Source organism: Triticum aestivum, chromosome 3A (assembly GCF_018294505.1).
Source record: "Triticum aestivum cultivar Chinese Spring chromosome 3A, IWGSC CS RefSeq v2.1, whole genome shotgun sequence".
Lineage (NCBI taxonomy): Eukaryota > Viridiplantae > Streptophyta > Magnoliopsida > Poales > Poaceae > Triticum > Triticum aestivum.
In genome coordinates, this window is record NC_057800.1 from 695,274,201 (window position 1) to 695,346,289 (window position 72,089).

At 45.6% G+C, this 72,089-nt stretch overlaps 1 protein-coding gene across 1 annotated transcript; it reads left to right on the forward strand.

Moving 5' to 3' along the window:
* Positions 1–21,355: 21,355 nt before the first annotated feature.
* Positions 21,356–38,349, forward strand: LOC123057175 (histone-lysine N-methyltransferase family member SUVH2-like). The gene is made up of 4 exons (XM_044480283.1): positions 21,356–22,281; positions 23,269–23,866; positions 24,951–25,187; positions 38,023–38,349. Exons 1-4 carry the CDS (start codon positions 21,356–21,358, stop codon positions 38,347–38,349), a joined length of 2,088 nt encoding a protein of 695 aa, XP_044336218.1.
* Positions 38,350–72,089: the final 33,740 nt, after the last annotated feature.

Here is a 72,089-nt window from a genome sequence, read left to right on the forward strand (position 1 = left end):
AACTGCTCAGGATGCATCATGGGCTGATCACCCACAACAACAAGAAGAAGATGACCGTGAGGCCCAGCCAACTCCATCTCCAAAGGCGTCGCCAGCGTTACGCAGGCTTCGCAAAGGACCAAGGCCTCCAGTCTCCGAGTTTGAAGCTAAAGCTGCTGAAGACATTCCGGCTGCATCAGCCGATGACACCCAAGAAGAAGAATGTGTCCCCACTCCCCCTACTACTAACGAAGCTGTTCTCGCGGAGAACGTGTCTGTGCTCGACCCTCCAGCTCATCAAGTGGAGGTAGAAAATCTTGAGGCTGCCACCACCAACACCAATGAAGCCACTGACGCTGTCATGGCTAAAGCAAATGTGAAGCCTACACCAACCCAAGAACCAGAAGTCAGCGAAGCCAATGATGCTACTACTTCTATTCCTGCGCCTACTGCTGGTCCTCAGTTTGACTATCATATAGAGCATAAGCCTTAGGTACAGAAGCCAATGCCAAGGTTGCCCAGGTTTCCAGGTCCTGCATCAGCACCTGGATCCTTCAATGTCAACAGCTTCAAAGCAGATAACACCTTCTTCAATAGCTCCAAGAACCCCTACTCAAGGGAACGAATATCTTCTGATCGGTTCTGGAGCTATCCGCAGCGAAGCTATTACTCCTGCATTCTGTATAATCAAGGTCGCATCTTCCCACATATGCGTCTTGACACCGAAGCAATAGTTGGTATGCCCTGCTTGGAAGAAGCTCTGGACTGCTTCAAAGAGGTTGGATTGTTGCCTTTCGTCACCGACCAAGAGCACTGGAACAAAGAGTTGCTGCTCCAATTTTATGCCACACTTCACATATGTGGTTACAACAGAGATCCAAAGACTTGGGCCCTTGAGTGGATGATAGGAAATGTTCATCACGAAGCCAAAGCCTTTGATATCATTGAGCTCACTGGTCTGCCCACTCCTAGAGATCTCTATGAACCTGGATGTTAACTTCACAGTGAAGCTATGGAGAGCATCTTTCAGAAGCCTGAACCGAACATGAGTCAGATGCTCAGTATGATGAAGCCTTTGCCACAAGACGCTGCATATCCTAAGGAGTTCCTTGTTGAAGACCTGGAGTATCTGCCAAGGACCATCTATCACATTTTAAGGCGAACTCTCTGGCCCATCAAAGGACATTCCCCATATGCAAAGCTGGAAGGTGCAACGAAGACTTTGGTCTTCTATATTCTTCACGGCAAATGCTTCAACGCACAAGACTTCTTCATCCGCCAACTTGCTTCTTCAGGATCTGACCTTTTTGGCTTGAAGTTCTACGCTCCATGGATAATGCGGCTGATCAAACTCCACTCAGCTATCTCATATCAGCCTTATGCTCGCAATCATTGGATCTTTATGCCTGACGTGGATATGTCCGTTGAGGCCCTCTATCCAGAGCCTGCCAAGGAGCCTCTTAGTCTTCAGAATGCGGAGCATCAAAGTTTCTCTCAGAACATTGAAGGAGTTGAAGCAGTCACTCGTGTTTATCCTCTGGCTGGCACTACACGCGCACCTCATCGTGCCCTCACTGAAGCCACTGAAAGCACTATTGCCCAACGGCCCAAGAAGCGATCTCGTGTTCTCAATGACCGAGAGCTTCTGGTTGCTCTTCATCAGAAACAGGATAGGCATCATGACTGGCTAAAGCGCCAAATGCACAGCCTCTTGGTGGATGTCAACCGCATTCGCAACCTTGCCACCAAGAATGCCTTTGTTGCCCATGAAACTTGTCGGCGTACATGGAAAGGGCTGACGCTTATGTGCTCTGAGGCTGATCTTCAAGAGGATGGCTTCTCTGCACGTTTCAAGTTCGACTCCACACCTCCCCGAAGGGCTGTGCTGCGACGAACTCCCTCACTTGAAGACTCTGAGTTCTCTTCCTCTGCGGCAACTATGAATGCCAGAGTGATCGAGGACGAAGACGATGGTACTTCACCGCCCCCTCCTTCAGCACGCGTCGACACTGCCCCGAGCTCGTCTGCACCGCCTAACAACACCGACGACCTTGCTACTTCACCTACTCCTCAGGGGAACGAGTAGATGCTCTATGTCTTCAAACCTTTTTGGTCCTTACTGACAAAAGGGGGAGAAGCATATGAGTTTGATAGTCTTCAAGCGGGTCCATATGGGCGGTTACTTTATGTTTTGCCTAGTGTTTACAACTCTCGTTTTGATACATTTGGTTCTTTGAGTTGTAACACTTAAACTCGATGGTCGTCTGCTACTCATTTTCTACTTTGTGATGCGATGATAAATTCCGCATGTGCGACGATAAATTCCGCACTCAGATCATTTTGCAAACGTCCATTTTCCATTATGCATGTCATTATCTTCACATACTTTTCATGCATGATGAGTTGTCATCATAAGTTGAAGAGGATCTCCACAAGTAAAACCTGCCATGTGCATTTGCATTCCAAAAGCAAATTACTTATATGCACATCTTCAGGGGGAGCCCTTACAACTTATGAAGACAATTCCTTATCCTTTACAATTTCACATATTATATTCCCCGTTGAAAACTTCAACTAGTCTGGCATCAATCACCAAAAAGGGGGAGATTGTAAGTGCATCTAGTGCCACCCCTAGTTGGTTTTGGAGTATTGACGACAAACCTAGTTGAGGGACTAATGTGTTTTGTGAGAATTGCAGGATAACACAGGTAGAAGTCCCTCATTGATTCAGTTTTCCTACCAGAGATGACCCCTAAAAATGTATGAAGACATTGAAGTCAAAGGTGGTATGTGAAGATATTCACATTGAAGACTATGACAAGAGAAGACATCGCATGAAGCCTATGGAGCTCGAAGACTTAGATCTTTCGTAGCTCTTTTTCTTCTTTGTTGAGTCATGGGAACCACCATACTGTTAAGTGGGGTCCAAGAGAACCAGTCAGAATGACTGAAGTGATGCTTAACCAAAATCCTATATCTTTGAGTGAAGACTATGAGAGTGAATCTTGTCAAGAGTTGGACAAGTCAGCTTTTCTTGTAGCCCAAGTAAAGTTGCCGTGTGTGTTTGAAATCTGACCGTTGGAATACGTGTCAGTTCCTTAGTGACCCAGGGTCATTTCGGACAAATCAGGTCGGGTTGCCTAGTGGCTATAAATAGCCCACCCCCTACAACCATAAATGGTTCGCTGCTCAGAGTTAAAGTACGGCTGTTGTCGTTTGAGACCAACCCACCTCAAAGCCTTTGAGAGAGAATTCCTTGCGAGGATAAAGTCCTAACCACCCAGAGCCAAAGAGTGTTAGGCATCACTTAAGTTGTCCTGTCTGTGTGATCTGAAGACTTATTACACTTGAGGACTGTGAATCCTCCAGCCGGTTAGGCGTCGCGTTCTGAGCATCCAAGAGTCATTGTGGATCGCCGGTGAACGAAGTCTGTGAAGGTTTGAGAGTCTACCTTGAAGACTTACCAGAGTGATTGGGCGAGGTCTGCATGACCTTAGCTCAAGGGGAATACGGTAAGGACTAAGGGTTCTGAGCTGCGTGTTCAGGACTGGGTGTCCGGGACTGTGTGTCCTCAGATTTAAATACCTAGCCGCCCTAACCAGAAGTACAGTTGTCACAGCAACTGGAACTGGTCCAACAAATCATTGTCTTCAACGAGTCACTGGTTTCATCCTTCCCTTCCTTTACTTACTGTTGGTCCTTGTGAAGTCATTGCATGATTGCATTATCTTTTGTCTTCACTGAGTGACTGCTTGTTCTGATTGGCTTCACAATATCTTCCTACCTGATCCTTACTGCCTAGCTACTATAAGTCATTGTGCTTTCACTTTGTTGATTACCTGACTAAGGTTTGCCTAGTGTAGTCTACCTTCCACTGTGTGGTAATAGGTTTACTTCTATCGTTTGTCTTCAAAACTTCCCTGTATAGAAGACTTTCATAAAAATCGCCTATTCACCCCCCTCTAGTGGATCACTAGCACTTTCACTGGCAATATAAGGTAAACCGGTTGCTCTGAGTCGGGGTGCCACACTCTAACAGCATGATCAGTTATCTTATTATTCATCTCATTAAACAAATCACGTTGTGCTTTAAGAACTTGTTGTACTTGAGTTTTTACCATAGAAGCATGTTTACTAACAATCTTGAGATCATTAACAGTTCTAAACATATAGTCACCCAAGTATTCAAGCATATAAGCATTTTGTTTCAACCGTCTACTAACATATGTATTGAAGTTCTCTTTTTTAACAATAAAGTTATCTAATTCATCCAAGCATTGACTAGCAGATTTATTATAAGGAATATCACCTTCATCAAATCTATAGAGATAATTTACCTCTACTACCTGTGTTAGGGTATTAAGACCATGTATTTCTTCAATAGATGGTAAGTTCTTAATATCTTCAGCTTTATTTTTCTTTCATAGATTTCTTTGCTTCTTGCATATCTTCAGAACTGAGAAATATAATACCTCTCTTTTTCGGAGTTGGTTTAGGTGGTGGTTCAGGAAGAGTCCAATCATTATCATTACACAATATATTATTCAATAGTACTTCAGCTTGTTCAACAGTTCGTTCTCTAAAAACACAACCAGCACAACTATCTAGGTGGTCCCTAGAAGCATCGGTTAGTCCATTATAAAAGATACCAAGTATTTCATTTTTCTTGAGAGGATGATCAGGAAAAGCATTAAGTAATTGGAGAAGCCTCCCCCAACCTTGTCGGAGACTCTCTTCTTCAATTTGCACAAAGTTAAATATTTCCTATAAAGCAGCTTGTTTCTTATGAGCAGGAAAATATTTTTCAGAGAAGTAATATATCATATCCTGGGGACTACGCACACAACCAGTTGCAAGAGAATTAAACCATATCTTAGCAACACCCTTTAATGAGAAAGGAAACAACTTAAGAATATAGTAATAGCGAATTTTTTCCTCATGAGAAAATAGGGTGGCTATATCATTTAATTTAGTAAGATGTGCCACAACACCCTTTAATGAGAAAGGAGTAGATTGAACCAAAGTAATTAACTTAGGATTGATAGAGAATTCATAGTCCTTATCAGTAACAAAGATACGTGAAGTAGCAAAGTTAGCATCATATTGCATTCTAGCATTCAAAGATTTTCTTTCAACTTGACTAGTAATTTCTTAATATCCTCTCCATCTTTACAAGCAAGAAAGTCCCTAGCTACCTCTCCATCTATAACATGACCTTCAAGTATAGCATGCAATTCATATCTAGGAGTGCTAGGTCTAATAGGTGTTTCAAAGTCTTCAGTTTCAATAATTTCATCAGTTTCAGAAATATCATCAGTTTCAGCATTAACTCTAGCAAGTTATTCTTCAAGAAATTCACCCAGTGGCACAGCCTTATCAAGCAAAGTACTAGTATCATCTTAAGCATTGTTCATAGCAGAAGTAGCATCATCAATAACTTGCAAAATATCAGAATTAATAGCAGGTGTAGGTTTCACAAGCTTACTCAAAATAGAAGGTGAATCAAGTGCAGAGTGTGATGGCAGTTCCTTACCTCCCCTCGTAATAGAGGGAAAAGTCTTGATTTTGGTATCTTTCAGATTCTTCATGGTGATCAACAGATATAAATCCCACGTGACTCAGCAAATAGAACTATGCTCCTCGGTAACAGCGCCCGAAAAAGGTCTTGATAAGCCACAAGTATAGGGGATCGCAACAGTTTTCAAGGGTAGAGTATTTAACCAAAGTTTATTGATTCGATACAAGGGGAGCCAAAGAATATTCACGAGTATTATATCCAAATTTATCAATACAACCACACCTAAAGACTTAATATCTGCAGCAAAGTACTTAGTAGCAACGTAGTATGGAAGGAATGGTAAAAGTGGCAAAAGCAACAGTAGCAGTTTCGTAGCGATTATAATAGTAGCAACAGCAAAGTAACTTAGAAAAGTCAATATGTGAAAAGATCAGAGATATCGTATCATCAATGATAATTATGTTGGATAATATTCATCATGTAGCAGTTATAACCTAGGGTGACACAGAACTAGCTCCAATTCATCCATGTAATGTAGCCATGTATTCCGTATATAGTCATACGTTCTTATGGAAAAGAACTTGCATGACATCTTTTGTCCTACCCTCCCGTGGAAGCGGGGTCCTAATGGAAACTAAGTGATATTAACGCCTCCTTTTAATAGAGAACCAGAACAAAGCATTAGCACTTAGTGAATACAAGAACTCCTCAACCTACGGTAATCACCAGAAAGAATCCCAATTATTGTCACCTAGGAGTATGTGATACATCTCCGTCGCATCTATAATTTTTGATTGTTCCATGCCAATATTCTACAACTTTCATATACTTTTGGCAACTTTTTATACTATTTTTGGGACTAACATATTGATCCAGTGCCCAGTGCCAGTTCCTGTTTGTTGCATGTTTTTTGTTTCGCAGAATATCCATATCAAACGGAGTCCAAATGGGATAAAAACTGACCGAGGTTTTTTGGGAATATATATGATTTTTGGGAAGAAAAATCCATGTGAGACGGTGCCCGAGGGAGGCACGAGGCAGGGGGCGCGCCCCACACCCCTGGGCGCGCCCCTGACCCTCGTGGCCACCCCGTAAGGCGGTTGATGCCCTTCTTTCTCCTCAAGAAAGCTAATATCCGGATAGAGATTGTGTTAAAATTTCAGCCCAATCGGAGTTACGGATCTCCGAGAATATAAGAAACGGTGAAAGGGCAGAATCTGGGAACGCAGAAACAAAGAGAGACAGAGAGACAGATCCAATCTCGGAGGGGCTCTCGCCCCTCCCCTAACATGGAGACCAAGGACCAGAGGGGAAACCATTCTCCCCTTTAGGGAGGAGGTCAAGGAAGAAGAAGAAGAAGGGGGCCCTCTCCCCCTGTCTTCCGGTGGCGCCGGAGCACCGCCGGGGCCATCATCATCACCGCAACCTTCACCAACAACTTCACCGCCATCATCACCAACTCTTCCTCTCTCTATGGAGTGGTGTAACCTCTCTCTTACCCGCTGTAATCTCTACTTAAACAAGGTGCTCAATGCTATATATTATTTCCCAATGATGTATGGCTATCCTATGATGTTTGAGTAGATCCGTTTTGTCCTATGGGTTAATTGATGATCGTGATTGGTTTGAGCTGCATGTTTTATTATTGGTGCTGTCCTATGGTGCTCTTCATGTCACACAAGCGTGAGGGATTCCCGCTGTAGGGTTTGCAATATGTTCATGATTTGCTTATGGTGGGTGGCGTGAGTGATAGAAGCACAGACCCGAGTAAGTAGGTTGTTTGCGTATGGAATAAAGAGGACTTGATACTTTAATGCTATGGTTGGGTTTTACCTTAATGATCTTTAGTAGTTGCAGATGCTTGCTAGAGTTCCAATCATAAGTGCATATGATCCAAGTACAGAAAGTGTGTTAGCTTATGCCTCTCCCTCATATAAAATTGCAACAATGATTTCCGGTCTAGTTATCGATTGCCTATGGACAAATAACTTTCTCGTAACAAAACGCTCTTTACTAAAACTAACTTAGTTGTATCTTTACCTAAACAGCCCCTACTTTTTATTTACATGCTCTTTATTATCTTGCAAACCTATCCAAAAACACGTACATAATACTTCTAGTTTCATACTTGTTCTACGTAAAGCGAACGTTAAGCGTGCGTAGAGTTGTATCGGTGGTTGATAGAACTTGAGGGAATATTTGTTCCACCTTCAGCTCCTCGTTGGGTTCGACACTCTTACTTATCGAAAACTGTTGCGATCCCCTATACTTGTGGGTTATAAAGACCTTTTTCTGGCGCCGTTGCCGGGGAGCAATAGCGTGGGATGAATATTCTCGTGTGTTCTTGTTTGCTTTATCACTAAGTAATTTTTATTTGTTGTTCTTAGTTGTTCTTTATCTTTAGTTATGTATGTGGAACATGAAATACCAAAAAATTAGGTGTACTTGCTGCTCATGGAGATGAGGAACCTCCTAAAACCCTCGATGCTCGTTATGTGACAGATATTATGTACTACTTTGATAAACCAGAGAAAACCCCATTCAATTTGGTAATGGGAGACACGTTGGATCAACGTGAATACTTTAGGGATTATCGCTTGACTATTATGGGATCAAATTTATATGTTGAAATGGTATGCTAGGCAACTATGCTTGAGATATGATTATAATTGTTGCTCTAGGATGAAGTCTCCACACCTTCCCTTTTTATGCAAATTTAATGATAATGAAACTTTGACTTCTTATGCTAGAGGTATATATATGACTATTATGATGTGGAACAAATAGAAGAATTTGTTGCTTTTATGGGTGCTTATGAAATTGAATCTATGTTCAAAGAATATGAAAATCTTTATGATGTTGTCTACAGACCTGAAAATTTAGCTATCCTTAAATATTGTTATGAGAATTATGAATACAATTCCGATATTGATGCGTTTATTGAGAAAGTCTCCGCTGTCCTAGAAGAGACTAATATTTTGCAAGAATCTATGGAAGAAGAAATTGATGAAACTGTGAGCTCATTGGATGAAAAAGATGAGGAGGAGAGCGAAGAACGAAAGGAGGAAGAGCAGATTGATCACCCGTGCCCACCTTCTAATGAGAGTAACTCTTCAACTCATACATTGTTTAATTTCCCTTCATGCTTACCGAAGGATGGATGCTATGATAATTGCTATGATCTTGTTGATTCTTTCGAAATATCCCTTTTTGATGATGCTTGCTATTCTTGTGGCCAAGATGCCAAAATAAATTATACTTATGGAGATTAACTTGCTATAGTTCCTTATGTTAAACATGAAATTGTTGCTATTGCACCCACACATGATAGTCCTATTATCTTTTTGAATTCTCTCGACTACACTATATCGGAGAAGTTTGCTCTTATTAAGGATTATATTGATGGGTTGCATTTTACTATTACACATGATGATTTTGATGAATATAATATGCATGTGCTTTCTGCTCCTACATGCAATTATTATGAGAGAGGAACTATACCTCCACCTCTCTATGTTTCCAACACGATAAAATTGCAAGAAACTGATTGTACTATGCATTGGCCTTTACTCTGTGTGCATGAATTGTTCTTTTATGACATGCCAATGCATAGGAAGAGATTTAGACTTCTTCATTACATGATATATGTTGCTTTGTGCTCACTACTAAATTACAAATCATTCCTAATTAAAATTGGCTTTGATATACCTTGGGATCCGGGCGGATCCATTACTTGAGCACTATATGCCTAGCTTAATGGCTTTAAAGAAAGCGCTGCCAGGAAGACAACCCGGAAGTTTTAGAGAGTCATTTATTTCTGTTGAGTGCTTTCATATAGTTTAAAAACAACAAAAATAAAGAGGGGAACCCAAAACTTTTTCAAAAAGAAAAGCGAAAGTGAGAGAGACAAGCATTGTTGAAGTGGGAGCTAGCCTTGAACTTTGTTCATGCTCACGGAAACTGTGTGAATCTAGATTACAGAAACTTTTCAACAAAAATAATTATCCCCTTGTACAATTCCATTGTATTATAAAAGTAATGTGCCAAGATTTGCCTTTAGGATGTTTACTTTGCTTGTTGGTTTGTACGGTGCAGGGCAGAATCTTTGGCTATAGTGCACGATTTTACATGTTTTACTGGAACATCAAATGGTTCTGATTCTTTTTGCACTGTCTTTCTATGCAAATTTCTTATTTTTCCTAATTTTGGAAGAATTATTCAATTATCATAAGTATGGTGAATGTTCATATTGTTACGGACTGTTCTATTTTAGACAGATTCTGTTTTTTGATGCATAGTTTGCTTGTTTGGATGAAACTAACGATTTATATCAGTGGATTAAGCCATGGAAAAGTTATACTACAGTAGCTAAAATGCCAAAACAAAACATGAATTGGTTTGCAACATTACTTAGAGTAGTAATTTGCTTTATTATACTAACGGATCTGACCGAGTTTTTTGTTGAAGTTTTGTGTGGATGAAGTGTTCGATGATCGAGAAGGTCTCGATGTGAGAAGAAGGAAGAGAGGCAAGAGCTCAAGCTTGGGGATGCCCTAGGAACCCCAAGTAAATATTCAAGGAGACTCAAGCGTATAAGCTTGGGGATGCCCCGGAAGGCATCCCCTCTTTCTTCAACAAGTATCGCTATGTTTTCGGATTCGTTTCATTCATGTGATATGTGCAATCTTGGAGCGTCTTTTGCATTTAGTTTTCATTTTTCTTTTACGCACCATTCTGGTATGAGATAGTCCTTGGTTGATTTATATAATGCTCTATGCACTTCACTTAAATCTTTTGAGTATGGCTTTATAGAATGCTTCTTGTGCTTCACTTATATCATTTGAAGTTTGGATTGCCTCTTTCTCTTTACATAGAAAATCGCCATTTGTAGAATGCTCTTTTGCTTCACTTATATTTGTTAGAGTGTGGGCATATCTTTTGTAGAAAGAATTAAACTCTCTTGCTTCACTTATATCTATTTAGAGAGATTCACATGGTTAGTCATAAAACCCTACATAAAACTTTTAGATCACTGAATATGATATGTTTGATTCCTTGCAATAGTTTTGCGTTATAAAGATGGTGATATTAGAGTCATGCTAGTGGGTAGTTGTGGATTGTAGAAATACTTTTGTTGAAGTTTGTGATTCCCGTAGCATGCACGTATGGTGAACCGTTATGTGATGAAGTCGGAGCATGATTTATTTATTGATTGTCTTCCTTATGAGTGGCGGTCGGGGACGAGCGATGGTCTTTTCCTACCAATCTATACCCCTAGGAGCATGCGCGTAGTACTTTGTCTCGATAGCTAATAGACTTTTGCAATAAGTATGTGAGTTCTTTATGACTAATGTTGAGTCCATGGATTATACGCACTCTCACCCTTCCATCATTGCTAGCCTCTCTAGTATCGTGCAACTTTCGCCGGTACCATAAACCCACCATATACCTTCCTCAAAACAGCCACCATACCTACCTATCATGGCATTTCCATAGCCATTCCGAGATATATTGTCATGCAACTTCCATCATCATCATATACATGACTTGAGCATTCATTGTCATATTGCTTTGCATGATCGTAAGATAGCTAGCATGATGTTTTCATGGCTTCTCCGTTTTTTGATGTCATGGCTACGGTAGATCATTGCACATCCCAATACACCGCCGCAGGCATTCATATAGAGTCATATCTTTGTTCTAGTATCGAGTTGTAATATTGAGTTGTAAGTAAATAAAAGTGTGATGATCATCATTATTAGAGTATTGCCCCAGTGAGGAAAGGATGATGGAGACTATGATTCCCCCACAAGTTGGGATGAAACTCCGGACTTTAAAAATAAATAAAAGAGGCCAAAGAAGCCCAAAAAAAGAGGCCAAGAAGCCCACCAAAAAAACAAAAAAAAATGAGAGAAAAAGAGAGAAGGGGCAATGTTACTATCCTTTTACCACACTTGTGCTTCAGAGTAGCACCATGTTCTTCATATAGAGAGTCTCTTGAGTTATCACTTTCATATACTAGTGGGAATTTTCATTATAGAACTTGGCTTGTATATTTCGATGATGGGCTTCCTCAAACGCCCGAGGTCTTCATGAGCAAGCAAGTTGGTGCACAACCACTTAGTTTCAGTTTGAGCTTGCATACACTTATAGCTCTTAGTGCATCCGTTGCATGGCAATCCCTACTCACTCACATTGATATCTATTGATGGGCATCTCCATAGCCCATTGATACGCCTAGTTGATGTGAGACTATCTTCTCCTTTTTGTCTTCTCCATAACCACCATTCTATTCCACCTATAGTGATATATCCATGGCTCACGCTCATGTATTGCGTGAAAGTTGAAAAGGTTTGAGAACTTCAAAAGTATGAAACAATTACTTGGCTTGTCATCGGGGTTGTGCATGATTTGAATATTTTTTTGTGGTGAAGATGGAGCATAGCCAGACTATATGAATTTGTAGGGATAACTTCCTTTGGCCATGTTATTTTGAAAAGACAAGATTGCTTTATTAGTAGGCTTGACGTATTATTGTTTTTATGTCAAATGATAGACTATTGCTTTGAATCACTCGTCTCTTAATATTCATGCCATGATTTGATTATGTGATCAAGATTATGCTAGGTAGCATTCCACATCATTTTTTTTCTTTTTTATCATTTACCTACTCGAGGACGAGCAGGAATTAAGCATGGGGATGCTGATATGTCTCCATCGTATCTATAATTTTTGATTGTTCCATGACAATATTCTACAACTTTCATATACTTTTGGCAACTTTTTATACTATTTTTGGGACTAACATATTGATCCAGTGCCCAGTGCCAGTTCCTGTTTGTTGCATGTTTTTTGTTTCGCAGAATATCCATATCAACCGGAGTCCAAATGGGATAAAAACTAACGGAGATTTTTTTGGAATATATATGATTTTTGGGAAGAAAAATCCACGCGAGACGGTGCCCGAGGGAGGCACGAGGCAGGGGGGCGTGCCCCTGACCCTCGTGGCCACCCCGTAAGGCGGTTGATGCCCTTCTTTCGCCGCAAGAAAGCTAATATTGGGATAGAGATCGTGTTAAAATTTCAGCCCAATCGGAGTTACGGATCTCCGGGAATATAAGAAACGGTGAAAGGGCGGAATCTGGGAACGGAGAAACAGAGAGAGACAGAGAGACATATCCAATCTCGGAGGGGCTCTTCCCTCCCATGCCATGGAGACCAAGGACCAGAGGGGAAACCCTTCTCCCATCTAGGGAGGAGGTCAAGGAAGAAGAAGAATAAGAAGGGGGGCCCCTCTCCCCCTCTCTTCCGGTGGCGCCGGAACACCACCGGGGCCATCATCATAACCGCAATCTTCACCAACAACTTCACCGCCATCATCACCAACTCTTCCTCCCTCTATGCAGCGATGTAACCTCTCTCTTACCCGCTGTAATCTCTACTTAAACATGGTGCTCAACGCTATATATTATTTCCCAATGATGTATGGCTATCCTATGATGTTTTATTAGATTTGTTTTGTCCTATGGGTTAATTGATGATCGTGATTGGTTTGAGTTGCATGTTTTATTATTGGTGCTGTCCTATGGTGCTCTCCGTGTCGGCAAGCGTGAGGGATTCCCACTATAGGGTTTGCAATATGTTCATGATTTTCTTATGGTGGGTGGCGTGAGTGACAGAAGCACAGACCCGAGTAAGTAGGTTGTTTGCGTATGGGATAAAGAGGACTTGATACTTTAATGCTATGGTTGGGTTTTACCTTAATGATCTTTAGTAGTTGCGGATGCTTGCTAGAGTTCCAATCATAAGTGCATATGATCCAAGTAGAGAAAGTATGTTAGCTTATGCCTCTCCCTCATATAAAATTGCAATAATGATTACCGGTCTAGTTATTGATTGCCTAGGGACAAATAACTTTCCCATAACAAAAAGCTCTTTACTAAAACTAACTTAGTTGTGTCTTTACCTAAATAGCCCCTACTTTTTATTTACATGCTCTTTATTATCTCGCAAACCTATCCAAAAACACCTACATAAATACTTCTAGTTTCATACTTGTTCTAGGTAAAGCGAACGTTAAGCGTGCGTAGAGTTGTATCGGTGGTCGATAGAACTTGAGGGAATATTTGTTCTACCTTTAGCTCCTCGTTGGGTTCGACACTCTTACTTATCGAAAATTGTTGCGATCCCCTATACTTGTGGGTTATCAGTATGCGAATTATAACTCGTAATAGGTGTCTACAACTTGCAAGATAGGATCAAGAACACACATATATTCATTAAAGCATAATAGGTTCAGATCTGAAATCATGGCACTAGGGCCCTAGTGACAAACATTAAGCATAGCAAAGTCATGGCAACATCAATCTCAGAACATAGTAGATACTAGGAATCAAACCCTAACAAAACTAACTCGGTTACATGAGAAATCTCATCCAACTCATCACCGTCTAGCAAGCCTATGATGGAATTACTCACTCTCGGCGGTGAGCATCATGAAATTGGTGATGGAGGAAGGTTGGTGATGACGATGGCGACGAATCCTCCTCTATGGAGCCCCGAACGGACTCCAGATCAGCCCTCCCGATGAATAACAGGAGGCGGCAGTGGCTCCGTATCATAAAACGTGACGGATCCTTCTCTTTGATTTTTTCTCCACGAATAGGTACTTATAGAGTTGAAGTTAGGGTCGGAGGAAGTCTAGAGGGCCCACAAGCCAGTACGGCACCCACTAGGGGGGTGGGCACGCTCCCAGGGATTGTGGCCTCTGGGTGTCCCCCCTCAGGTATCTTTTTGCGCTAGTATTTTTTATATATTCCACAAAAATTCTCCGTAAATTATGAGGTCCATCCAAGAACTTTGATTTCTGCACAAAAATAACACCATGGCAATTCTACTAAAAACAACGTCAGTCCGGGTTAGTTCCATTCAAATCATGCAAATTAGAGTCCAAAACAAGGGAAAAAGAGTTTGGAAAACTAGATATGATGGAGACGTATCACTCCCCGCCTCAGCCTACATCTTCCTAGCCGTCCTCGGTGACAAATGAGCATGGAATTGGCGCCACAAGGATCTGGTGATCTTATGTCACCCTCTTAGCTAGCATACCACTAGATCTAGCGATGTTGGTGGCGTGGAGTACTCGCCCACCACCACACCTGGTGCAGAGTAGCTCGAATCCGTCATGGCTCTATCACAGAATAAGAGATAAAGTTATTCCAGTTCCTAGGTGTCACGCCATCTTCTCTGTCTCGCCATCGGAGTCGTGAGCATTGGCATAAGTAGGGTCGGCAGAGCTGGAACCCTAGTGCTTGGTTCAGTAGGGGAGATCAAGGAGAATGCAAGATGGGTGGGGCAGGGGGTGGGGCTGGTGGCGTCGACTAATGGGCCTTCGGACTGAAAAAAAATCAGTGGGGTGGGGCTTTATGATCGAATAAAAATCAGTGAAAGGATGGGATCGTGTAAATATCGGTGGGAGGGTTGGATCAAGGGGATTGTTGGTAGTACTAACAAAATGATGTATGGACTCTCCTTTTAGGAGTAGAGCGCAAAACAATAGGTTGGTCATAGAAAAAATGAAAAAAAATTAAAACCAAAAGAAAAAGTTGGAAAAAAACTCGCGCACATATAAATTGGGCCGACCAACTTTGGCAAGATTTGATTTGATTTGAATGAGTTAATGCACGACATTGTTTTGGGAAAGTGTCGATTTGAATGAATCAATTCAAATGGGCGGCTAACTTGGGTAAGATTTGATTTGATTTGAATGAGTTAATGCGTGACATTGTTTTGGGAAGTGCCAATTTGATCAAGTTAATGCACATGTCAAATTGGTTGCCAACTTTGGTAAGATTTGATTTGATTTTAATGAGTTAATGCACGATATTGTTTTGGCAAAGTGCCGATTTGATTGAATTAATGCACGCGTCAAATGGGCCGAGCAATTTTGGTAAGATTTAATTTAATTGGAATGAGTTAATGCATGACGTTGTTTTGGGAAAGTGTCGATTTGATTGAGTTAATGCACGCGTCATATGGGCCAGCCCAAATGGGCTACGCTTGGGCGAAAGGTTGTCTGTAAGATGCTTGCGGGCGTAATATAGGATTTGCGGAGGGGTTGGTGGGAGGTGAGATGAAACTACCAATTCCCCCTTTAGGAGTTTTAGGAGTAGAGATCATCAAATGATCAGTCATGACATCGAGGCACGTAGTGCTACGCTACATAGGTAGGCATCTCTCTAAGAATGTGGCCACAAACAGACCGATTATTACCTGTGTGCCAGTCCTCCACAAGCATTCGAGAATCAGTTTCAATCACTATCTTCGTCCAACCCTTCTCAGTTTCCTTCAATATAGCCTCCCAACAAGCCAATCCCTCGCAAACAAATGTGTTAGAGATACCCTAATACTAGATGCACCTCCCTAATAGGAAGTCTCAAGTATGATTCTGAGCCACCATACCTCCACACGCACAACATCTCATGGTGTCTACTACCCCGTCGGTTTCCAATATGATTTTGATCTACCATACTTGCACCCGCACAACATCTCGAGGCGTATATAACATTGTCAGTTTGTTTTTCACCATGCCAACCCCTGCTGGTTTTCATCTCGCTGTTGCCAATGTTGTCACCTCTGTCTTGGCTGGAATATCCATAGCTCTTGTTACCTCTTGTACTAACGCCATAGAGCGAACATGTTGATGTTGGATGTCCTCATCGGTATACTTGTTAAAGTGTGCAACCGAGGAAGCTTGAGCCCAGAAAAGCCAAGGTTGCAATGGCAGCCTCATATTTGCTGATAAGCATTGGGTCTAGCAGATCCATAGCCCACGTTAGAGTGTGCAACCGAGGAAGATTGAGCCCAAAAAATCTTCTCGCTTCATCACAAAAGAGTGAGGCATGTTCACAACTGATCAAGAGGTGGTATAGCGACCTCCCTATTACCATAGGGCATGTAGCATCTTCCTGGATATGCCTCCAAACTAATTCTCCTTTAGTGGGTATAAAACCCTTCAGTAACCTCCACCAAATGACCTTGATTTTGGTTGGACATGAACCTTCTAGGTCTCTTTGCCATCAGAAGACCTAGTCGGCACTTGCAAATTGCACTGTCTCTCCTTTAGAATCGATACACAAATTTTACTGACAATGTACCCGATTTGTCCCATTCCCATGTCCAAAATCCTCTACAGGCACTCTTGGACTAGGCATGTTAAGCACAGCTATCGCATCAACAACTATAAATAATCTCCTACCAGCTCATCATTCCAATTTACAAAATCTTTGTCCAATAGATCCGCCACCAAGTGCACTGGATCTTAAGACATCCTGCTGATAGGCTTCATGGTGGTCGTGCTAGCGATCCACAAGTCATGCCAAATTTCCTTGCCATCTCTAACTTGACGTATCTATACTTGCTTTAGGACCCCCTTCCTTGAATAAAAGCCCGCCACATAGCTGACGCTCTTTTCGGACACCCTGCCGTGAGAAAGTTATCATCTGAGTTGTACCAACCTCAAAGAACACAAGCATATAGAGACTATCATGATTAGTTAATAGCATCCATGCCTATTTAGCCAACATTTTGTCACTGAATAATTCCCAATCTTGGAAACCTAGAACCCCTTTCGGCTTTGGAATTGCCTGACTATCATAAATTTATGGTGCAAACATTTTGCGAGCTTGAAGCAGCTCATAAAATAGGCCGGTAACGCTTGAATTGCTGACTTAGGATGCACCTCCTTTCCTACACATGCGATCTTTTTCTCACACCGACCTTGTACCCTCGATCTCGCCTTCTCGATGATATGTTCAAAATGTTGCTTTGTAATCCTTCTTGTCACCGTGGCAAACCAAGGTACTTCTCTATGAGGGCCTCCCTTAGGATTTGTAAGGAATTCTAGACCCCTACTCGTATTGAAGACCCACAATTAGGGCTAAAAATACTGAACTCTTAAGATTCTTCGCACTTTGACCAAAGCCAAGCCTATAAGCTTGCAGAATTCATTGAGATGATGTGCACTTCGACTATTTGCCTTCGTGAAGATCAGACAATCATCAGCAAAAAAAGGGTGAGACAGCCACGGCAACCGCAGTCCCACCAGTATACATCTATCAATCCATCCATCGCCATAATTCTTCAACATTTTCGTGGCCCTCTCCACATAAAAGGAAGAGGTATGGAGAGGTCAAATCCCGTAGCCTAATGCCTCCAGATGGACAAAAGGAAGGTAGCATCTCCCCATGAACTTTCAGTAGGAAGCTTACTAAATTAACACATCTCTCGAACATAGAAACCCACACTTTCGAGAAAAACGATTGAAGCATAGCACTTCACAAATGATCTAACTCGACGCGGTCATATCCTTTCATCATGTCAATTTTAACGGCTGCCCAACCTTGTTTTCCTTTCTTCATCTTCATCGCATGAAGGCACTCACATGCAGTAATTACATGGTTAGTAATAAGCCTCCCAGCCGCAAAGCGTTTTTTTGTCGGCTATAATCTCTTAAAGAATTTCATGAAGACAATTAGCCAACACCTTAGAGGAAAGCTTATAAATGACATTACATGGGAAAAGATGACTATCTTGAGTAATATTTCGAGGATGTTTAACCTTAGGAATTAGAAAAATCACCATTTTATTTACTGCTTCCGGCATATGACCCCCACTAAGGAAGTCCGCGACCGCTCTCGAAACATCATCCACATAAGCCGTTCATTCATCGCACCAGTTACTTTAGATGGAACATGATGCAACACCTTATCCACCACAAGGTCATCACGCACTGCTTAGAAGCTTGTGTACAAGCCTTGGATATTAGCATGTATATCCTCTTTTCTCTCGCATAATACGCCACTAACACTTTAACACTTTCCAGTGAAGAAGTCCAATTCCACGCTCTCCTCGCACTCGATTGGGCACGAAAAAAATCCATGATCTGGTCTCCGGCTTGCAGTCAGTCTGCACAAGACTGCTATCGTTCTATGATCTCCTCCCTTGGCAAGAGCTCATTCAGCTGTCGGGCCAACTCCTTCTCGCTCGGCGAAGATCCATGCTATAACGAGTTGCACTTCTCTTAGTCAGACTCCTTCCTGACTTTCTTAATCTTACACTTAACATCCCATGTTTTTTGCTTTTCTAGTTGTTCGGTTGGGTCTTCATGTGATGGAGATTTCTTTGGAGGTCCGAAAGGAAAGATTTCATAGCCCTCTGGTCCCACCCATTCACGGCCACAACATCATAAGTCTCATTACGCTACCATGCCTCATCATAAATAAAATGACGTGGGCTAGCACCCGTCACTTTATGCACCTTTTTAATACCTACCGAGAGCATGTAGTGGTCGAACCTCGGTGATGAAATATGGCGCACCCATGTTGCGGCATATATGCATGAATTTTGGGTTAACTAGGAAATGGTCCATCCCAACCTTTACATTAGTACCATTTTCTTGCATGTTGTCCCAAGTGAATGGGATACCTCTCAAACCAAGATCATGAAAATCAGAAAATCCATGACTTCCCTTACCCTGCCATTTGCCACTCGACTATGTCAATAGCATCAAAAAATTCCGAGTTGTTGAGAATCTCATTAAAATCCCTTTGGATAGCCATGGTATATCACTTTTCCTCTTCAGCCATTTCAACAAGTTCCAGCTCTTGGATCGCTCACTTCAACAAGCCGCAACATAGTAAATCTCCAAGTTTCCATATTACTCACTACATTTTGAACAACACCATGAATATGTTAACCAGACACATTATGCACCGTGACATCCACCTCATGTGACAAGAACAAGGCTAAAAACCGCAACTTAAGACATCACTGTTTACGGGCAAACATCCAGCAAAACCCAAGTGGGCTCGCAAATCCACTACTCTCTTTCCCTCGGTCATCATTTCACACAAGAATACAAAGGCGGGCGCTTCCAACCTCCTCGGACTCGAATGGGCGCAGAACTCATGCATTCATCGCACCAGTTACATTAGATGGAACATGATGTAACACCTTGTGCACCACAAGCTCATCCTGCATTTCTTAGAAGCTTGTGTAGAAGCCTTGGATTTTAGCATGTATATCCTATTATCTTTTGCATAATACGCCACTAGCATTTTACGGAGAAGAAATCCTATTTTGGACTCTCCTGGCACTCGTCTCGGCATGGAAAACTTTCATGTTCCCGTCTCCTACTCGCAGCCAGTCCACACGAGACCACTATCGTGCCATGATCTCCTCCATGTGCAAAAGCTCGTTCAGTTGTCGGGCCAACTCCTTCTCACGCGGCGAAGATCCACGGTATAGCAAGTTGCCCTTTTGTTGTTCAAACTCCTTCCTAACTTTCTTAATCTTGCGCTTAACATCCCTAATTTCTATACTTCTCCAGTTGTTTAGTTGGGTGTGCATGTGATTGAGATTTCTTTCGAGGTCCAAAAGGCAAGAAGCCCCAGACCTCTCCTCCCACCCATTCGCGACAGTTACCTCATAATTCTGATCACGCTGCCATGCCCCCGCCCAGTCACGTGCGCTGTCTCCCCCTCCGCCCAGTCATTTTGATGGAGGTAGTGTGGTGAGGTGGTGTGGTGACGCTAGTTGGGGCGTCAATCAGAAGCTTGTTGCCAACCTCTAGATCCTTTATAAAAGAACGGTACATGCGCAACGCCTCATCTTGGTTGGCGATGATCCTCTGGCTTGTGTTCCAGGCTTCACGAGTCTGGGTAGCAAGCGCCACATCCATCTCCCTAATTTGCCTAGTCATAATTTTAGTTTCAACCTTAGAACGAACATGATGTAACACCTTGTCCACGACAAGCTCACCCCGCGCTGCTTACAAGCTTGTGTAGAAGCCTTGGATTTTAGCATGTAAATTCTATTTGCTTTTGCATAATACGCCACTAGCATTTTCCAGAGAAGAAATCCTATTCCGCGCTCTCCTCGCAGTCGACCGGACATGGAAAAATTCCGTGTTGCACTCTCCCGCTCCAAGCCAATCCACACGAGACCACTGTCGTGACGTGATCTCTTCCATGTGCAAAGGCTCGTTTAGTTAATTGTCAGGCCAACTCCTCGTGCGGCGAAGATCCATGGTATAGCGAGCTGCCCTTCTATTGTTCAAATTCCTTCCTGGCTTTCTTAATCTCGTGCTTATCATACCCATTTTTTTTTTACTTTTCCTGTTGTTCAGTTGGGTTTGCATATGTTTGAGATTTTTTGGAGGTCCTAAAGGCAAGAAGCCCCAGACTTCTACTCCCACCCATTCACGACCGCGATTCATAAGTCTCATCCCAGTGCCATGCCTTCTCATAAATAAAACAACATGGGCGAGCACCTGTAATTTCCTGTCATTCGCCGTGATATCCACCTCGTATGACCAGAACACCAAGGCTAAACCACCACTTAAGGCATCACTAACATAGAAACGGATTGAATGAATGAAGGACCTGCTCCTACAAAACGTGTTGGTGCTTTCAAACGGTGAATTGGTGATCGAGAACCGTTGTAGAAGTGCACCGTCAATCAAAGGAACAGTCGTGTCATGGCGGCGCGTAGTGCTACGCTACACAGGCGGGACTAGGCGGACCGGACACAAGTCACACAACAACTCGTGCACCAAGGAATCGAGTCCAACCACCCATGGCCATCCATCCAGGCCCCCACCTGGCAACGGAAGCTGGAGGTGGGACCAGAGGAAAGCTGTCGTGCGGGCCAGGCCAGAGCAGTGCGGCGTGTTCCACACACGCCACCACCGGCTCTCGGAGTAGAAAGCAGCAGCTAGCGCCTTCCCCTTCCCTCCGCTCCCCACCCAACCCAAACCTGCGCCCAAAACCCCTCTCCCCGACCTGAGATCTATCGACGATGGCGCCCGCTCCTGTGCCCCTCCCCACGCCTGATCCGAGCGCTACGCCAGATCCCGACGCAGCGCCCCAGGCCCCGGCGGCGGCGGCGGCGGCCCCGCTCACCCCCGAGCACTGCGCCGCGCTCAGCCGGCTGGCCGCCAGGTCTGACGCCGACGCCGGCGCGCCGACGATCCCTCTTACACCCGAGCTCATCGCCTTGCTGCGCGGCGAGCCCAAGCCCTCCCCCGAAGACCACTCCGACTTCGCCCTCCGCCTGAGATTTACCCAGCAGCGCCTTGACGCCATCTCCCCCAGCCTTCCCTCCGCCACGCCCCCGCCGGCGCCACCGCAACGCCCACAGTCTCCCCTGCCCCCGCCGATGTCTCACGTGCCACCGCCCCCTCCTCCGCCCAGCGCGCATGCCAACCCATTGCAGGCCTCGTCCTCGGCCGCCAGCCTCCCCTCCGCCATGCCACCTCCGCTACGCCCACCGTCTCCCCCGCCGACACGCCCAAACTCTCCCCTGCCCCCGTCGCCGCCAGGGGCGCCGTCTCCCCCTCCGCCCAGCGCGCATGCCAACCCGGCGATAGAGATGGTGCCACTGCGAGTCATATCGGCGCAGGAGGACATGCTCCAATATCGCCCACTGGTGCTCCGCTCGCGACTCACCTTCGAGGCGCTCTGGGGCCGCTACCACCGCTACGCCGAGCACAACCCTGTCCCCGGCAGCCGCAACCGGGCCAACTTGCGGGCCCTCGGCGCCATGATCAAAGGGAGGCTCTGCCTCAACCGCGATAAGCGCATCGTAGGGCCCATGCCGGGCGTCTTTGTCGGCGACGCCTTTAACTACCGCGTTGAGCTCCTCGTCATCGGCCTGCACAACCAAACGCAGGCCGACATCGGCTACGTGCCCGCCAGCAAGGTCGACGGGGGCCACCCCGTCGCCACCAGCATCGAGGACGCAGATTTTTTGAGCTTAGGCATCCCGGTCGCGTTATCGTGGGCGTTGATTCAGAGGCTTGTTCTTGAGATGTGCGATGACTCTGTGCAATTTTGCAGCGTTATTATAGGACTCGGGTACTGTATACTTTGTTTCTTTCCTCCGCCGATGGAATCCAATCTGCTCTCTCTCCCTGCCTTTTCTTTTCTCTCTCTCCCTCTCAACTCTCACATGCGCTCTCTCTCTTGTCGAACACAGCAGCTCTTTTGTTCGTCTTCTATCTCAAAATCTCTCTCACTGTCTCACCAGGAGGAAGATAGGCTCTCTCTCCTCCCCAAACTCTCAACACCGCCTCATGGAATATGCAGTTCTTTTCTCTCTCTTCTCGCACACAACATGCCGAACAGACTCTCTGTCTCTCCCCATGCCATTTCTCATCTCTCTCACACACACAACTCTATATCTCAAGAAAAAAATAACTCTCTCTCTCTCTCTCTCTACCCTGCCATGTCTCTTCTCTCTCACTACCCTGCCATGTCTCTTCTCTCTCACACACAACTCCCTATTTTTTTAAAGATCTCTCCCCTGCCATTTCTCCTCTCTCTCACATAGAACTATCTATCTCAAGAAAAAAAAGCTCTCTCTCTCTCACCTTTCTCGTCTCTCTCCCTCGCAACATCTCTCTCACATATGGGATGCAGTGAGTTTTATGCCCAGAGCACCTCAGTTCGTATTGCCATATAATATAGCATGTGCCCTTGTCTCTTTGTGTTTGGGCATGCAGCTCACGGGAAGAACAGTGAGCTACGAGTTCCTGTAGCCCCCTGGTGTCTCCCGTAGTCACATCATAGGCATAGCCTGTTAAACGGGTTGGGATATGGCCCATCAGCTCTGTGAAATGCTTTTGACCACATGACGACAATCGTGATTCAGATGAAAGGAGCGGCTAGGATAGAGGCGCCCCGATGCGTAAGCTCTCACATACGTTTTCGCACCAGCATCGTATCCTCGGGCAGGTACCTCGACGACCACGACAACGGGGGCGTCTTGATCTACACGGGAAGTGGCGGCAACCTCGCTCTCACATACAGCTGCAACTATGGCATCGAGGTGCGCGTCATCCGCTGCCACGACTGCCACGCCAGCCCCAGCGGCAAGCTCTACGTCTACGACGGCCTCTACAAGGTCTATTGCACCACCGAGATCTGCAAGTTCAAGCTCGTGCGTGTGCCCGGCCAGGAAGCGCTCGGCAACAACATCTGGCGCTGCGCCAGAGACCTCATCAACCAGCTCGACGCCAAGATCCTGCCTCCCGACTACATCACGCTGGACATGTCCAAGGGCAAGGAAGCGGTTCCTGTCCCCGTCCGCAACTCGGTGGACCATGACGCCTTTCCCCTCGAGTTCGAGTACCTCGCACGCCCCGAGTTCCCGGCGCCGCCGGCGATGCCCGGCCACAAGTGCTGCATCAACGCCAAGACTGCGTGCAGCGAGACGTCCGGCTGCGCCTGCGTGAAGAGGAGCGGCGGAGGCGGCCGAGCGTACAATGCTGACGGAATGCTCTTGAGGGGACGGTCGGTGGTGTACAGGGCCGGTCCTGGGAGTTCAGGGGCCCGGGGCGAAACTATAATCCGGGGCCCCTATAAATTACCTTGAAAATTTTCTTCTAGCTTGCCATATGCAATGTCTAGCGATGGTATCAATATTAATCTTATTCAACAATTTCTTTTCAATGTGTAAAGTTGCCAAACCTAACCTCTTTTGGGACATGTACAAACCTCACACCGAATATATAGCTATTTAAAAGATGCATGTGCTTTTTATGATAGGACAAAAACAATACCTCAGCCATTATCACCATATCCAGTGCTTACTTATACATGTCCTTGCTGATAAGAACTTTTGCTCTTTGATAAAGCATTAGAAAACCATCTTCCAAGACCTGTAGATTAACACAGATAACGAGTTAAATGGTATAGCTACATCAGAAATCCATTGAAAAAAGATTAAATATTTCACTTGATATCATTTGCAGATCTAAAATACATTGTTTTCCACCCACCTTGATCCTGCAGATTTATTTCATCTGTTCCAAATATCTACCAAAAACGTCTTATAATTTGGGACGGATGTACAGTAAGTTGAAATCTTCTTCTCAACCATCTGAATGTCTTCGAGATAATACTACTTTTCCAATGCCAGGGGGAAGTCTGCTTGTGGCGACCAAGTTTTTCCCACCAGAGGAAAGACAGAAATCTCAAAATCCATACGAACGCGCAAGATTCGACAAAAGAATGGAGCGAAGGGATACTTACCAGAGGCTGCCGACGAGCGTACTTGTGTACTCCACCGTCGCCGCCGCCACAGCAATGGCGGCGATGACCTTGTCGTGATTGGGGGTGTTGACGGCGCAAAAAACAAAACGTGGAGTCGTGGGCATTCTACGCTAATATCTGGAGCGCTTGGCAACGATGGGGTCATACCGCCGGTCATGAGCTGGGCCAGGCCCCATGTACATGATATTGCCTACAGGCCCTGCAATCCCTAGAAAAAACAAGAGGAAGCATGACCCTTGGTTACGTGCCTGAGACTGAGAGGGGGCCCATGGGATCTGGGGGCCCGGGGCGGTCGCCCCCCCTGCCCCTCCCCAGGGCCGGCCCTGGTGGTGTACGAGTGCGGCGCGTCGTGCGGGTGCCCGGCGAGCTGCCCCAACCGGGTGACTCAGCGGGGGATGAGGCACCGGCTGGAGGTGTTCCGGTCCACGGAGACGGATTGGGGCGTGAGGACGCTGGACCTGATCCAGCCGGGCGCATTCCTCTGCGAGTTCGCCGGGGACGTGCTCCTCACGGATCACCCCCGCATTGCCAACGCGAACGCCAATGCCAATACTGGCACGTCAACCGAGGAGTGGGCCCACTACCGGACTCGCGGGCTATGCCTACGGCCCAGGGCCGTCGGCATAGGTCCTTTGCCGTCGGCATAGATCTATGCCTACGGCTGCCGTCGGCATAGCCCCGTCGGCGTAGATCACGTCAGCGTAGATGTGTCAGACCGTCGGCGTAGTATAGCCGTCGGCATAGGTGCATATGCCGACGGCCGTGGGATAGCCGTCGGCATAGTTTAGCCGTCGGCGTTGTTTTCCGTCTGACGGCAACGGACGGCGCCGTCAACAGCGCTGGCGATTCAGGGGACGACACGTGGCGCAGGTATGCCGACGGCTTGGCCGTCGGCATAGATGGAAATCTATGCCGACGACCTAGTCGTCGGCATACCTGCGCCACGTGTCGTCCCCCGGCTTCTCCTGGCGGCAGGGCTATGCCTACGGCAAAGCCGTCAGCATAGATGGAAATCTATGCCGACGACTTTGCCGTAGGCATATCTCTGCCACGTGGCAGCTCCTGGTTTCTCCTGGTAGCAGGGCTATGCCTACGGCAAAGCCGTCGGCATAGTTTTTCATATATGCCCACGGCTTTGCTGTAGGCATAGATGTGCCACGTGGCAAGCCCTGGTAACTCCTGGGCGTATATATGCCGATGGCTTTGCCGTAGGCATAGTTTTTTTTTATTTCCCCTGTTTTCTCTTTTCCAATTCATTTGACAACATTTCAAAACAGAACAATATGAAATTATGCAGAAATATGACAATTCATCATGTGAACATACTCAAGTTCATCTAAACATACTCAAGTTCACCATCATCATCTAAACATACTCAAGTTCATCACATCATCTAAAGATCATCACCGATGGAAGTTCATGAACATAAAAGTAGTGCAAGACATGAAACATGATAAAAGTAGGAATATGAAAGGCATGGCACGATGGCCACATGCACGGAATCATCAAGCAAGAGCACCCCCGCCAAAACCACCACCTCCGCCATAACCACCACCACCTCCGCCAAAACCACCCCCAACCACCACCTCCGCCAAAACCGCCATCGCGACCACCACCACTCTGCCAGATCGGAGTGACTGGGGTCGACGGAGCAGGAGTCGAGCCACCGGTCCCCTACATGTTTCAGAAAAGATTCTAACGGTAAATATGATATGATAGTGTTTCATGAACGAGAACTAGTTTGCTAGTAGTTAGGCAAATGTACTAACCGGACCATCACTGCCTAGTGCCACCCATTCATCGAACGTGGGCACGTGTGGGGGTTCTCCCGCAGGTGGTGGTGGGGGTCCCATTTGTGGTGGATCCGTGCGGTTAGTCCAAGACGCCAACATAGCCTGAATGTTAGTTAAACAAGCAAACTAGAAGATCAGAAGGAATGAAAGTGCAAAAATTTAGGTTGGTTTTAAGAGGGCAAAACTAACCGTCATCATCTGACGGTTGTAATCATCGTTTGCCTTCACTCGTTTCAAGTACTCCCGCACCTCGAGATTCCTATGCTCGACAAACTCCTTATATGCCTACATAATTTAGGTTGTTTCTAAGTGAGCAATGCTGAAAATAAACTGAGAATGCAAGATAGAAAAAGATAAAGAGGAAGTACTTACAGCATGCTGGCGGGCTAAGGGAGTCTGTGAACGCCCCGTACTCTCTAACTGGCTCGGGTTGCTAGCCCGAAGCCGTGTGTACGAGATCGAAGGAGTGATCAAGCCATCGAAACACGGATACCGGCCATTCTTCTTCCCCTGGATGGCCACCACCGCCGTGTCGTCGATCTGAGACTGGGCGACCTCAGCAACAGGAACATCCGGATGCAACTCCTGATAGTGATGAATGTAAGACCCCAGGTGCTCCTCGGTCTTGCCGTAGTACTGGCTCTCGCCCTCCTTGCGATGACTCCGCTCGCGGGCCAGCTTCCACGACTCCATGTCTGAGAGCGGCCTCTTCAACTTGTCCTCCTACAACGTCAAATAGAAGTCAGCCATACATAAGAACATGACGTAAAGAAGAACAAAAATGCATCATGCACATAGATATACCTTCATGGCCTTGAAGCCCCAGTGGTTCCTGTTTCCTTGGCCGTGTGTCCCGTCGTCTCCACGGTTAGCCCGGGCCTTGATGCTCTTGGCAGCAAACTCTGCATCGGCGCCGAGCCACCTATCCACCAAACTCGCCCATCCGTCATGCCTTCCATAGCACCAACGAGGAACAACCTATGCAAATTTTGGAAGCATGACATGTGAGCACGAAACATATAGTTGACTGCTTGAAACAATGAAAAGTTAGTAATAGTTACCATCATGAACTGCTCCTTGCTCAAGGTAAGTCGTAGCTTCTGCGCTTGAGTTTTGGTCATCTTTTGGTGCAGGTAGTAGTGGTAGTACTGCGAGACGGCAACCCAGCGCACCTCGTACTGCAACTGACGAGCTTTCTTCTTCGCAGCCGCAAGCAAGACCACGTCGGCTCTGGCCTTGTGCTCGTCAAGAACTCTATAGAGTTGCTGCAATCATGCAAAAACCAGAAGCAAACAAGGCATGAGTTGAGTGATTCAATGATAAACTATGAACGAAACTGAAGACAAGTGATTCAGAAGAGAACTTACCCAAAATTTGGTGATCACGGCCTTAGCGGTCGTCCCGTACTCCGCGTTGCTGCAAGCCTCGTAGTGGGCCCAGCTCGTGGCCAAAACCCGCTGCTGCGGGTCCCTGTCTGGCCGCGGGCAGAATAGGCCAGGCCAAAACTCCTTCAACAGGACAGTGATAAGGCCGTTCGGTTTACGGCCCTTTCCGTGAAGGATCCAGTTTCTGCAAAAGAATCAAATGATTGCCATGTGTACAATAAGAAAATGTTGTCATGTGTTGAAAATATGATTGAGAGGCACTTACTCTGTCCCCACAGGTTCAATGAGCCACTTGTGCTCCTCGATAGAAGGTGGTGTAGGTAGTCCGGCATTACCACGCAGCCACCCCTGCGAAGAACCCGGTGGCAAGTCACCCCACAACGCGGGATCAACCTCCCCTCCACCCTCCTCGGCCTCCTCCTCACCCTCCTCCTCGGCCTCCTCCTCCTCACCCTCCTCCTCGGCCTCCTCCTCCTCGCCATCAGGAACATACTCCTCCTCCTCAGACTCAGAAGGTGCCTCTGTATAGGAGGGCATCGAAGAAGACCCTCCTATTTCAGACACGGCCCGGAGTTTTTTGCCCCGGTTGCCTCTCCCCCCACCTCCTCCTCCTCTAGGGGCTCTCCCCCCACCGCCTCCTCCTCTAGGGGCTCCTCCCCCGACCCCTCCACCTCCCTGTGAGGTGTCATCCTCGCGTAGTCGGGAGGGAACCTTGTGGGCTCGTCCACTCCGAGTAAGTCCTTTAAATTTACTGAGGAAACTAGCGCCGCTGGACTTGCCCATGATTATTAAACCTGCATTGAGAAGAGAATAAACAATTAGTAAGGATATCAATTAAACAAGCATACAGGAAAAACATTAATACCAGAAGAGCACATTAAGCATACTATTGTAATGATCATTAAAAGAACTTACATTTTCTAGAACCCATATGAATCATCACTATTGTAATCTATTTGTGGACCGGTCTCATCATCACTATCACGCATATCTTCTTCGTTGTCTGACGGAGGTGGAGGCTCTTCCTCATCGTCAGCGTCTTCATTTAACTTTTCAAGCATAATTATGTCTCTTTGATTCACAACTGCCTCACCATCAATCCGTGCGTCGTCGTCGTTTGGGTCCAGGTCAACATAACCCAAGTCATCATCCTCGTTGTTTCGGACCACGTCATCATGTTCCTCTTGATAGAACACTCCCTCGTATGTCATGGGGTTTATGTTGTAGTAATCATCATCGTTCGGGTCCGGTAGCTTACCATGCGGCGACACCTTGAACACAACTTCCCAACCCTTTAGGTACTCTTTCTGGCATGGGTAAGGCAGATAATATACTTGTGTGGCCTGGGTAGCGGCGATAAAGAGATCAGCTCCGGCATAGACGGTTGATGGTTTAACTTCAACTAAACCAACAGAAGGCGTATGTCTCAGACCCTTTTTGGGGTCGAACCATCGGCATTTGAACACAGTGAGACTTAGGTGTTCGCGGCCACGTTTGAATGTAAGCTCGTATATTTTTCCTACCCTTCCGTAGTAATCTACTTCATTATCTCCTTCAGTGAAGACTCCGGTATTTATGGTTTTGGGATCAGGCCGACTGTTCTGGTGCTCCTCTGTATGGAAGCGATACCCATTCACATCATACTTTTCGCATGTCATGACGACAGGATCAAAACCCATGGAAACCCATCTCAATTCTTCATCCATTGATTCGGTCGGATCATTTCCCTACAAGTTTAATTGAAATTATAGGGTGCATGAGTTTAATTGAAATTATAGGGTGCATGAGTTTAATTGAAATTATAGGGTGCATGAGTTTAATTGAAAGTGTGAAAAATTACTTTCTCGATGAACCACGCAACGAAATTTTTCCTTCCATCAGCACCCTTTCGGAGAAGAGCAAGTGCCTCCGCTTCAGAAGGAGGCAGCATTCCCGTCCATTCTTCTTCAACGAATCGACTACAATAAGAAAAGCGGTATAAGAACTAGGCAAAGTGAACATAACGAATTGACTAAAAGAATGGTGCAAAGGTATTACCTCATCCACTCATCCTCAACTTCCTTGATGTTGTGCAAGATATAGAACATGACATCCTCCCACTCATCTCGTGGCATGAGATAAGATTTCGAGCATCCAGCCCTACTACCTTGCCCGATGAATAGAGGCAACTTGGGTTTATACTTGGGTTCTTCTGTATTGTATCGAGACACCTTATTGTGCAACGTGGGAACATGGTCCGGATAGTAGGCTGTCCTGAGGTCTGCCACCTCCTCTAGGATAACTGCCTCAGCTATGGAAGCTTCAATCTTAGCTTTGTTTCCACATTTCTGTCTCAGATGCTTGTTCTGTCTCTCAGGGCCGTACTGCCAACGATTCTGCACAGGGCCCCCCAACAATACCTCGTTCGGGAGGTGCAAAAGGAGATGTGTCATCGGAGTAAAGAAGCCTGGCGGGAAGATCTTCTCTAGCTTGCATATCAACTCCGGCGCCTTCTTATGCATTTCTTTTATCTTCTCAGGACATACTTCTTTAGCACAAAGCGTGCGGAAGAAATGGCTTAACTCCGCAAGCACACGCCAGACACGCTCGGGAACATAGCCCCGAACCATCACCGGCATAATCCGCTCAATCCATACATGATAGTCATGACTCTTGAGCCCGGTCACTCTGCCCGTTGAAAGATTGACCCCCTTACTTATATTCGACGCATAACCATCAGTGAACTTCACGACGTGTTTCAGCCACTTGAATGTCTCCATCTTATGATCCTTTTTAAGTACGAAGTCAGCATCTGGCTTGAACCAAGATTTTCGACTGCCTGTGGGAGGCTGCATGTGTAGACGTGGTCTATCGCAAATATTCTGTTGATCAACTCTAGCATTAACATTATCCTTTGTCTTATCAGGAATGTTGAGGATCGTGTGAAAAAGGGACTCTGCGACATTCTTTTCGGTGTGCATCACGTCTATGTTGTATGGAAGTTTGAGGTCCTTAAAATAGGGAAGCTGCGTGAAGGGGGTAATGTGAGTCCAGTTGTGCGTCTCACCATATCCTTCAAAAAATTTCCCTTTACTTTTTCCTTTGCCCTCGCCCTCGTCTTCGCCTGTGGCTTTGCCTTTGCCTTTGCCTTTGCCTTTGCCTTTCCCCTCACCGGCAGGCTTAAGAGCTTTCAGCTGAGCAAGCACATCCGCACCAGAAAACGTTGGAATCTCGTTTACTTCATGGACAACTTTGCCTTTTGTGAAGTTCTTCTTGTCTTCCCTATCAGGATGGTCTGGAGGGAGGAACTGTCGATGCAGGTCAAATGCAACATACTTGCCACCCTTCTTCAGCCAAATGAAAATCAAGGCCTGCATGCACACTGGGCAAGGCATCTTTCCACTTGTACACCATCCGCAGAACAAGGCATAACCGGGAAAGTCATGCATGCAATATTGTAGCCAAACTTTCATCAAGAAATTTTTCTGCAGATGTCGGTCGTATGTCAACCTCGGGAAGTACCAAGAATGGTGCAAATCATCCACCAACGGCTGCATAAACACACTCAAATTCTTCCCCGGATATTCAGGCCCCGGAATTATAAGCGACAGGAACATGGTCTTGCGTTGCATTATGGCGCCGGGAGGGAGATTCAGCGGAATAACAAATACGGGCCAACAGCTGTATGGATTAGACGACATACCATATGGATTGAACCCATCACCTGTTATAGCAATTCTGACATTCCCAGCCTCGGCTGCTTCCTCCGGGTACTCTATATCGAATGACTTCCATGCTTCACCTCCTGATGGATGTACAATTTTTTTTGGATTGTACCTTTTCCCTTCCTTGTGCCACTTCATCATTTTGGCAGACTCCTCGGTGATGAAAAGGCGCTGCAGTCTTTTTATAAAATCAAGATACCGAAGAACCTTCACAGGGATTTTTAGCTGCTGCTTCTGACCATGCTTATCGACCACCTCAATATACCGAGAGGAACCGCACTTCCTACAGTACTTGTCATCCGCATACTCATGCCTAAACAAAAGGCAATTCTTTGGACAAACATGTATTTTCTCATAGTCCATCGAGAGCGCCTTCATGATTTTCTTCGTACCGTACATGGTTTTCGGCAGTTCATGGCCCTCAGGCAGGCTGTTAGCCCATACTCCCAGAAATGCTTCGAAGCAACCTCGGCTACAGCCGTACTCAGCCTTGACTGCCATCAGTTGCGAGATGGCATCCAGCACAGACAGCTTGGCACCCTCATAGAGAGGTTTCTTTGACGAGGCCAAGATTTCCAGGAAGGCCTTTGCGGTTTCCTCCGGCTCCTCCGGTTCATTCGCTGAATGTGACGGAGGTGTCGGCTGTGCAGCAAAGACATCATCTAGCATGTCTCTAACCCCATCGTCCTCATAACCAGCGACGCGTTGTCGTATCACATCCTCTCTACCACGGTCCCGCTGGGCAAAGTTTATCGGCATATTAAAGTTGGGCATAAATCCATGCGTGCGAAGGTGCTTAGTCATCTCACTCTTATCTCTGCGGATACGCCTCTTACATCTGGCACACGGGCATTCTGGCACCATCCTCATTGGACTACGGAATATCTCTTTCAAAAACACATCAGTTTTCTCGACCCACTCTGTTGTTACTTGATTCCGACGGAAAAACCCACTATACATCCACTGATTATCTGCCATCTCTGCTTTATTGGAAGCCACACAACAAAATTAAGGATTCATTTAAATTACTCACATCAATATTTTATTTTTTACAAGGTTGACGAGAAACGACATTTAATCCACCTACATCTCTAATAGGTAAAGATGGGTCCTAATCCCACCCGAGAATGTGTAGATTGAGTACGTTGTCCATGCTCTACCCCATTCCGAGACAAAATTTCGGCAGCACCTCCCCGCTGTTCTCCAAATACACGTCTCGGCAAAATGCCGAGAGAATGTGCATCCGGAGAACAACAGGGAGGCGCCGCCGAAATCCTGTCTCGGAACGGGGTAGAGCATGAACAACGTACCCAATCTACACATCCTCGGGCTGTCCGTGGAAAGCGCTGGACAATCCGAAAGAGCTGCGGTGATAAATATGCAATTGAATGCATATTTATCGATGCAACCCTTTCGGACGGGAGACCTAGGTTACGCGACTTGATGTGAAAATTTAATCTAGTGACATGGAAAAAAAGTGGACGAGGTCATGGAATTGTTGCTCACCCTCCGATGTAGTCGATCAAAGGAGATGGACGATCGTGGACCAACACCTCCAACGTCGACAATCACTCCACGAAGATGGAACACCACAAATCCTGTTAATTACACCGAGTGAAAAAAATTTAGGTCATCACCTCACATTAAGCATTGATACTTTTAACTATGAAAAAAATCATGTTTCGTCAAGTGTCAAATTTTGTCCTTCAATTTTTTTAGCAAGATCATCATGATTAAATAACCACTCATCATATCATAATTTTGCAGCACATCTCACATAGCTACTTAACATTAAGCACTGACACTTAAAACTATGAAAAAAAATCTTATTTTGTCAAGTGTCAAATTTTGTCCGGTTCAATTTTTTTGACAAGATCATCATGATAAAAATAATCACTCATCTTATACCAATTTTAGAGCACATCTCAAATGACAAGATCATCATGATAAAAATAATGCAAACTAACAATCTAACATCCTAACATCCAACATTCAACTATATATCAACCTAACAACCTAACATCTAACATCTAACCTAACAATCTAACATCCAACATCCATCCATGCATTCATTCATCCATCCAACAGTAGAAAAAAATGCAAAAAAATGAAAAAAAAACGCAGCTCACCGAGAGGGGCGTGGCAGGGGGCGAGGCGGTGGAGGGGATGGTGAGGCAGGGGCGGTCGGGGACGGGAGGGATGGGGCCGGACGGAGCCGCGGCCGGCGGGGTCGGGAGAGGCCGGGGCGCCGGGGTTAGGGGAGGCCGGCGCAGTGGCGGGGTCGGGGGAGGCCGATGCAGCGCGTGGTCGGGGGAGGCCGGGGCGACGGCGGGTGGAGACGGCGGCGCCGGCCGGTGTGGAGGCGGGGGCGGCGACGCGGCTGTGGAGGCGGGGAGGGCAGCGGGCGTGGTGGAGGCGGGGAGGGCGGCGGCGGCAGGGGGAGGTGCGGGGTGCGGCGGCGGCGGCAGGTCGGGGTGGGGGGTGCGGCGGCGGCGGCAGGTCGGGATGGGGGGTGCGGCGGCGGCGCAGGTCGGGGTCGGGGGGTGCGGCGGCGGCAGCTCGGGGTGTGGGGGAGACAGTGAGTGGATGGGGGAGAACGCGAGTGGATAAGGTCAACTATGCCGACGGCTAAGCCGTCGGCATAGCTCAGGGCGCCACGTGGCACCTATGCCGACGGCTTAGCCATAGGCATACTTTTTTTCTTTTTTATTAACCACGTCACCGATCCGCGTATAAGCTTCCCTATGGCCGCAGCTATGCCGACGGCTTTGCCGTCGGCATATTTTTATTTTTACTTTTCTTATTTTGTATAAATTTTGTAATGTTTTCTTATTTTTTATAAATATTTTAATGTTTTCTTATACATATTTTTTACATGCAGAACATTATTTAAAATGTACCATACATTTTCTTTAATGATTTGAAACATTATTTTTAATGACATGATCTTTTTTTATATTGTACAACAATTTTCTAAAATATCACATATATTTTTTTCTATGGTCTCGCGAAAGGTGATACATAGGAGAGCAACTGACTGAGGGGTACCGTTACCGAGTGCCTGATCCGGTAACTATGCGAGTGCCTGATCCGTCTACTACCGTGTCATCGCCGTCCATGAGGGGGGCCACGCCCCGGAGACACGTGCCGCCTCTTCGGACATGCCACCACACCACCCCACATGTATGAGGGCCCGGTGCGACGCTCCGGTGGCATTGCTACCCCCCCCCCCAGGGCCCCTGTCCTCCCTAACCCTAGAGTGGTTGACTTTCCATGGATAGGCTTTGAACAGTGGACCTCTCCATCCGGTTGTTTTAGGTCAGCTCAGAGAGACACCTGGGAGCAACATCCGGGCCAAACCGACAGCTACATCCCCTCCGTGTAGACCCGATGCGTCCGTTTCCCCCCTCCAGGTGCCGGCGGCGGCGCCGTCCGTGAGGGGGGGCACACCCGGACACGCGTGCCGGGCATTTGCAACCACCACAACACTTCCAAACACATGAGAGGCTGCCTACGCAAGATTTGGCGGCATGCTAGCCCCCGGAGGCCGCCTGCCACAGCCGTAGATGCGCTAAGGGCAATCCGCGTAGAGGGGATTTTTCGGATACTTCTCCATCACCAAAAATTATGAAAAAAATATTATCGTTCCTATAGCACATGTGCACACGTCGTGCAAAAAAACTCATGATTTTATTGCGCTCCGAGTATTTAATAATATTCACGCCGCATCGTTACCGCAGAATGGCTACTACCGTGTCATCGCCGTCTGTTAGGGGGGGGCCACGCCCCGGAGACGCGTGCCGCCTCTTCGGACATGCCACCACACCACCCCGCATGTATGAGGGCCCGGTGCGACGCTCCGGTGGCATTGCTACCCCCCCCAGGGCCCCCGACCCGCCTAACCCTGTAGCGTTTGACCACGGGATCTAGCCCTTTGACTTTGCACGGACGGGATTTGACCAGTGGACCTCTCCACCCGGTTGTGTTAGGTCAGCCCATAGGAACACTTTGGAGCAACATCCGGGCCAGACGCACAGCAAGATCCCCTCCGTGTAGACCCGACGTGTCTGTTTCCCCCCTCCAGGTGCCGGCGGTGGCGCTGTCCGTGAGGGTGGGCAAACCCTGGAGACGCATGCCGCCTCTTCGGACATGCCACCACACCACCCCTCATGTATGAGGGCCCGGTGCGACGCTCCGGTGGCATTGCTACCCCCAGGGCCCCCGTCCCGCCTAGCCCTGTAGTGTTTGACCACGGGATCTTGCCCTTTGACTTTGCACGGACGGGTTTTGACCAGCAGACCTCCCCACCCGGTTGTGTTAGGTCAGCCCATAGGAACACTTTGGAGCAACATCCGGGCCAGACCCACAACAAGATCCCCTCCGTGTAGACCCGACGCGTCCGTTTCCCTCCTGCAAGTGCCGGCGGCGGCGCCGTCCGTGAGGGGGGGCACACCCCGGACACACGTGCCGGGTGTTTGCAACCACCACAACACTTCCAAACTCGTGAGAGGCCGCCTACGCAAGATTTGGCGGCATGCTAACCCCCGGAGGCCGCCGGCCACAGCCGTAGACGCGCGAAGCGCAATCCGCGTAGAGGGAACTTTTCGGATACTTCTCCATCACAAAAAATTATGAAAAAAATATTATCGTTCCTATAGCACATGTGCCCACGTCGTGCAAAAAAACTCATGATTTTATCGCGCTCCGAGTATTTAATAATATTCACGCCGCATCGTTACCGCAGAATGGCTACTACCGTGTCATCGCCGTCCGTGAGGGGGGCCACGCCCCGGAGACACGTGCCGCATCTTCGGACATGCCACCACACCACCCCGCATGTATGAGGGCCCGGTGCGACGCTCCGGTGGCATTGCTACCCTCCCAGGGCCCCCGTCCCGCCTAACCCTGTAGCGTTTGACCAAGGGATCTAGCCCTTTGACTTTGCACGGACGGGATTTGACCAGTGGACCTCTCCACCCGGTTGTGTTAGGTCAGCCCATAGGAACACTTTGGAGCAACATCCGGGCCAGACCCACAGCAAGATCCCCTCCGTGTAGACCCGACGCGTCCGTTTCCCCCTCCAAGTGCCGGCGGTGGCGCCGTCCGTGAGGGGGGCCAAACCCGGAGACGCGTGCCGCCTCTTCGGACATGCCACCACACCACCCCGCATGTATGAGGGCCCGGTGCGACGCTCCGGTGGCATTGCTACCCCCCAGGGCCCCTGTCCTGCCTAACCCTAGAGCGGTTGACCACGAGATCTTGCCCTTTGACTTTCCACGGACAGGCTTTGAACAGTGGACCTCTCCACCCGGTTGTGTTAGGTCAGCTCAGAGGGACACCTGGGAGCAACATCCGGGCCAAACCGACAGCTACATCCCCTCCGTGTAGACCCGATGCGTCCGTTTTCCCCCTCCAGGTGCCGGCGGCGGCGCCGTCCGTTAGGGGGGCCACGCCCCTGAGATGCGTGCCGCCTCTTTGAACATGCCACAACACCACCTCGCATGTATTAGGGTCCGGTACGATGCTCCGGTGGCATTGCTACCCCCCCCAGGGCCCCCGTCCCGCCTAACCGTGGAGCGGTTGACCACGAGATCTAGCCTTTTGACTTCCCACGGACGGGCTTTGACCAGTGGACCTCTGCACCCGGTTGTGTCAGGTCACCCGTAGGGACACCCGGGAGCAACATCCGGGCCAAACCCACAGCTACATCCACCGTGTAGACCCGACGCGTCCGTTTCCCCCCTCCAGGTGCCGGCGCCGTACATGAGGGGGGCACACCGCGGACGTGAGGGGGGTCACACTCTGGAGACGGGTGTCGGGCGTTTGCAACCGCCACAAAACTTTTGTCGGCATAGCTGTTTTTGATTTTAATAAAATATAATGATCTATATTCAAAAGAACATGACCGCACATTATTAACGTGCTCGAAAAAATACAAACCATATATATATATTCATAATATATGAAAAAAATACAAACTACATATATATTCATATGTATGTTTATATTTAACATGCTACATGTTAGTTTATATAATAATACATAAAAAAGCTTAAAAAATACATATGAAAAAAAGTCTACCTATGCCGACGCTATGCCGTCGGCATAGAGACGGCCAGGTTTTAGGCGGCGGGAGGCGTGCCGCGGATCGCTGACGTGGCAGGTATGCCGACGGCAGCCGTCGGCTTAGCTCATGGACGGTGCGCCGCGGATCTGTGACGTGGCATGACGATATATGCCGACGGCCGGCCGTCCAGGCCGTCGGCATAGATTTGACGACGTTAGCCGCTGGTCATGGGCGGGGTTGCCGGGCCCACGGGTATGCCGACGGCCTGGGTATGCCGACGGCTGCTGTCGCCATGTTCGCAGCTGGGCCGACGACATATGTATGCCGACGGGTGCCATCGGCTTAGCTCGTGGTAGCCCGACGGCCAAGATACGCCGACGGCCAAGACGTGGCTGTCGGCATAGCGCAAAGTAGGCCGACAGCAGCCGTCGGCATTGATTTGGCCGTCCGGGTAGGGCCAGTTTCCGGTAGTGGCCTGCTTCATCGACCCGAGGAAGTTTCCGACGAGGTGGACGGAGTGGGGGTACGCCCCCGCGGCCGTGCTTCCAGACGACGGCGAGGAACCGCCCCGTTTCGTGCAGTGCCCGGCGCCGAGGTACATGCTCGACATATCCAAGAGGAAAAACATCGCGGCCTACATCAGCCACAGCAGCTTCGTGCCAAACGCCTTCGTCCAGCTCGTGGTCCATGGTGACGAGGACGAGTCGTGTCCCCACCTGATGGTCTTCGCCATGGAGATCATCCCGCCGATGAGCGAGCTGAGCATCGACTACGGCCTCGATCAGTGATCGATCGGCAACGTTTCCTGTATGTTTACCTTCATTTCTAGTTGCCATGAACCATATTCTGTCATTGTTATCGATTGTACCATTGGATGGACGCAATGCAAGACACCTTCGACTGAACTGTTTGCTTATATTTCTTGTGCCTGGTTAATTTGCTGTGTTTGCACTTTGCAGTCGGCAAGTTATAGCCTGAACTCATATTTGCATGAGTTGATCCTGGGCTCGACATCATAACCATGGAAGTGAGGTTTAGTTCAGAATTTCGATCGGTTTAGTTTTCTATAGAGTCGATGCAAAGGTTCATGAAGTTGTGGTGTTTCGCTTGAAGAAGCAGAATGGATATGGTGCACGCATCCCGATCTGCCATTGCAAATTAGGCCTTGCAAATTTGGGTGTGTTTTTGTAGAAAGATTTCATGCCGTGCTTTATTGATGGAAAACGCTTCGGCTCAACCGCCGGATTACTCCACGCGCGTCGGCCGTCTTTGTACCCGTCTGATCTACGTTTTTATTGATGGAAAACGCTTCCGCTCAACCATCGGATTATCCAAACTCTTCGGCACAACAGACTTCCATGCACGTCGGTTGTCTTCACACTCATTCGATCTGAGAATTTGTTGAAGGAAAACCTTACAAATTACTCCGTGCATATCGGCTGTCTCCGCACCCGTCCGATCTGACTTTGATCAGACGGCGCACAGCCAAACATGGAATTTCCTAGCCGGTTTGGAACATGAGTATTATTGCGCTCACATGAAGCGCGACACGTCACCTGTTGCGGTCCAATGTGAGGGTGAGAGGGCGAGCGTGCGATAGGCATGTGCATTTCTTGTGCCCGGTTTTTGCCGTGTTTACCATCGGTGCGTTGAGTCTATGATCTACATCATCAACATCTATGTGAGTGTTATTTGAGAATTTCAATTGGTTTTCATGAAGTTGTGGTGTTTCACTTGAAGAAGTGGAATGGTGCACACATCCCAATCTGTCATTGCTATAGTTTGGGGTGTGTATCTTTAGAAAGATTGCATGGCATGCTTTATTGATGGAAAACGCTTCGGCTCAACGATGGATTACTTGCATGTTTTGATCGTCTTCGCACCTGTTCGATCTGAGTTTGATCGAACAACACATAGCCAAACTTGGAACTTTCTGGCCGGTTTGCAACATGGGTGTTGTTGCGTTCACATGTCGCTCGTTGCGGTCCGAGGTGAGGGTGAGAGGGCGGACATCTCGTTCAATAGACATGTTCCATGTGGGTCCTTGGCCTTTCCGAAAACATCGTACCCAGTCTCATCATATTCCTGGCGAGGCTCTCTCTCTCTCTCTCTCTCTCTCTCTCCCTCCCTCTCTCTCTCTCTCTCTCTCTCTCTCTCTCTCTCTCTCTCTGCAAACACTAGACAAGGCCATGGCAGTCGACCTCCGCCGCCGCACACAGTGGTGCTACAAGCTCACTCTCTCCCTAGCTGGCGTTATTGCACATCACCGCTGGCTGAAGTGAATGGGCCACCGAGATGCTACAACCAGACCACTGGCAATCATTGGGTGTGAACTACAACATGATCCCGGCCATTATTTTCCGTAATATGACATTGCTCAACAATTATTATTAGACGTTTCAAACTAAAATCGTGCAATTAGTAGTTTACTCTTAGTACTTGGCAAGTAAAAGGGGATGCACATATGTCTATATAGATATATAATTGAATATATATAGTCTTAAGGGCCTTCTCGTCGACTTCACCCAAGAGCCTTCCGAAACACCCTGGTAGGCATGGGTGGTTGGCACATATTGCATTTTGGCTCGAGATCCACATCATGCGATGATCACTTTTTGAATTTCACTTCTCTAACGAAGATAATGTATTAATTCTTGGATCCACGTGTGATCACAAGGTACAATTATCTAGAAGAGAACAATACTGGATGTTAATTCATATGGAATGATGTCACTGAGCACAACGAAAACCAACAAAGACCAATGGTTATCGAATCGTAGAACCAAATCAATAAGGCACTAAGATAGCAAGGAACAGATGGAAATATACCAAGAAATTTAGCCCGAGTGTGAATAGCAATATGGGGACTAAAACTTGAAATGACAAAAAATAGAGAATCTCCAGTGATTATTGATACTAGTCGTCAACCCGTGCACTTGCACGGGCTAGCACTGTTTAAGAACATCTTGGTGATTAATATACTTTTGAAAAATAAGACATCATAATAGAGCACTACATTTAAACAGAGGAATGGATGATATAAACAAGTTAGTTAGATCCTATTAAAATGCATGTAGCTACACAGAGCGACGCCCTATATAAGAATTTGAGCATCCAACTACTTATAGTACTGTCCGGTAGAAATTAACTTACTAATTGGCTCCAAAGGGATCCAACCAAAAACAAATGCTTCAAGTCATATATGCTTTTACAATGACATTTTTAAGAATTAAAATGCTAATATGGATAGCCTGCTTAATTTGATCTAGTACTTAGCTTGACACGTAGGAATCTATTACTACGGAGAAGGTAAATGCTCATCATGTACATTCGCTCGGGAATTAAGGACAGTGGGACATGACAAGATTAGAATGTTGCAAGTTATATAGAAATATAGACCTATGCTAAAATTTCAATCATATGCATGCATTTTGTTTTAATATGAGTAGATTTTTCTAATATTGTACTTACATAGCAGGCATATATACACAACAACCATGCATCATCCACTATTGATTTGGCCATGAGCTCCATGCGGCCATGGGCACAAAACGAAATTTGTACTTGTTCCACTCTTGAACCGGTAGTGTGCCCTATGAGCCACAATAGAAATGTGGAAGTTGTTAATAATGCATATGGATTTATACTATTTTCTTTCATGTCCCCTTTGTTCGAGAAACATAATATTAATATAGAATTTAGTATATATAAGCACAAGGGAGAGTGCGGTCATTTACCAAACATTTATATGAAATATGACTGAGATATTAGAACACAATACAATTTCCACTTTTAATCAGTTAATGCAATTAAGTTCTTTGTCAAGCAATAAACCACATCGAGTATCATGGAGAGAAAGAGAAAGATCTGGTGGGCAATGTTAACATATTTTCTTTTTAAAGTAGTCACACCATCTCTAAAACCTATTCTACATAGCGATGAGGTCTGACTTATCTGCCTGGAAAATGCTGATCTCGAGATTAATCCATAAATAACTGTGTACATACAAAATTTATAAATCTAGGAAACAAACATGTCTTGAAAGTGAGTGTTGATGTTGCTGCTATTTCTAGAAAGAGGCCGTGGTGAGTGCTTCTGTTGGTACTATTTCCGGAAAGAGGCCATGGTGTATCTCCATATGTATCTAGGAAACAAAAATGTCTTTAAAATGTCAATGCAACATATAGGGGTTCACCATTGTATTAGATACTATTACTAAATTAGAACTTCTGATTTTTTAATGAATTATAATGTGTAAGCAAACCATGATATGAACATTAAGGGCATGATGTCCCATGAAATAAAGCACGACTATCAAGCTATATGAAACTCTTAGGTTAGGTAATTTTGGAATATAAATTACAACTTGCTCCAGTCATATTCAGCTCGCTACAACATATACCTCTTTACCCACAAAAAACAAACATATACCTCTAGCACCATTCTCGGCCATGGCCTCCTCTACTCCTGCCAAATAATTTCAAATTAGTATACTGTAGTTATCCATGCATAGCAAGAAAACAATGGAAGAATCAGTTCAAAATGCATATAAGAGCATGTGTGTTGTATAGATTACAGAGAGAGACAATTCATCTATACATTGATTTTCCCAAAACACAAATGATGTAATTTTGTGGCAACAGGAAGAGGAATTCAGAGAGGTAGAAGCCTATGGAGAGGTGAATCAACTCCGTACCTACAGAAGGCAAAATTCAAGTCGAGCCTGCAATAGCAGGAGCATTTAAAATGTGATCAACAATGCGACCATAATGAAACTCAAGGTAGATAAATCATTTAAAACTTCTAGCTATATATTACAAATCCTATTTTCAATCTTCATACGGATAGTATGGTAGTAATTAAGTTTTCTCACACACTTTTTTACAGTTCTTCCTAGTCTAGGGTATTGTTCGAAGAAATAGAAAAGTGTCATGCATATACTCTAAATCATTCTGCTGCACAGAATGGAACACATTAATCTGTTAATTTCATCAAAACATATTTAGCTGACAATATTTGGATCATCATCAACGTACATAGCTCCCCACTTTAAATATGGAAATGACTGAAAGGTCACTCTGTTATCATAGCTGAAAATATACTCCATATATTATTACATTTTTATAGGTAGCATCTCTAGAATCTGAACACTGGTACGTGCAAAAAAAAAAAAAGATCATGCATACATTATTAGAGACGACAGACGAACCTAGGAAATATGCTCGTGGGTGGTTGATGTAAATGGAGTTACCCCACGCTTACTGCAGGGTGACACTTTAGGTGATGCAGACCACCTAGCTGGTTCTCATCTGCGCCCCAAACCATATAATCTGATAAGTAGAAGTGTTGAAGCATACACACGGAAAAGGCGTTTTTCTTGATGAGACGTTGTGGATCAAAGGCGGAGATTATCTGGCCGCTATGGACGCTTGGTGCAGTTGATACGATTTGTGGTCATAGTTACCAAGGTAGTAGAGTGCAAAGCTTGGCAAACGTGAGAGCACGCATGAGGTAATGTGGCACGTGCACCCTTCAGTGCAGTATATATTGACCGTGTAATAGCCATTATTGGCTCTGGCAGCCATAACCTCAACTAACTGATGGCCTGGACAGGATGCAGTGCAAGAATCTTCTAATAGCATATTGACAGCATGAATTACAGGACTACAGGAGGTTCCCAACCTTCTGTTTCTCTCTCTTTTCACTACTGATTAATCTCAGTTCAACCAAAACTTTCCTTTCGAAGTCATGTGATATGCTGTATCAGTTATTGGGGAATGCATTCATTTACATGACAGAGGAAAACCGCAGAGAAAACCAATTGTAAGGGACTCAAAAGGTTTTGTGAATGAGTCTGTGATGAGATGAATGTCTGGAAGCCTTGTCCGACAACTTGTGGAAATCTACAAAATCTGAAGCCTAATATATCTGCGCAGTAGAAGAGAACTGAATAGAAGAATCTGATATGGGGGAAGGCATGCAGAACTAAAACTGCTCCGATCAAAATATTGTATCCTGAAAACTACAAATAATGAACCAATTTCTAACACTAAAACTGTTCTGAACTATCATCTAGACCATTGGTACAATTAATGAAGAACAAATCGAACTTTATTTCATATTCCCTCCGTCCCAAAACACTACTGGAATTTTGGTATATGCGGGTGTGCGGCTCTTCGCCGAGAGCCAAACCACGGATACTCGGCAAACTTCGGTACGCCGAGAGCCGCACTAGGCAAAAGTGGGTTCACGGCAACTAGCCCATGCTGCCGACACAGTGTCACGGCGAAGAGACTACACCCGGCGAACGGTATAGATGCCGAGAGCACCACACGGCAAATAGTAGCCATGTGGCATGCCCGTTCGCACCTGACGGCTCCGTCAGTTTCTTTTCATATTACCAGGAGCCGGTTGTCGATGCTCGGTAGAATATATGCCACATCCTATTTTCCTTTTGTGTGTGTGTTCTTTTGCCCTCTATTTTTTTGTCTGATATTTCATATCTTTTATGACTAAAGTTTCAAAAAGCCATGACTTCTGATGACTTGTGTTTTGGGTTAGATTTTTGAAATCTCAACTTCTATGCACTACTCCCTCCATTCCTTTACGTAAGGTGTATTATTTTTACCACGGTGACCAAGCCACAAAATTATAGAGGATTTAGGACGAAGTTATCCTTGGCTAATTTGTTCATTAGTGACAAGTAAATCAATTAGGCCAGGAAAGAAAGAGATACTTTTTTTTTGCGGTGGCAAGAAAGAGATACTTGCAATAGGGATAAAGATTCTTACTGAGCACGGCTACAAACGGAGAAGACCCCTAGACCTAGGGTTAGGACCTGTACTGAGAGGGCTCTTAGTACAGGAAGATATTACCGAGAAGCGGTTATCGACCCTGGTACTGAGTAAGCCACATCCTATTTTCCTTTTATTTTTGTGTATTTCTTTGCCACTCTCATTTTATGTCTGATATTTCATGTCTTTTAATAACTGAAGTTTCAAGATGCCATGACTTTTGATGACTTGTCTTTTGGGTTAGATTTTTTCAAATCTCAACTTCTAAGCACTATAATGTAAAAGAATGATAACAGAGACCCGCCATAACACGGAGAAGCACGTATTCATCAACCCCTACCCCTTCTCGGTGCTGATCTATTCCGTAGACCGTCCGAGCCACGATATAAGGGCGCACGGTCGGAAAACCACATCTCAATAATGTGTAACTAAAATGGTAAGGTGCATTGAGAAGCATGTAGGAGAATAAAGGAGATGTAAACAATAACAAAAAGAATAACACGTATTTACCGAGCACGACTAGAACGGAGAGGATGTGTAGACCTTGGGTTAGGACCTTTACCGGGAGTCGTTTATCGACTCTCGGCAAAGGCCACACATCCTCTTTTCCTTTCATTTGTGTGTGTTTCTTTGCCACTCTCTTTTTTATGATATTTCATGTCTTTTAATGACTAAAACTCCAAAATTCCATGATTTTTGATGACTTCTGTTTCCAGTTAGATTTTTTCAAACCTCAACTTCTAATTAAGCACTATAAAGTAAAAGAATGAAAACAGTGGCCTGCCGTAACACGGAGAAGCAGGTATTCACCAACCTCTACCCCCTCTCGGTGCCGGCCAACACCATAGACCGCCGGGGCCGCCGGCTGGGTGCTCGGTCGGAAAGCCGCCCAAGGGGGGGTCCGGCAACTAGCCTTGCATGCATGTGGCCAAGGCATATGTATGAAAGGGCGGTGTGGTGCATGAATACCCAATGCACATCCTTGATGTGGTAGATGCGTCACAGACCAGACATATGCACGGGCCGGAACATCGAGGACTAGCTGCATTCGTCACCCAGATCGAGCCGGCGGCGGGCGATCATGTGAGGGAAAGGGTGGTGTGGTGTACAGGTCCATAGTTAGTAACTAGATGGATTCTTCTCTCTATTTGATCTTCAATACAATGTTCTCCTCGATGTTCTTGGAGTTCTATCGGATGTAATCACTTTTTGCGGTGTGTTTGTTGGGATCCGATGAATTGTGAGTTTATGATCAGATTTACCCATGAATATTATTTGAGTTTTCTCTGAACTGTTCTATGCATGATTGTTATAGTTTCGTATTTCTCTCCGATCTATTGATTTGGTTTGGCCAACTAGATTGGTTTATCTTGCAATGAGAGAGGTGCTTTGTAATGGGTTTGATCTTGCGGTGCTCAATCCTAGTGACAGAAGTGGACATGACACGTATTGTATCATTGCTATTAAGGATAGAAAGATGGGGTTTATTCATACGTGAGTTTATCTTGTCTGCATCTTGTCATCTTGCTTAAGACGTTACTCCGTTCTTTATGAACTTAATACTCTAGATGCATGCTGGATAGCGGTCGACGTGTGGAGTAATAGTAGTAGACGCAGGCACAAGTTGGTCTACTTGTCTCGGATGTGATGCATATAGATGGTCATTGCCTTGGATATCGTCGTAATTATTCGTTTTTTTATAAATTGACCAATGATAATTTGTTTACCCACCGTATACTATTTGTAAGAGAGAAGCCTCCGGTGAAAAAATATGGCCCCCAGGTCTATCTTTTATCATATATTAAAACCAAAAATACCTTGCTGCATTTTTACTTTATTTATTTTATTTTTTATTTTACTCCAATCTATCTATCTATCACCATCCAATTTAATCTTGCTCGTAACCGTCGAGGGATTGACAACCCCTTATTCACGTTGGGTTGCAATGATTTGTTGTTTGTGTGCAGGTGCTGCTAACGAGGTGTTGCTTGGTTCTCCTACTGGATTGATAACCTTGGTTTTTAACTGAGGAAAATACTTATCTCTAATGTACTGCATCATCCCCTCCTTTTGGGGGAAATCCCAACGTAGTTCACAAGTAGCAGGAACAAGGACGGACCAGCTAACTGGATAGGATCCTCGACAGACCATGCTAGATCCATGGCACCTCGGATAAACCTACAAATCATACTAACCGAAACTACTGGGCCTTCAAGAAAGCCAGGAAAATGGTGACACAGGGTCAAATAAAGGCCAACCTCGTCGCCAAGACGAGGACGAACCTCGGCGGTTGAACAATGGCGGCCAGAAACAATTCCCTCCCAAGGTAAAAAATGTGAACATGACTTACGTCACTCACATCCCCAAACGGGAAAGGAAGCGAGCACTTCGGGACATTCAGGCCTTAGAGCTCATCTCCCCAAAGCATAATCCATGGTCGGCTTACCGATCACATTCTACAAGCATGACCACCCGACCAGCATCCGGCATGGAGGATCGGCAGCTTTGGTCTTGGATCCCATTATCGATGGATTCCACTTAACACACATCCTTATGGACGGAGGCAACAGTTTGACCCTGATCTATGCGGATATGGTTAGAAATATGGGCACTGATTCATCTCAGATGAAGCCCAACACCACCACCTTCAAAGGTTTCATACCTGGTGTTGAAGCTTGCTGCACGGGAACAATCACACTGGAAGTAGTCTTTGGATCACCCGAGAACTTTTGGAGTGAAGATTTAATCTTCGATGTCGTTCCCTTTCGAAGCGGCTACCACGCACGGCTCGGGTGCATCGCATTTCCTCATTTCAATGCAGTCCCGCACTATGCATATCTAAAGCTAAAGAAGCCGAGACCAAATGGTGTTATCATAGTCAATGATAACACCGAACGCTCCCTCCGAACAGAGGAGCAGACCGCTGCTACTTGTGAGCTGCATTGGGATTTCCTCGAAGAGGAGAGGATGTGTGATCCCGGCAACAGCCGGCCTTTTTTCACTTCCTTTCTACTTTTTTACCATATTGTATCTTTTAGAAGTCTCTTTTGTTAAATCTTGGCATGTACAGCTTGACCATATGAAATAAAGGAGAATGTACCGTTCGAGGTCACCACACATATACTCATGTTCCTCTCATTTCCTGCCTTTGAGTCAAAAGACTACTTTCACGACACAAACGTTATTTATATAATTAACCGTGGGCTCAGCTTTTAGTCTCGTGCCTAACTTACACGTCCGAAGTGTATATTCGATGTGACGGATGTTGCGTTATATGCATCATTTTCGAACCTCGATTTTTATCAATAGTTAGGTTGCCCGGTTCCTGTGCTTACCTCTTACGTTCCCGACCTATTCGGCTAAGAGTGTAAAGGAAGAACCACTGCGATTGCGCTTCCAACTCAGATGGTAAAGCGTCATAGTGGAGAAAGCCAAAAACTGACTGTCTTGGTAAGCGTAAACTGGTCGGCCAACCGATGACAGTGTCAAACAAAGGATCATTAGAGATCATCCATGTCAAACGAGGGGCTTTTCTTAAAATAAGCTGAAGTGACCAGTGGCCTAAACCCTGGCTAACCACCGAACAGTTCACACATCGGGGGCTTCTCACCAGCCTCCACAATTAAGCTCCTAGGACTAAGTGAAAGCTATAAAACCAATATAGTCTAATTGCCTTGTTTCCCTATGCACGGGCCGCCTCCGGGAACCGAGATGTCGGCTAAGGGTCAAGATTGCCTATGAAACACCCTTTGTACCCTATACAAAGGGGCTGAAGCCGCCGACTGGTTGCTTTCACTATTAAATCGGTCACATAGGAATCAAAAATATACATATATACACATACACACATCGGAATAAAAAGACACATTTATTTTAAACAAAAGAAAGTTTTTTACATCCCACTAAACTTCGGCATTCCTAAGTGCAAACTTAAAAATACAAGGTGTCCTTAGGGCACTGGGCCTCTGTGATCCGAGCTCCCTCCATCACCCCAGCAAGGAACTGCTCTGTTGTCCGGTCTTTCCCTTCAGGGGGCCCTGAGGCCATGAGCGTCACATCAAGGCGTGGATAGTGTGTCCTCATGCAACCATATGCCCGCTGGACGCCCTCCAAGCACATGGACCATTTCCAGCGCGTCACTTGGGGGCCAGCTTCTTGCAAACAGGCCACCAGACCGAAGAAGCTGGTCAGCAGTGCTTCCGCGGGCTAGAGATGGACGCAGAGATCTTCCAGCACCAGCTTGGCCATATGGAAGAGCTCCATTAGCTACTTCATCTGGTGATTCAGCAGCTCCGGATGCGATGGTGCCTGGATCTGTTGCCAGAACGCTCTCTCCATAGCATGGCCCTGATGTAATGGCCGGCGTCCGATGCGCACTTCGGGAGATCCGCGAGGGCCTCTGCGGATCGCCATAGTTGAGTGTGTTCGACGAACCCCTTGTGGCCAAAAACACACTGAAGCAAAATGGCCTAGTAGCTGTGATCTGCCTCACTTGCTGGAGCGCTTCACTATATGTCTCCGTCGTATCTATAATTTTTATTGTTTCATGCCAATATCGTATAACTTTCATATACTTTTTGCAACATTTTATATTTTTTGTGACTAACATATTGATCCAGTGCCAGTTCATGTTTGTTGCATGTTTTTTGTTCCACAGAATATCCATATCAAACGAAGTCCAAATGCGGTAAAAATTTACGAATATTTATTTTGGAATATATGTGATATATGGGAAAAAGAATCAATGCGCAATGTTGCCCAAGGGGCCCACAAGCCCAAGGGGCGCCCCCTACCCTAGGCGTGCCTGGCAGGCTTGTGGCGCCCCTGTAAGGCGGTTGGTGCCCTTCTTTCGATGCAAGAAAGATAATATCTGAAATAAAATCGTGTTAAATTTTCATCCCAATCGGAGTTATGGATCTTCGACAATTTAAGAAAAGATGAAGGTCCAGAAAACAGGAATGCAAAACAGAAGAGAAACAGGGAGATAGATCCAATGTCGGAGTGCTCCTGCCCTCTGGGAGCCATGTAGGCAATGGACTATAGGGGAAATTCTCCTCCCATCTAGTGGGCAGGCCAAGTAAGAAGAAGGAGGGGGGCTCTCTCCCCTCTCTCCCGGTGGCGTCGAAGCGCCGCCGGGGCTATCATCTTGACGACAATCTACACCAACAACTTCGCCTCCATCAACATCAACTCTCTCCCCCTCTATGCAGTGGTGTAACCTCTCTATTCATGTTGGGGAACGCAGTATTTCAAAAAATTTACCTACGATCACGCAAGATCTATCTAGGACATGCACAACAACGAGCGGGGAGAGTGTGTCCATGTACCCTCGTAGACTGAAAGCCGAAGCGTTTAGTAACGCGGTTGATGTAGTCGAACGTCTTCGCGATCCAATCGATCCAAGTACCGAACGTATGGCACCTCCGAGTTCTGCACACGTTCAGCTCGATGACGTCCCTCGAGCTCTTGATCCAGTTAAGGACGATGTAGAGTTTCATCAGCACGACGGCGTGGCGACGGTGATGATGATGTTACCGGCGCAGGGCTTCTCCTAAGCACTACGACAATATGACCGAGGTGTTAACTGTGGAGGGGGGCGCCGCACACGGCTAGTAACAATTGATGTGTGTTCTAGGGGTGCCCTCCCAGCGTATATAAAGGAGGGAGAGGGAGGGAGGTAGCCTAGGGCACGCCCAAGTAGGAGGAATCCTACTTGGGCCCCTAGTCCAATTCGCCCCCCTACCATATTTGGAGAAGGGGGAAAGGAAGGAGGGGGAGGGGAAGGAAGTAGGAGTCCTACTTCTTACTTTCCTTTTCCTCCTCTCCTTTCCCTTTCTCTCCACACGGCTGGCCCTATAGGGGGCGCACCAGCCCCTTGTGGGCTGGTGTGTTCCCTTACTTGGCCCATCACTACTGCAGGATGATCCAAACACGACACTACGATCAGAGAGACCCTTCGACGAAACTGTGTGCGATGCCATAATCGCAAACGGTGGTGTAGAAGAACCGTAAAAAAGGTGCCAAACGTTTGGCGATGGCGGAGCTATCAAACACAGTTCAGATTTTAGTTGCGTGTGCGATGCAGGGCATACGGTTCAGCTCAATGAACTGTTTGCGATGAGGAGGAACAAAATAAACGGGCAGCCTGATAAAGGCGTGTGCGATATAGAGCATACGATTCACTCAGATGAACTGTTTGTGATTAGGCAACACAAAAGAAACGGTCAGCCAGATCAAGTTTTGAGTGATACGCGGCAAACAGGTCCGTAATAAAAAATGTGTGAGAAGACCAATAATAACACAGACGATTGCTGCTAATAAGCCATGTGATTTGCTCTGTCTACAGTAGTATATATATATATATATATATATATATATGTATATATATATATGTATATATATATATGTATATATATATATATACATCTGGGATATTCTGTTACCCTACATGAACTGATGAATTCAAGCGGCTGAGAACTGATGAAATTCGAGCTCTTGAACTGATGCTTTCTGTTTCTGTTAAAAAGCATCTTCTTTAGTTCAATTTTTTTGGATTTTTTTTTCGAAATGGGGCGTGTAATATATCGTTGGAAAGCTCTTAACACCTACATTACAATTTTATAATTTGTTTTTGCAAAAAATTATGGTTTAAGAGCAGTTTTGAAAAAACTATTTTTTTCAAAACCGAAAACGTGAATCGTATTTTGGGCTTAATTTTCAAACGGTTTGTCGGAATTGAGCAAATGAGATGGAGTTGGAAAGCTTGTAAAAATCCGCATCTTCCATATATCTATTTTTTTTTCAAATTCTATATGATTTAAAAGTAATTAGAAAAAGATGAAATTCTGGGCGAAAAGTATTTTCGCTGTTTTTTGCAAACGTTTTGTCGGATTGACGCAAACGATACAGCGTTGGAAAGCTATGGAAAGTGCGCAACTTTTACGTATAGAAAGTTTTTTCTAATTCCTTACGGTTTAAATACAAATTCAAATACGGTTAAAGTTGGTTTTGAACGTGATTTTGTTAAAAGTTTATTGAAATGGTGCAAATAATATACCATTGAAAAGCTACCAAAAATGCGAAACTTAGTCATGTTAAACATTTTCTCAAATTCGCAATCGTTTAAGAGTAATTTTGGTTACGGCAAGACGGATCCTGCTGTTTTCCCGTCTGAAAACAAAGTACTCGTACTGATATATGTATGTGTTTGTACTGAGCTATTTTTTGTAGAGTAATTTTGAATTATTCCAAAAAAGAGTACTTGTACTGATGTTTGCATGGGTTTGTACTAAGCATGTTTTCACTAACTAGACTTTGCTCTGTTTTGGGGTAATATTTTGCTCGTAAATTTTCAATGGTTTACTGTATCGTCGCCCCTGTACTTGCATGGTTTGTATCATCGAACTGAATAATTTTTTATTCGAAAAGAAAATGTTTTTTTTTGTTTTTTTTAACTCAACATTTTTTTGACAACGATGTTCTGAACTTCTCTCATTTTACGACTTGTACTGAGGTACTTACTAAGCAGGATTTTTATGGGGTTTCTTTTTTTGCTTGAACTTTTACAATTTGAATTTCTGCCATTTCTTTTATTCTGAACGGACCATCGTTTTTAACTCATACTGAGGTACTTACTTTGCCCGAACTGGGGTGGCTGTCGCGTGTCTTGGCGAGGAAGAAGACGAAGCTCGGGGGAGAGGCTGGATTCGGCCGGCGGCTAGTCCGGTCAGTAGGATGCTGCGCAAGGCGGGGGGTGACAGGCGTAGGGCGGCGGGGCTCGGAGTGGCGGCGCACGACGGAGGGGCTCGGGGTGGCGGCGCGGGGCGGGGATAGTGGTGGGCGGCGGCGGAGGAAGGCTGGGACGGCGCGCAGCAGCCGCCGGAGCCGGGGACAGGCCGACGAGCTTGTCAGAGGGGAGGCATGCGGGAAGGTTCCGGCACCCGTCGACGGGGAGGTGCGCGAGGAGGGGCCAGCGCCCGTCAGAGGGAAGGCGCGCGGGAAGGTGCCGGCGAGCCCATCGGCGGGGAGGCGTGCGGACGGCTGGCCGGCGGCAACACGTGGGTCGGAGGAGCGACCCGTCACGGCACCGCGGGCTCCCTCGCTCCGGCTACCGCTATCGCTCACTCGCCCGCGACGGCTGCCTCCGGCAGTAGGAGGCGGGTTAGGTTGGGGACGGGTCGGGGAGTTTCTACTGTCATCTGCTTGTCGCACCCTTATAGGGACCAAGGGTAATAGAATAATATTCTGTTACTAGTAACAGAATAGTCCAGCCCTATATATATATAACTGAAATAAACATCCAATTACATAAGTGACTATACAGATCATTCGCACACAGCTCAATAAACAATTGCGTGCATAGTAGAGTAGGAGAAACGATCGTCTAGTCATCTACTTCTTATGACGCTCCCGCCACTGCTATGTGGCTCGATCCCTCGTCTGGGTCAGGAAGAAGACAATTCCTCATGTGAACGATCTGCCTGTACATCTCGTAGCTTGTGTACGCGCCCATGGTCGCGTACTTGACATGTTGTTCATCCAGTCTCTTATGCCACACACTGTGCTAGGCGTTCATGCCCTTATTGCACCCATTCTTCATCTTCATGTAGTAGGGGTCGATGATGGCTGAGGCGAGGTCAACCAGGGAGTTCAGTTTGTTTTTCTCGCTGCCCTAGACCTTGTAGTGGCTTTGGATGATGACAAGATTCGGGCATTTCAAGTCTGAAACCTTGAGCGCTTTTAGATCGTTGGTGGTGTCCACTCTAGCAAAACTGTAGTCGGAGTTGTTGATAAACCTGGAGAAACGCTCGCCAGGCCTTGTGGCAAGGTGGTAGTGGTAGACAAGGACGTCATGTCACACGCACAACTGGGCGACGACAACCTTCTGATCATGCCCGGCACGACCGCTGGTGTACTCGAGGTCGATGCCAACAACTTGATACTTGTCCTCGACAAGGAACTGCTCCATAGTTTGGATGGAGCTCTCCAATGAGACTGGATTGTTCATGTACACCACCGAGAGGGCCTTCCCCCTCACATGGGTGTCCACTACGTGATGCGTGGTGATCTGCCCGCCGTTGTCGTCGTTGGCTACTAGGAGCGCCATTGGAGCCACGGGGAGCGCCATTGGAACCAGTGGATGTCCTCTCTATATGTGTCCTCATGGGTGTGCTTATTGTGTCGTGTGAGACGAGAGATGAAGGTAAATTGCCGGAGGAATAAAAGGGGGCCGGGCAGCGTGGATTCTGGGCGCGCCCTCATGGCAGTTTTTGCAGCGGGTAACTGCATCGTCGCGCCACGCCCGGCGCAATTGCTTGCACACAAACGTGCATGATCGTGCGCCGGTACCAAACACTGGCAGCGCATGTGGAGGGACGAGGGCAGAGCACCCGGAGGGACGCGAGATTAGAGCGCGCGCGGCGGGACGCGAGCAGAGCGCGCCGCGGCCACCTGAACAAAAAGCAACCACACGCATAGAGCAGTTGAACAGGCAGAAAATGGTCGCCTACATGCTAGCCGACAGTTGCGTCACTGCATAGAGACCGGCAGGAAATAGTCTATAGTGTCCTTTATATTCTGTGCCATACTTTGCCCTCAAATTTAACCAACGAAATGTTAATGCATAATTATATAATTGGAAAGTATGTTCAAATACAAATCCAACTATATAATCTTTGGCGACATGCATTCGTATTTTATTAGTTAAATCATACTTATAAACCAGGACGGTGGTATAGTAGGTAATTAAATTGCAAACTTTTTTATTAACCATATGTGTATGTGGCCTTTCGTCCTCCTCTCGCACGTCTTGTCACCCCGCTGCCACAGACGGCTTACAGCGCAAGCTTGCGTAGCACGCGGGGGCGTTCTTTTGGCCAAACGGTGGTGCCAATGAATCGTCGGTGAGCCCGTTCCCGTGCAAGCTTCCCGCCCGACTCGGTGAAATCCCCCAAAATCCCAATGCTTACCGGCCTGCAATATAAACCCTCACGGTCGGCGAGTCCTGCATCACATTTTCCCCTCCCTCCCTGTAGCTTATCTCGGCTGCTTCTCCTAGAATCGCCAATGGCACTGGTCCGTCGTCGTCGCTCAGCCACTCCGCCATAATCAGAGGACAGCTCCAGCTGGGAGGCTACACCGCGGCGGCGACGCAGTCCCCGGCGTAGAGTAGTGCGCGTGGCATCCCTGTTGAGTGTGCGCGGAACACCCACCACATGCTCTGCCGTCGGTGCCCATCGGCAGCTGTTGCCGGCCGCCGTTGCCGCCACACCACCACCGAAAGCCAGGGCCATCGTGCGCTCTGCCGTGGCGGCCCGAAGGTGGGAGGTGGCCGTTGTGGCATCCACCCTACTGTAGGCCACCGTGACCATCACCCGCTCCGCCACCGCGGCCCGAAGGCGGGACGTGGTGGTCGTGGCCGCCACCCCATCATCGGCCGCCGTGGCCGCCAGCCTACCGTCGACCGCCAGGGTCATCACCCGCTCCGCCACCGCCGCCCGAAGGCGGGAGGTGGAGGTGGATGCCCGCACATTGATAATCCACAAGTATAGGGGATCGCAACATTTTTCAAGGGTAAAGTATTCAACCCAAATTTATTGATTCGACACAAGGGGAGCCAAAGAATATTCTCAAGTATTAGTAGCTGAGTTGTCAATTCAACCACACCTGGAAATTTAATATCTGGAGCAAAGTATTTAGTAGCAAAGTAATATGATAGTAGTGGTAACGATAGCAAAAGTAACGGTAGCAAAAGTAATATTTTTGGGTTTTGTAGTGATTGTAACAGTAGCACCGAAAAAGTAAATAAGTGAAGAACAATATATGAAAAGCTCATAGGCATTGGATCGATGATGGAGAATTATGCCGGATGCGATCGATCATGTAACAGTCATAACCTAGGGTGACACAGAACTAGCTCCAGTTCATCAATGTAATGTAGGCATGTATTCCGAATATAGTCATACGTGCTTATGGAAAAGAACGTGCATGGCATCTTTTGTCCTACCCTCCCGTGGTAGCGGGGTCCTATTGGAAACTAAGGGATATTAAGGCCTCCTTTTAATAGAGTACCGGACCAAAGCATTAACACATGGTGAATACATGAACTCCTCAAACTACGGTCATCATCGGGAGTGGTCCCGATTATTGTCACTTCGGGGTTGCAGGATCATAACACATAGTAGGTGACTATAGACTTGCAAGATAGGATCAAGAACTCTCATATATTGATAAAAACATAATAGGTTCAGATCTCAAATCATGGCACTCGGGCCCTAGTGACAAGCATTAGGCATAGAAAAGTCATAGCAACATCAATCTCAGAACATAGTGGACACTAGGGATCAAACCCTAACAAAACTAACTCGATTACATGATAAATCTCATCCAACCCATCACCGTCCATCAAGCCTACGATGGAATTACTAACGCACGGCGGTGAGCATCATGAAATTGGTGATGGAGGAAGATTGATGATGATGATGGCGACGGATTCCCCTCTCCGGAGCCACGAACGGACTCCAGACCAGCCCTCCCGAGAGAGTTTAGGGCTTGGCGGCGGCTCTGTATCATAAAACGCGATGAATCCTTCTCTCTGATTTTTTCCTCCCCGAAAGTGAATATATGGAGTCAGGGTTGAGGTCGGTGGACCATCAGGGGGCCCATGAGGCAGGGCAGCGCACCTAGGGGGGTAGGGCGCGCCCCCACCCTCGTGGACAGGTGGAGGCCCCCTGACGTGGATCTTTCTTTCAGTATTTTTGATATATTCCAAAATAATTCTCCGTTGATTTTCAGGTCATTCTGAGAACTTTTATTTCTGCACAAAAATAACACCATTGTAATTCTGTTGAAAACAGCGTCAGTTCGGGTTAGTTCCATTCAAATCATGCAAGTTAGAGTCCAAAACAAGGGCAAAAGTGTTTGGAAAAGTAGATACGACGGAGACGTATCAACTCCCCCAAGCATAAACCTTTGCTTGTCCTCAAGCAATTCAGTTGATAAACTGAAAGTGATAAAGAAAAACTTTTACAAACTCTGTTTGCTCTTATTGTTGTAAATATGTAAAGCCAGCATTCAAGTTTTCAGCAAATATTATGAACTAACCATATTCACAATAACATTTAGGTCTCATGTTTACTCATATCAATGTCATAATCAACTAGCGAGCAATAATAATAAATCTCGGATGACAACACTTTCTAAAAATAATCACGATATGATATGACAAGATGGTATCTCACTAGCCCTTTCTGAGACCGCAAAACATAAATGCAGAGCACCTTTAAAGATCAAGGACTGACTAGACATTGTAATTCATGGTAAAAGAGATCCAGTCAAGTCATACTCAATTTAAAATAACAGTAATTGATGCAAATGACAGCGGTGCTCTCCAACTGGTGCTTTTTAACAAGAGGATGATGACTCAACATAAAAGTAAATGGATAGGCCCTTCACAGAGGGAAGCATGGATTTGTAGAGGTGCTAGAGCTTGGTTTTTAAATAGATATGAATAATATTTTGAGCGGTATACTTTCATTGTCAACATAACAACCGAGAGATCTCGATATCTTCCATGCTACACACATTATAGGTGGTTCCCAAACATAATGGTAAAGTTTATACTCCCCCTCCACCAACAAGCAACAATCCATGGCTTGCTCAAAACAACGAGTGCCTCCAACTAACAAGAGTCCCGGGGGAGTTTTGTTTGCAATTATTTTGATTTGATTTGCATAAAGCATGGGACTGGGCATCCCGGTGACCAGCCCTTTTCTCGTGAGTGAGGAGCGGAGTCCACTCCTCTTGAGAATAACCCGCCTAGCATGGAAGATACAACCAGCCCTAGTTGATACATGAGCTTTTCGAGCATACAAAACATAATGTTTATTTGAAGGTTTAGAGTTTGGCACATACAAATTTACTTGGATCGGAAGGTAGATACCGTATATAGGTAGGTATGGTGGACTCGTATGGAACAACTTTCGGGTTTATGGAATTGGATGCAGAAGCAGTATTCCCGCTTAGTACAGGTGAAGGCTAGAAAAAGACTGGTAAGCGACCAGCTAGAGAGCGACAACAGTCATGAACGTGCATTAAAATTAATCAACACCGAATGCAAGCATGAGTAGGATATAATGCACCATGAACATAAATATCATAGAGGCTATGTTGATTCTGTTTCAACTACATGCGTGAACATGTGGCAAGTCAAGCCACTCGAATCATTCAAAAGAGGATACCACCGTATCATACCACATCACAACCATTTTAATAGCATGTTGGCATGCAAGGTAAACCATTATAAGCTCCTAGCTAATTAAGCATGGAATAAGAAACTATAATCTCTAATTGTCCTTGCAAATATGTTTCTTTCATAATAGGCTGAATCAGGAATGATGGACTAATCATATTTACAAAAACAAGAGAGGTCGAGTTCATACCAGCTTTTCTCATCTCAATAAGTTCATCATATAATCATCATTATTGACTTTCACTTGCACGACCGAATAGTGTGGAAAATAATAATAGTGCACGTGCATTGGACTAAGCTAGAATCTGCAAGCATTCAATTCAAGAGAGAAGACAAGGTAATATGGGATCAACAGTAGTGCATATAAGAACCACTTAACATTTTCATTATGGTCTTCTCCTCTCGACCCCCAAAGAACAAGAAAAGAAATAAAACTATTTGCACGGGAAAGCTCCCAACAAACAAAAGAAGAGCGGGAAATCTTTTTGGGTTTTCTTTTTCATTACTACTACTACAGCATGAAAAGTAAACTAGCTAAAAAGCTACAACTATTTTTTTGTTTTTTATTAAGGTTTATCAAACACACAAGAAGAAAGCATAAAAAGGAAAATAAACTAGCATGGATATTACAATGAAAAGGTAAGAGCACCGACAACTAGCATGAGTGTGTGAACAGGAATGTAATTTCGGTGAGAAATATGTACTCCCCCAAGCTTAGGCTTTTCGCCTAAGTTGGTCTATGGCCATGGCTGGCCTGGCGGATATCCAAAGTAATAGTTGGGGTCGTACTGAGAAAAATCCCCCTGGTGCCACTGGTCGGTGATCTCTTCTGGATTCCACTGAAAAACAGACTGCCGGTGAGGATCGATGGTTCTGGCTCTGGCTCTGTAGCTGGTGTGGGGTTTCGGTAGGCGTGAATGGCCTCCGGTGGAACAAGGTACTTGCCTACAGATAAGTCAAACAAGGAAGGAGCAAGCAAAGTAATAGTGTCAGGGTGATTTTTATCAAATATTAGCTTGTACTTAAGCATCTTTTCCTTATTCTTAACGATAAAATCATGCGCTACCATACTCTTATAGTCTAGAAAAACATGAGGCAGCAACTTTTCTTCTTTCTCATAATGCCTAATAGGTATGTTAAAATGTGCAGCGAGGCGCGAGGCGAAGATACCTCCCAAGATGAGGCTCTTAGTACGGTTAAAATTTAACCGCTTTGCAGCAATAGCGCCCATACTAAAAGTGTCATCACGGAACAAGGCCTGGCACAAAATAACAATATCAGGGGCACTAAGCTTGCCAAAGTTTCCGTGACCAATTAATCATCTACTAGCAAATATTGCGAAGTAATGTAAAACAGGGAAATGTATGCTAGTAATTCTTGCATCGGAAACTTTCCTCGTTTCCCCTACATCAATTGTGTCAACAAACCCTTCCACATCTTCATGATGTGGTTCCTCTACACTGCCCTCAAAAGGGATCAAACAAACCCGACAAAAATCATGAAGTGACATCTCTTTATGCTCATCATATAAATAAAATTCCACTGTAGGTGGTGAGCTCCTAGCATGGAAATGAAAGTTTTGCACAAAGATATTGGTGAGTAAGAGATACTGTTTGCGTTGGTCGTGGAGGAAGACGGTGAGGCCTGCATTCTCAGCCAATTTATAGAAATCATCATAAATCCCGGCTGCTCTCAAGAAATCATCACAAGTCCATTCACATGGTCAGACCTCCGTGGTGCGAGAGAGATTATACTTGGGCTTCTTGTTCTCTTCACTTTGTTTATCCTTCGAGATTTGGCTCGATGAACCCCTCAAAAATCTCTTCATCTTTTTCTAATTTTTTTGAAATTTTTAGTAACTTCAAAATAAAAGTGAATCGAACTCAACAAAATTGATAGCAACTACTCCTACAAGTGCCTTGAGACAGTATCATGCATCAAAACTACTTTTGACCACATAAATTTTACATGCAAGCTTAAGAACAGGGTCACCTAAGCAGCAAAAATTTGCAATGAAGTAAGCACTAGAACAAAAACTAATTGGACCATTGGAGGAGTCACATACCAAAGAACAACCCCCCAAAGGAGTTTTGTGAATGGAACTTTGAGCAAGGAGATTGAAAATGGTAGCAAGATGAGCTTGGACTCGGGTTTGAGCTGGCTAGTGATGTTTTTGGGAGGAAGAAGGAGTGTGTGGTAGCTGGAATAAGTGGAGGGGAGCCACCATGGGCCCACGAGGTAGGGGGCGCGCCCTCCACCCTCGTGGCCAGGTGCTTGCCCCCCCCCCCCCCCCCCGCTGTGTTCTCAGAGCCAGATATTCTCAAATATTCCAGAAAAAATCATATTTAACTTTCAGGGCATTTGGAGAATTTTTATTTTTGGGGTATTTTTTATTGCATCGATAATTCAGAAAACAAACAGAAAAATATTATTTTTGCTTTATTTAATATAAATAACAGAAAGCAAAAAAGAGGGTACAGAGAGTTGTGTTTTCGAAATTCATCCATCTCATGCTCATCAAAAGGAATCCACTAACAAGGTTGATCATGTCTTATTAACAAACTCATTCTGAATAACATGGAACCAGAGAATTTTCGAATAACACTAGCTTACCTCAACGGGGATATGCATGTCCCCAACAATAAGAATATCATATTTCATCTTGACAGTAGGAAGAGGAAATTCAAAACCTCCAATAGTGATTGTTGAATTTTTTTCAATAGAATTGATACTATGGACTTTTGGTTGTTTCCTCGGAAAGTGTACCGTATGCTCATTACCATTAACATGAAAAGTGACATTGCCTTTGGTGCAATCAATAACAGCCCCTGCAGTATTCAAAAAGGGTCTTCCAAGAATAATAGACATACTATCGTCCTCGGGAATATCAAGAATAACAAAGTCCGTTAAAATAGTAACGTTTGCAACCACAACAGGCACATCCTCACAAATACCGACAGGTATAGCAGTTCATTTATCAGCCATTTGCAAGGATATTTCAGTAGGTGTCAACTTATTCAAATCAAGTCTACTATATAAAGAGAGAGGCATAACACTAACATCGGCTCCAAGATCACATAAAGAAGTTTTAACATAGTTTCTTTTAATGGAGCATGGTATAGTTGGTACTCCTAGATCTCCAAGTTTCCTTGGTATTCCACCCTTAAAAGTATAATTAACAAGCATGGTGGAAATTTCAGCTTCCGGTATCTTTCTTTTATTAGTAACAATATCTTTCATGTACTTAGCATAAGGATTCATTTTAAGCATATCAGTCAAACGCATACGCAAAAAAGATAGGTCTAATCATTTTAGCAAAGTGCTCAAAATCCTCATCATCCTTTTTCTTGGATGGTTTAGGAGGAAAAGGCATGGGTTTCTGAACCCATGGTTCTCTTTCCTTACCGTGCTTCCTAGCAACAAAGTCTCTCTTATCATAACGTTGATTCTTTGATTGTGGGTTATAAAAATCAACAGCAGGTTCAATCTCTATATCGTTATCATTACTAGGTTGAGCATCAACATGAACATCATCATTAACATTATCACTAGGTTCATGTTCATTACCAGACTGTGTTTCAGTATCAAAAATAGAAATATCATTGGGATTCTCATGTGTGTCTATAACAGGTTCACTAGAAGTATGCAAAGTCGTATCATTTTTCTTTTTCTTCCTTTTAGAAGGACTGGGTGCATCTATAGTAGTTCTCTGAGAATCTTGCTCAATTCTCTTAGGGTGGCCCTAGGGATACAAAGGTTCCTGAGTCATTTTGCCACCTCTAGTCATAACTCTAACAGCATTATCATTCTTATTATTTAATTCACTGAGCAAATCATTATGAGCTTTAAGTACTTGTTCTACTTGAGTGGTAACCATAGAAGCATGTTTACTAATAAGTTTAAGTTCACCTTTAACATTATCCATATAATCACTCAAGTGTTCAATCATGTAAGCATTATGTTTCGATTTTCTACCAACATAAGCATTAAAATCTTCTTGCTTAACCATAAAGTTATCAAATTCATCCAAACATTGGCTTGCAAACTTAGTAGGAGGGATTTCAACTTTATCATATCTATAAAGTGAATTTATCTTTACTACCTATGTCGGGTTATCGAGACCGTGTGTTTCTTTAATAGGCGATGAATTAAAACCATGTATTTCTTCAACAGGAGGTAAATACTTAACATCTTCAGCTTTTATACCTTTTTCTTTCATAGATTTCTTTGCCTCTTGCATATCTTCAGGACTGAGAAATAGAATACCCCTTTTCTTCGGAGTTGGCTTAGGAGTTGGTTCAGGAAGTGTCCAATTTTTTCATTAGTCAACATATTATTCAATAGCAATTCAGCTTGATTAACTGTTCTTTCCCTGAAAACACAACCATCACAACTATCTAGGTAGTCTCTGGAAGCATCGGTTAGTCCATTATAAAAGGTATCAAGTATTTTATTTTTCTTGAGAGGATGATCAGGAAAAGCGTTAAGTAATTGTAGAAGCCTCCCCCAAGGTTGTGGGAGACTCTCTTCTTCAATTTGCACAAAATTATATATCTCCCTTAAAGCAGCTTGTTTCTAATGAGCGGAGAAATATTTAGCAGAGAAATAGTAAATCATATCCCGAGGACTACGCACACAAGCAGGATCAAGAGAATTAAACCATATCTTAGCATCACCCTTCAATGAGAACGGAAATAATTTTTAAGGATACAATAGTAGCAAGTTTTCTCATCATTAGTGAACAGGGTAGCTATATCATTTAATTTAGTAAGATGTGCCACCACAGTTTCAAATTCATAGCCATAGAAGGGATCAGATTCGACCAAAGTAATTAACTCAGGATCGACAGAGAATTCATAATCCTTATTCGTAACAATGATAGGTGAAGTAGCATAAGCAGGATCATATTTCATTCTAGCATTCAGAGATTTTTTTTCTTTAAGCTTAGCTGATAGTTTCTTAAGATCACTCCTATCATTGCAAGCAAGAAAGTCTCTAGCAGTTTCTTCATCCATAACATAACCCTCAGGAACAACATGTAATTCATATCTAGGGGAGAATCTTCATCATTACTTCCATCAATATTATCAGTTTCAATAATTTTATTCTCTCTAGCCCTAGCAAGTTGTTCGTCAAGAAATTCACCAAGTGGCACAGTAGTATTAAGCATAGAAGTAGTTGAAGGAAATATGCCCTAGAGGCAATAATAAAGTTATTATTTATTTCCTTATATCATGATAAATGTTTGTTATTCATGCTAGAATTGTATTAACCGGAAACATAATACATCTGTGAATACATAGACAAACAGAGTGTCACTAGTATGCCTCTACTTGACTAGCTCGTTGATCAAAGATGGTTATGTTTCCTAACCATAGACATGAGTTGTCATTTGATTAACGAAATCACATCATTAGGAGAATGATGTGATTGAGTTGACCCATTCCGTTAGCATAGCACTTGATCGTTTAGTTTGTTGCTATTGCTTTCTTCATGACCTATACATGTTCCTATGACTATGAGATTATGCATCTCCCGTTTACCGTAGGAACACTTTGTGTGCTACCAAATATCACAACGTAACTGGGTGATTATAAATGTGCTCTACAGGTGTCACCGAAGGTACTTGTTGGGTTGGCGTATTTCATGAGTGATTATAAATGTGCTCTACAGGTGTCACCGAAGGTACTTGTTGGGTTGACGTATTTCAAGATTAGGGTTTGTCACTCCGATTGTCGGAGAGGTATCTCTGGGCCCTCTCGGTAATGCACATCACTTAAGCCTTGCAAGCATTGCAACTAATGAATTAGTTGCGGGATGATGTATTACAGAACGAGTAAAGAGACTTGCCGGTAACGAGATTGAACTAGGTATTGAGATACCAACGATCGAATCTCGGGCAATTAACATACCGATGACAAAGGGAACAACGTATGTTGTTATGCGGTCTGACCGATAAAGATCTTTGTAGAATATGTGGGAGCCAATATGAGCATCCAGGTTCCGCTATTGGTTATTGACCGGAGACATGTCTCGGTCATGTCTACATAGTTCTCGAACCCGTAGGGTCCGCACGCTTAAAGTTCGATGATGCTTATATTATGAGTTTATGTGTTTTGATGTACCGAAGGAGTTCGGAGTCCCGGATGAGATCGGGGACATGACGAGGAGTCTCGAAATGGTCGAGACGTAAAGATCGATATATTGGACGACTATATTCGGACATCCGAAAGGTTCCGAGTGATTCGGGTATTTTCGGGTGTACCGGGGAGTTACGGGAATTCGTATTGGGCCTTAATGGGCCATACGGGAAAGGAGAGAAAGGCCTCAAAGGGTTGCCGCACCCCTCCCCATGGGTTGGTCCGAATTGGACTAAGGAGGGGGGGAGCCCCCTTCCTTCCTTCTCCTTTTCCCTTCCCTTTCCTTCCCTCCTACTCCTACTACTTGGAAGGGCTCCTAGTTCTACTAGGAAAGGGGGAATCCTACTCCCGGTGAGAGTAGGACTCCCCTAGGGCGCGCCATAGAGAGGGCTGGCCCTCCCCGTCCTCCACTCCTTTATATACGGGGGCAGGAGGGCACCCCAAAGACACAACAATTGATCATTTGATCTTTTAGCCGTGTGCGGTGCCCCGCTCCACCATAGTCCACCTCGATATTACTGTAGCGGTGCTTAGGCGAAGCCCTGCGTCGGTAGAATATCAACATCGTCACCACGCCGTCGTGCTGACGAAACTCTCCCTCAACACATGGCTGGATCGAAGTTTGAGGGACGTCATCGGGCTGAACGTGTGCAGAACTCGGAGGTGTCGTGTGTTCGGTACTTGATCGGTCGGATCATGAATACGTATGACTACATCAACCGCGTTGTGCTAACGCTTCCGCTTTCGGTCTACGAGGGTACATGGACAACCCTCTCCCCTCTCGTTGCTATGCATCACCATGATCTTGCGTGTGCGTAGAATTTTTTTTGAAATTACTACGTTCCTCAACAGTGGCATCCGAGCCAGGTTTATGCATTGATGTAATATGCACAAGTAGAACACAACTGAGTTGTGGGCGACATAAGTCATACTGCTTACTAGCATGTCACACTTTGGTTCGGCGGTATTGTTGGATGAAGCGGCCCGGACCAACATTACGCGTACGCTTATGCGAGACTGGTTTTACCGCTGTGCTATGCACACAGGTCACTAGCGGGTGTCAGTTTCTCCAACTTTAGTTGAACCGAGTGTGGCTACGCCCGGTCCTTGCGAAGGTTAAAACAACACCAACTTGACAAACTATCGTTGTGGTTTTGATGCGTAGGTAAGAACGGTTCTTGCTAAGCCCGTAGCAGCCACGTAAAACTTGTAACAACAAAGTAGAGGACGTCTAACTTGTTTTTACAGGGCATGTTGTGATGTGTACCAGAACTAGGGATGTGACAACTTGCCCCCACTGGAAAAAATCTTGTCCCGAGATTCAGGAGTCGGCGGAAAGAAAGTGGGGTACTCTAGTCGAAGACGATCTTCACGCTCCCAAGTAGCTTCTCTCTCGGAATGATGAGACCACTGAACCTTGAGAAACTTGATGTTATTACGTCGAGTAACACACTCTGCTTGATCCAGAATGCGGACGGGGTACTCTCGATAAGTGAGGTTATCTTGGAGATCAAGTGTTTCGTGGTCCACTCCACGGATGGGATCCGAGAAGCAACGCCTGAGTTGAGAGACGTGGAAGACATCATGAACTCGAGAAAGATGTGGGGGTAGTTCCAACTGGTAGGCAACCTCTCCTCGTTTAGCGAGAATGCGAAAAGGACCAATGTAACAAGGAGCCAACTTGCCCTTGATACCGAAACGATGGGTACCCTTCAAAGGGGTAACCCGAAGGTAAGCCTTGTCGCCAACTTCATAAGCCACTTCCTTATGACGACGGTCATACTGGCTCTTTTGACAAGATTGGGCTGTTTTCAAATTCTCACGAATGACGCGAACTTGCTCTTCTGTCCCCTGAATCACGTCCGGTCCAAAGATTATTCTTTCACCGGTTTTTGACCAGTTCAAAGGTGTTCGACATCTTCGTCCATACAGAACCTCAAAGGGAGCTTTCTTGAGGCTGGATTGGTAGCTGTTGTTATAAGCAAACTTGGCAAAGGGAAGACACTTCTCCCAATCCATACCGAATGAGATAACACAAGCTCTAAGCATGTCTTCAAGAATTTGGTTGACCCTTTCCACCTGGCCACTTGATTGAGGGTGGAAAGCGGTACTGAAGGAAGGATGGGTGCCCATGGCAGTTTGGAAACTCTCCCAGAAATGAGAAGTGAAAAGACTACCACAGCTGAATTGATCTCTAGTGGAACACCATGAAGTGACACTATTCGAGAAATATATAAGTCAGCGAGCTGACTAGCAGTGATACTCTCTCGAACAGGTAGGAAGTGAGCCACTTTGGAAAGGCGATCAATGACTACGAAGATAGCATTATTCCCTTTCTTGGTCCTGGGAAAGCCGGTGATGAAGTCCATACCAACTTTATCGCATTTCCACTCAGGAATAGCTAAAGGTTGAAGGGTGCCAGTAGGCCTTTGATGCTCTGCCTTAACGCGACGACAAACGTCGTAGTTAGCAATAAACTGAGCGATTTCTCTCTTCATCCTAGTCCACCAGAACCTCCAGCGCAGGTCCTGATACATCTTAGTACTACCGGGATGAACCGTGAGAGGAGATTCATGGGCCTCCTTAAGGATTAGTTACCAAATATGCTGCTTCTTGGGGACCACCAGGCGATTCCCGAAGAAAACAACACCTCGATCATCTATAGAGAAACTACCAGCAATGCCCTTGGCAATGTTTCTCTTGATCCAGGTAATCCCCGTATCATGCTTCTGGGCTTCTATGATATGATCCACAAGAGTAGGTTTCGCCACCAAGGTAGAAAGGAATCACAATGTGAAGATTAAGCTTGCAGAATTCCTCATGGAGAAGTGGTTGGCCCTACTGCAACATAAGATTGTTGCAATAGGACTTACGACTTAGCGCATCAGCCATGACATTCCCCTTGCCTGGGGTGTAGGTAATTCCTAAGTCGTAATCTGAGATCAACTCCAACCAACGTCTTTGCCTAAGGTTCAAATCTGGTTGGGTGAAGATATACTTAAGACTCTGGTGATCAGTGTAAATCTTGCAACATTTACCAAGAAGATAATGTCGCCATGTCTTAAGTGCATAGACTACGGCTGCAAGCTCTAAATCATGTGTAGGATAATTATCCTCATGTGGATGCAACTGTCGAGATGCATAGGCAATCACATGGCGATCCTGCATAAGAATGCAACCTAGTCCCTGTCGTGAGGCGTCGCAGTAGATAACAAAGTCTTTAGTGAAATCCGGTGGTACAAGTATGGGAGCGGAAGTCAGGCGTCTTTTCACTTCCTGAAAACTGTGCTCACACTATGGGGACCACTCAAACTTTTTATCTTTCTTGAGAAGTTCCGTGAGAGGTTTGGCCACTTTGGAGAAGTTCTCAACGAAGCGGCGACAATAACTGGCTAGACCAAGGAAACTCCTAACTTGCTTAACTGTTTCAGGCGGAGTCCAATCAAGAATGGCCTGAACTCGCTCGGGATTGATGGCAATGCCCTTGCTAGAGATCACGTGGCCTAGGTAGGTCACTTCTGGCAACCAAAATTTGCACTTGGAGAACTTGGCATAAAGGCGGTGTTCTCTGAGTTTCTCTAACACAAGTCTAAGATGTTCGGCATGCTCTTCCTCGTTCTTCGAGTAAATAAGGATATCATCGAGGTAAACCACGACGAACTTATCTAAGTACTCCATGATGATCGAGTTCATCAAGCGAGATAAGGTAGCTGGAGCATTGGTTAGACCGAAGGACATGACGGTGTACTCATACTGGCCATAACGAGTGACAAAAGCCGTCTTAGGAATGTCCCCATTTCTGATCTTGATTTGGTGGTAGCCTAACCTCAAATCCGTCTTGGAAAAGACTAAGGATCCAGCGAGCTGATCATACAGATTGTTGATCCTGGGGAGCAGATACTTGTTCTTTATCGTGACCAAATTAACAGGACGGTAATCTACAACCATCCGGTCCGTACCATCCTTCTTCTTGATGAAGAGAACGGGGCAAGCCCAAGGAGAAGAACTAGGACGGATGAAACCCTTTTGCAAGGACTCATCAAGTTGTTGCTTTCGCTCGGCTAGCTCTAAGGGTGTCATCTTGTAAGGTCTCCTAGAGATTGGAGCGGTTCCTGGGATAAGATCTATGACAAACTCTACATCTCTGTCAGGTGGAATACCTGGCAGTTCCTCAGGAAAGACATCCGGAAAGTCACGGACTACTGGGATATCTTCAAGGTCAGGAAGAGGGCTAGCATTAAGAGAATAGAGTTGGCGCTTTGCAACTCTAGTGGAGACAGTGACTATCTTGCCAGATGGGTGTGTAAGCTGAACAGACCTTGTGTAACAATCAATCTTGGCATAATGAGCTTTCATCCAGTCCATACCCAAGATGATGTTAATATCTGTAGACTTGAGGGCTATAAGTGATGCAAGGAATACAAGTCTGTCAACAAGGATTTCATTACCATGGCTTACACTAGAAGTTTGCCATTTGGATCCAGGAGTTTGAATGACTAGTGGAGAGGGCATATCACAAAATAACATGTTGTGCAAGTTAGCATAGCTTTCGGAAATGAAGGAATGAGATGCTCCAGTATCGAACAAAACCGATGTTGGATGCCAATTGACAAGGAGTGTACCAAGAACGACATCTGGATCATCATGGGCGTCTTTAGCTGAGACGTGATGCACACATCCACGTTCAGTGGGAGCTGACTTGACACTAATTATCTTGCATGATGGCTTACCACGGCCAACAGACTTCTCAGGATGGGGTGGAGCATAGTTGGTTTGAGAGCAATCACGTGCATAGTGTCCTGGCTCTCCGCATGTGAAGCAAGTCCCTGAAGTAGGACGTGGACCCGCACTGACAAGCGGTCTACCGATAGGCCTAGGTGGAGCATACGGTTGAGCTGGGTGAGGCGCCACATAAGAAGGCCTCGGTGTATAACCGGGTGGAAGAGCGGAGTTCGGAACCCAAATCCGACGCTTTTGCGAAGTAGAACCGGAGGAAGAACCCAAATCACGGGTGTGCTTACGATACTCCTCGTAAGTGAGTTGAGTTGTCTCTGCATTAATGGCCTTGTTCATAAGAGCCTGGAATGTATTGCAATGATGCAAGTGGAGATCACGACGCAACTTGGGGTTGAGACCCTTCCGGAACCTAGCCTGCTTCTTGGCGTCCGTGGATACCTCTTCTGTAGCATAGCGGGCAAGGTTCTCAAACTCTCTACTATAAGCATCAACAGCCATCTTACTCTGGGTGAAACTACAGAACTTTTCTCTCTTGTGGTCAATGAGAGCTTGAGGAATGTGATGCTCGCGAAAAGCCTCAGTGAAATCTCTCCAGGTGGTTATCTGGCCAGCTGGAAGCATAGTCTCATAGTTCTGCCACCAAAGACTAGCAAGACCTTCTAGGTGATATGTAGCATAGGTGACCTTGTCATCTTCAGCTACGCTCGCGGAACGCAGCTTGTGTGTGATACTACGGAGCCAGTCATCTGCATCGAGTGGTTCAATGGAATGATGGAAGGTAGGTGGTTTCAAACCAATGAAATCATAGATGGTCGCTGACTCTTTGCACTGGGGTGCGGTGTTCTCCTCGATACGTGCTAACAAGCGGTTGGTCTCATGCTTGTTCATCTCAACCTCTAACATGAACTTTGCCAGCGAAGACTGATCGGGAGGATCCTCATCCCTACCATCTCCGTGGTTCCGGCTACGAGCAACAGAACTTTGGTTAACCGACGACATCCTGAGAACGAAACCAAGGACGGAGTCAACATCAACTATAGGATGCAGAAGGTAGCACAAGGAAATTTAGTATCTCTCAAACTCCTAGGACAATTCTGGCAGCATAACGGGAGTAAAATGCTCAAAATGAGACATCCTGCAAAGGATGGGGTAGCACCATACTCAACATCATCACTCAAGGTTCTGAGATATTACTAAATAGACTACACCGGAAGTACTTGAACTGGGATAAGACTCTGGTCAACCAATCCTAAGAGACTACGGAGTAGTAACACGTGATCCTGATAGATGGAAGAGGAAGCCTAGTTCCTTAACCCCGTAGAAAAGATAGGACGACTCAGATCAGAAGTGCATGAGGTATAAGGAATAAAAAGAGCCTTACGTTCCCTTCCACAATCAATTCCCCTATATAGCTAAAGAATTTCCAGGCTCAACTTCGACCAGGTTGGCTTGGTCATCCTACAGGCAGTCAGGCTCTGATACCAAAGCTGTCGGGACCCCGATTCTAAGTCACACCGATCTAGCCTGTAACACCTCATATCACTTTGCGGCCTCACGCATGGTATTCCCACGGGTGTCGCCTTACCATGGCCCGGGACCGTTTGCACCTTTTGGCTCACGTATATGATAGTGTCGCTAGCATCCATATGACAGAGAACCCGGGCCGACATGGCTAGTCGTGAACCTAAAGCGGCACTAACCTATGGGGACAGGCATACATGAGTCACATCGAGCATGTCGGTCAGCAGCGTGTGAATCTGGGCTGTAGCACTGGGCTAACAAGACTCCGGGGAACCCAGGCTGTAGCAGGCTAGGCAGGACTCCGGATGTCACCGCGTGACATTTCCCCGAAGGGATAGACACAGGAACGAAGTGAAACACATGCCAGCCAGTCAAGTGTCCTGAGCAGTAGTGCTGGGCTAGCAGGACTCCGGTGAACCGGGCTGTAGCGGACTACTATGGCTCAAGGAAGCGCTAGACTACATTTCCCCATAAGAGAGGCTGCCAAGGATAAACAACTAGATTGTCGGATCCCACACATCGCAATACACGTCACACGTACGCATAACATGCAAGTATGTGCTGTACAACATGGCATCACGATATAACGCAACTCATATAGACAAAGGCCCAGAAGAGCCACATAGCATCTTATATTTACTAATTGGAGGCACCATACGATGCTCCATGTTAATCCTAAACAACTAAAAAAATGTCCGTTCGATCTCAAGATTAATTATCTACAGCCATGGGATGATGTATCCTAAGAGTCCTAGGCTGTTGCCCCACGTGCACCTCTTTTAGGAAAAAAAAACTGCTCAATCTCATGATTAATACGTTAGGAGTCCTAGGCTGTTGTCCATCCGATCCGTGAAAAGTAAGAAAAAACTCGATCTGAAATAGGCAAAAGGCCACGCCCCTGTTCATATCCATCAACCCCTTCACATCAATTCCCTCAAAAAAACCTTCATGTCAAGCTCCAAGGATGTCCTCCACGCAAGAATTGCAACAAGCTCCATACATTACAGAAAAAGGAGAATCGATCTGAGCTTTCTTCCCCTTGCTCTCCCTCACCACTTGTCGTGCGCCACCTCCATCGAATCTTATTGACCTGTGCCTTGCAAGATGTACTTCTCTTTGCCCAGGTATTTGTGGACGCCCTTGATTTCATATTAGACTGGCCGATAGACGAACCGACGGTCCCAACTACATGTCCTGCAGCATCCGTCTTAGGGAAGTCGTCGTTTCCTCGATCTGATGAAGGTGTCCTAATTTGTGTAATTTATATATGTAGGGCTCCTACATGATGGTCTTTTGCTCTGGACTGGTATTGGTTGGAGTTGAGATATTCTTCTAGCAGTACTAGATGCCAGAGGTTAGTTACGTTTATGATTTGTGCCTTTTATTATTTACATGTTTCATTAATTTATTATAATTAGTGGAGATACCGAAGGTGCCTACAAAGGTCGAGGTTCCTGAGATGGCAGATTAGGCGCTAGCCAAGATATTAGGCATGTGGACGAGCTGCTGAATCTGCTCAAGGTGAATAATAAGGCCAAAACTGATAACTGAACTTATATTGTTAAGTAAACAATCAACAGTTTACAAGGTCATTTAATATTTTCGTATATCCTAATATAATGGAACTTCACTTATATAAGAAGATATCAGACCGTCCAGTTAGATACCTTTTATTAGTGTGTTTGTGCAACCAGAATGCAGCAGATCGGGAGATGGGTGGCCCTGCTGCTGCTCAAGGAGGAAGTGGAGGCTGAGTATGTGTGTACATGGAGAAACTGAAGGAGATGAAGGAGGAGTTCGCCTTAGGCGCTCACTCTCTTTGGGAATCCCTACCGCCACAAAGCACAACACCATGACCTAGAGTATTTTCACGTAGGCCTATCTTATACTCCCTCCGTTCCTAAATACTTGTCTTTCTAGGCATTTCAATAAGTGACTACATATGGAGTAAAATGAGTGAATCTACACTCTAAAATATGTCTACATACATTCGTATGTAGTAATATTTAAAATGTCTAGAAAGACAAATATTTAGGAACGGAGGGAGTACTTAGCTAATGCATGCAAGCATGGATGGTCCAAGCATG

Bases quoted from the DNA above. Each gene is read 5' to 3' on its own strand.
- LOC123057175 (XM_044480283.1), top strand. From the start codon at position 21,356: ATGGCGCCCGCTCCTGTGCCCCTCCCCACGCCTGATCCGAGCGCTACG. The intron at 22,282-23,268 runs CACCAGCATCGA...CATACGTTTTCG, and splicing joins GACGGGGGCCACCCCGTCGC to CACCAGCATCGTATCCTCGG. The intron at 23,867-24,950 runs GCCGGTCCTGGG...GTGGTGTACGAG, and splicing joins GACGGTCGGTGGTGTACAGG to TGCGGCGCGTCGTGCGGGTG.